Below are 64038 nucleotides of genomic sequence, written 5' to 3'. Positions count from 1 at the left end.
TATTTTTTAACTTCTTTTTCAATATTTTTAAGTGAATAAAGTGTTCTGTATAAGAAAAAAATTATTACTTTTCTTTAAACAGCGAATAATGACTGAAAAAGGGGCAAAAGTCATATCAGGAGGCACAAACACATCACACCCCGTAACTCCCTATAATTTTAACCTATAAATTTCAAACTGGAGCAGACATTAGAGTTTAATGTGACAAACAACTGTACCCGAGGACATATTTATAGACCCATTAGTGGGCCGAAAATGGGCTAAAATATGTTTTGTTGACTACCCGGGAGGAGGAGTTTTAAGCTGTACATTCGCGGTCCTGGCATGTGAAGAATGGATCAGTTGGTAGCTCTGCGGGAAACTTAGATTTGAATTCACGGAGGTCCCGGGTTCGACACCCTGCAAGGGTCGACTTTGAATTTTTGTTATTTATCTTATATTACATTTTTTAATATACTTTTCTACAATTTAACGTGAATCAAGTGTTCTGTATATAGAAATAACTATTTTTCGTTTCTGAAATAGCGAATAATAGCTAATAAACGGTTAAATTTAGATAAATTTTATTTATTTATTTATTTTATTTTATGTTTTTTTTAACTTCTTTTTCAATATTTTTAAGTGAATAAAGTGTTCTGTATAAGAAAAAAATTATTACTTTTTTTTAAAGAGCGAATAAAGACTGAAAAAGGGACAAAAGTCGTATCAGGAGGCACGCACACATCACACCCCGTAACTCCCTATAATATTAACCTATAAATTTCAAACTGGGGCAGACATTAGAGTTTAATGTGACGAACAACTGTACCCGAGGACATATTTATAGACCTATTAGTAGGCCGAAAATGGGCCAAAATATGTTTTGTTGACTACCCGGGAGGAGGAGTTTTAAGCTGTACATTCGCGGTCCTGGCATGTGAAGAATGGATCAGTTGGTAGCTCTGCGGGAAACTTAGATTTGAATTCACGGAGGTCCCGGGATCGACACCCTGCAAGGGTCGACTTTGAATTTTTGTTATTTATTTTATATTACATTTTTTAATATACTTTTCTACAATTTAACGTGAATCAAGTGTTCTGTATATAGAAATAACTATTTTTCGTTTCTGAAATAGCGAATAATAGCTAATAAACGGTTAAATTTAGATAAATTTTATTTATTTATTTATTTTATTTTATGTTTTTTTTAACTTCTTTTTCAATATTTTTAAGTGAATAAAGTGTTCTGTATAAGAAAAAAATTATTACTTTTTTTTAAAGAGCGAATAAAGACTGAAAAAGGGACAAAAGTCGTATCAGGAGGCACGCACACATCACACCCCGTAACTCCCTATAATATAAACCTATAAATTTCAAACTGGGGCAGACATTAGAGTTTAATGTGACAAACAACTGTACCCGAGGATATATTTATAGACCCATTAGTGGGCCGAAAATGGGCCAAAATATGTTTTGTTGACTACCCGGGAGGAGGTGTTTTAAGCTGTATATTCGCGGTCCTGGCATGTGAAGAATGGATCAGTTGGTAGCTCTGCGGGAAACTTAGATTTGAATTCACGGAGGTCCCGGGTTCGAAACCCCTCCAAGGGTCGACATTGAATTTTTGTTATTTATTTTATATTATATTTTTTAATATACATTTCTACAATTTAACCTGAATTAAGTGTTCTGTATATAGAAATAACTATTTTTCGTTTCTGAAATAGCGAATAATAGCTAATAAACGGTTAAATTTTGATAATTTTTATTTATTTATTTATTTTATTTTATGTTATTTTATAACTTCTTTTTCAATATTTTTAAGTGAATAAAGTGTTCTGTATAAGAAAAAAATTATTACTTTTTTTTAAAGAACGAATAATGACTGAAAAAGGGACAAAAGTCGTATCAGGATGCACGCACACATCACACCCCGTAACTCCCTATAATATTAACCTATAAATTTCAAACTGGGGCAGACATTAGAGTTTAATGTGACAAACAACTGTACCCGAGAACATATTTATAGGCCCATTAGTGGGCCGAAAATGGGCCAAAATATGTTTTGTTGACTACCCGGGAGCAGGTGTTTTAAGCTATATATTCGCGGACATGTCATGTGAAGAATGGGGCAGTTGGTAGCTCTGTGGGAAAGTTAGATTTGAAGGCACGGAGGTCCCGGGTTCGAAACCCCTCCAAGGGTCGACATTGAATTTTTGTTATTTGTTTTATATTATATTTTTTAATATACTTGTCTACAATTTAACGTGAATCAAGTGTTCTGTATATAGAAATAACTATTTTTCGTTTCTGAAATAGCGAATAATAGCTAATAAACGGTTAAATTTAGATAAATTTTATTTATTTATTTATTTTATTTTATGTTTTTTTAAACTTCCTTTTCAATATTTTTAAGTGAATAAAGTGTTCTGTATAAGAAAAAAATTATTACTTTTTTTTTAACGAGCGAATAATGACTGAAAAAGGGACAAAAGTCGTATCAGGAGGCACGCACACATCACACCCCGAAACTCCCTATAATATTAACCTATAAATTTCAAACTGGGGCAGACATTAGAGTTTAATGTGACGAACAACTGTACCCGAGGACATATTTATAGACCTATTAGTCGGCCGAAAATGGGCCAAAATATGTTTTGTTGACTACCCGGGAGGAGGAGTTTTAAGCTGTACATTCGCGGTCCTGGCATGTGAAGAATGGATCAGTTGGTAGCTCTGCGGGAAACTTAGATTTGAATTCACGGAGGTCCCGGGTTCGACACCCTGCAAGGGTCGACTTTGAATTTTTGTTATTTATTTTATATTACATTTTTTAATATACTTTTCTACAATTTAACGTGAATCAAGTGTTCTGTATATAGAAATAACTATTTTTCGTTTCTGAAATAGCGAATAATAGCTAATAAACGGTTAAATTTAGATAAATTTTATTTATTTATTTATTTTATTTTATGTTTTTTTTAACTTCTTTTTCAATATTTTTAAGTGAATAAAGTGTTCTGTATAAGAAAAAAATTATTACTTTTTTTTAAAGAGCGAATAAAGACTGAAAAAGGGACAAAAGTCGTATCAGGAGGCACGCACACATCACACCCCGTAACTCCCTATAATATTAACCTATAAATTTCAAACTGGGGCAGACATTAGAGTTTAATGTGACGAACAACTGTACCCGAGGACATATTTATAGACCTATTAGTAGGCCGAAAATGGGCCAAAATATGTTTTGTTGACTACCCGGGAGGAGGAGTTTTAAGCTGTACATTCGCGGTCCTGGCATGTGAAGAATGGATCAGTTGGTAGCTCTGCGGGAAACTTAGATTTGAATTCACGGAGGTCCCGGGATCGACACCCTGCAAGGGTCGACTTTGAATTTTTGTTATTTATTTTATATTACATTTTTTAATATACTTTTCTACAATTTAACGTGAATCAAGTGTTCTGTATATAGAAATAACTATTTTTCGTTTCTGAAATAGCGAATAATAGCTAATAAACGGTTAAATTTAGATAAATTTTATTTATTTATTTATTTTATTTTATGTTTTTTTTAACTTCTTTTTCAATATTTTTAAGTGAATAAAGTGTTCTGTATAAGAAAAAAATTATTACTTTTTTTTAAAGAGCGAATAAAGACTGAAAAAGGGACAAAAGTCGTATCAGGAGGCACGCACACATCACACCCCGTAACTCCCTATAATATAAACCTATAAATTTCAAACTGGGGCAGACATTAGAGTTTAATGTGACAAACAACTGTACCCGAGGATATATTTATAGACCCATTAGTGGGCCGAAAATGGGCCAAAATATGTTTTGTTGACTACCCGGGAGGAGGTGTTTTAAGCTGTATATTCGCGGTCCTGGCATGTGAAGAATGGATCAGTTGGTAGCTCTGCGGGAAACTTAGATTTGAATTCACGGAGGTCCCGGGTTCGACACCCTGCAAGAGTCGAGTTTGATTTTTTGTTTTTTATTTCATTTTATATTTTTTAATATACTTCTTTACAATTTAACGTGAATCAAGTGTTCTGTATATAGAAATAACTATTATTCGTTTCTGAAATAGCGAATAATAGCCAATAAACGGTTAAATATTGATAATTTTTATTTATTTATTTATTTTATTTTATGCTATTTTTTAACTTCTTTTTCAATATTTTTAAGTGAATAAAGTGTTCTGTATAAGAGAAAAATTATTACTTTTTTTTAAAGAGCGAATAATGACTGAAAAGGGGACAAAAGTCGTATCAGGAGTCACGCACACATCTCACCCCGTAACTCCCTATAATATTATCCTATAAATTTCAAACTGGGGCAGACATTAGAGTTTAATGTGACAAACAACTGTACCCGAGGACATATTTATAAACCCATTAGTGGGCCGAAAATGGGCTAAAATATGTTTTGTTGACTACCCGGGAGCAGGTGTTTTAAGCTGTATATTCGCGGACATGTCATGTGAAGAATGGGTCAGTTGGTAGCTCTGTGGGAAAGTTAGATTTGAATGCACGGAGGTCCCGAGTTCGACAACCTGCAAGAGTCGACTTTGATTTTTTGTTATTTATTTTATATTATATTTTTTAATATATTTTTCTACAATTTAACGTGAATCAAGTGTTCTGTATATAGAAATAACTATTTTTCGTTTCTGAAATAGCGAATAATAGCTAATAAACGGTTAAATTTAGATAATTTTTATTTATTTATTATTTTATTTTATGTTTTTTTTAAACTTCTTTTTCAATATTTTTAAGTGAATAAAGTGTTCTGTATAAGAAAAAAATTATTACTTTTTTTTAAAGAGCGAATAATGACTGAAAAAGGGACAAAAGTCGTATCAGGAGTCACGCACACATCACACCCCGTAACTCCCTATAATATTATCCTATAAATTTCAAACTGGGGCAGACATTAGAGTTTAATGTGACAAACAACTGTACCCGAGAACATATTTATAGACCCATTAGTGGGCCGAAAATGGGCCAAAATAGGTTTTGTTGACTACCCGGGAGGAGGTGTTTTAAGCTGCATATTCGCGGACCCGGCGTGTGAAGAATGGGTCAGTTGGTAGCTCTGTGGCAAAGTTAGATTTTAGGCACGGAGGTCCCGGGTTCGAACCCCCTCCAAGGGTCGACATTGAATTTTTGTTATTTATTTTATATTATATTTTTTAATATACATTTCTACAATTTAACGTGAATTAAGTGTTCTGTATATAGAAATAACTATTTTTCGTTTCTGAAATAGCGAATAATAGCTAATAAACGGTTAAATTTAGATAATTTTTATTTTATTTTATGTTTTTTTAAACTTCTTTTTCAATATTTTTAAGTGAATAAAGTGTTCTGTATAAGAAAAAAATTATTACTTTTTTTTAAAGAGCGAATTATGACAGAAAAAGGGACAAAAGTCGTATCAGGATGCACGCACACGTCACACCCCGTAACGTCCTATAATATTAACCTATACATTTTAAACTGGGGCAGACATTAGAGTTTAATGTGACAAACAACTGTACCCGAGAACATATTTATAGACCCATTAGTGGGCCGAAAATGGGCCAAAATAGGTTTTGTTGACTACCCGGGAGGAGGTGTTTTAAGCTGCATATTCGCGGACCTGGCGTGTGAAGAATGGGTCAGTTGGTAGCTCTGTGGCAAAGTTAGATTTTAGGCACGGAGGTCCCGGGTTCGAACCCCCTCCAAGGGTCGACATTGAATTTTTGTTATTTATTTTATATTATATTTTTTAATATACATTTCTACAATTTAACGTGAATTAAGTGTTCTGTATATAGAAATAACTATTTTTCGTTTCTGAAATAGCGAATAATAGCTAATAAACGGTTAAATTTAGATAATTTTTATTTATTTATTTATTTTATTTTATGTTTTTTTAAACTTCTTTTTCAATATTTTTAAGTGAATAAAGTGTTCTGTATAAGAAAAAAATTATTACTTTTTTTTAAAGAGCGAATAATGACTGAAAAAGGGACAAAAGTCGTATCAGGATGCACGCACACGTCACACCCCGTAACGTCCTATAATATTAACCTATACATTTTAAACTGGGGCAGACATTAGAGTTTAAAGTGACAAACAACTGTACCCGAGGACATATTTATAGACCCATTAGTGGGCCGAAAATGGGCCAAAATATGATTTGTTGACTTCCCGGGAGGAGGTGTTTTAAGCTGTATATTCGCGGACCTGGCATGTGAAGAATGGGTCAGTTGGTAGCTCTGTGGGAAAGTTAGATTTGAAGGCACGGAGGTCCCGGGTTCGACACCCTGCAAGGGTCGACTTTGAATTTTCGTTATTTATTTTATATTATATTTTTTAATATACATTTCTACAATTTAACGTGAATCAAGTGTTCTGTATATAGAAACAACTATTTTTCGTTTCTGAAATAGCGAATAATAGCTAATAAACGGTTAAATTTTGATAATTTTTATTTATTTATTTATTTTATTTTATGTTATTTTATAACTTCTTTTTCAATATTTTTAAGTGAATAAAGTGTTCTGTATAAAAAAAAAATTATTACTTTTTTTAAAAGAGCAAATAATGACTGAAAAAGGGACAAAAGTCGTATCAGAAGGCACGCACACATCACACCCCGTAACTCCCTATAATATAAACCTATAAATTTCAAACTGGAGCTGACATTAGAGTTTAATGTGACAAACAACTGTACCAGAGGACATATTTATAGACCCATTAGTGGTCCGAAAATGGGCCAAAATATGTTTTGTTGACTACCCGGGAGGAGGTGTTTTAAGCTGTATATTCGCGGACCTGGCATGTGAAGAATGGGTCAGTTGGTTGCTCTGTGGGAAAGTTAGATTTGAAGGCACGGAGGTCCCGAGTTCGACACCCTGCAAGAGTCGGCTTTCATTTTTTGTTATTTATTTTATATTATATTTTTTAATATACTTTTCTACAATTTAACGTGAATCAAGTGTTCTGTATATAGAAAGAACTATTTTTCGTTTCTGAAATTGCGAATAATAGCTAATAAACGGTTAAATTTAGATAATTTTTATTTATTTATTTATTTTATTTTATGTTTTTTTTTAACTTCTTTTTCAATATTTTTAAGTGAATAAAGTGTTCTGTATAAGAAAAAAATTATTACTTTTTTTTAAAGTGATAATAATGACTGAAAAAGGGACAAAAGTCGTATCAAGATGCACGCACACATCACACCCCGTAACTCCCTATAATATTAACCTATAAATTTAAAACTGGGGCAGACATTAGAGTTTAATGTGACAAACAACTGTACCCGAGGACATATTTATAGACCCATTAGTGGGCCGAAAATGGGCCAAAATATGTTTTGTTGACTACCCGGGAGGAGGTGTTTTAAGCTGTATATTCGCTGACCTGGCATGTGAAGAATGGGTCAGTTGGTAGCTCTGTGGGAAAGTTAGATTTGAAGGCTCGGAGGTCCCGGGTTCGACACCCTGCAAGGGTCGACTTTGAATTTTTGTTATTTATTTTATATTATATTTTTTAATATACATTTCTACAATTTAACGTGAATCAAGTGTTCTGTATATAGAAATAACTATTTTTCGTTTCTCAAATAGCGAATACTAGCTAATAAACGGTTAAATTTTGATAATTTTTATTTATTTATTTATTTTATTTTATGTTATTTTATAACTTCTTTTTCAATATTTTTAAGTGAATAAAGTGTTCTGTATAAGAAAAAAATTATTACTTTTTTTTAAAGAGCGAATAATGACTGAAAAAGGGACAAAAGTCGTATCAAGAGGCACGCACACATCACACCCCGTAACTCCCTATAATATTAACCTATAAATTTCAAACTGGGGCAGAGATTAGAGTTTAATGTGACAAACAACTGTACCCGAGGACATATTTATAGACCCATTAGTGGGCCGAAAATAGGCCAAAATATGTTTTGTTGACTACCCGGGAGGAGGTGTTTTAAGCTGTATATTCGCAGACCTGGCATGTGAAGAATGGGTCAGTTGGTAGCTCTGTGGGAAAGTTAGATTTGAAGGCACGGAGGTCCCGAGTTCGACGCCCTGCAAGGGACGACTTTGAATTTTTGTTTTTTATATTATATTTTTTAATATACTTTTCTACAATTTAACGTGAATCAAGTGTTCTGTATATAGAAATAACTATTTTTCGTTTCTTAAATAGCGAATAATAGCTAATAAACGGTTAAAATTGGATAATTTTTATTTATTTATTTATTTTATTTTTTGTTATTTTTTAACTTCTTTTTAAATATTTTTAAGTGAATAAAGTATTCTGTATAAGAAAAAAATTATTACTTTTTTTTAAAGAGCGAATAATGACTGAAAAGGGACAAAAGTAGTATCAGGAGGCACGCACACATCACACTACGTAACTCCCTAAAATATTAACCTATAAATTTCAAACTGGGGCAGACATTAGAGTTTAATGTGACAAACAACTGTACCCGAGGACATATTTATAGACCCATTAGTGGGCCGAAAATAGGCCAAAATATATTTTGTTGACTACCCGGGAGGAGGTGTTTTAAGCTGTATATTCGCGGACCTGGCATGTGAAGAATGGGTCAGTTGGTAGCTCTGTGGGAAAGTTAGATTTGAAGGCAGGGAGGTCCCGGGTTCGACTCCCTGCAAGGGTCGACCTTGAATTTTTGATATTTATTTTATTTTTTAATATACTTTTCTATAATTTAACGTGAATCAAGTGCTCTGTATATAGAAATAACTATTTTTCTTTTCTGAAACAGCGAATAATAGCTAATAAATGGTTAACTTTTGATAATTCTTGTTTATTTATTTATTTTATTTTATATTATTTTTTTACTTCTTTTTCAATATTTTTAAGTGAATAAAGTGTTCTGTATAAGAAAAAAATTATTACTTTTTTTTAAAGAGCGAATAAAGACTGAAAAAGGAACAAAAGTCGTAGCAGGAGGCACGCACACATCACACCCCGTAACTCCCTTTAATATTAACCTATAAATTTCAAACTGGGGAAGACATTAGAGTTTAATGTGACAAACAACTGTACCCGAGGACATATTTATAGACCCATTAGTGGGCCGAAAATGGGCCAAAATATGTTTTGTTGACTCCCCGGCTGGAGGTGTTTTAAGCTGTATATTCGCGGACCTGGCATGCGAAGAATGGGTCAGTTGGTAGCTCTGTGGGAAAGTTAGATTTGAAGGCGCGGAGGTCCCGAGTTCGACACCCTGCAAGAGTCGACTTTGATTTTTTGTTATTTATTTTATATTATATTTTTTAATATACTTTTCTACAATTTAACGTGAATCAAGTGTTCTGTATTTAGAAATAACTATTTTTCGTTTCTGAAATAGCGAATAATAGCTAATAAACGGTTAAATATTGATAATTTTTATTTATTTATTTATTTTATTTTATGTTATTTTTTAACTTCTTTTTCAATATTTTTAAGTGAATAAAGTGTTCTGTATAAGAGAAAAATTATTACTTTTTTTTAAAGAGCGAATAATGACTGAAAAAGGGACGACAAAAGTCGTATCAGGAGGCACGCACACATCACACCCCGTAACTCCCTATAATATTAGCCTATAAATTTCAAACTGGGGCAGACATTAGAGTTTAATGTGACAAACAACTGTACCCGAGGACATATTTATAAACCCATTAGTGGGCCGAAAATGGGCCAAAATATCTTTTGTTGACTCCCCGGGAACAAGTGTTTTAAGCTGTATATTCGCGGACCTGGCAAGTGAAGAATGGGTCAGTTGGTAGCTCTGTGGGAAAGTTAGATTTGAAGGCACGGAGGTCCCGGGTTCGACACTCTGCAAGGGTCGACTTTGAAATTTTGTTATTTATTTTATATTATATTTTTTAATATACTTTTCTACAATTTAACGTGAATCAAGTGTTCTGTATATAGAAATAACTATTTTTCGTTTCTGAAATAGCGAATAATAGCTAATAAACGGTTAAATTTAGATAATTTTTATTTATTTATTTATTTTATTTTATGTTTTTTTAAACTTCTTTTTCAATATTTTTAAGTGAATAAAGTGTTCTGTATAAGAAAAAAATTATTACTTTTTTTTAAAGAGCGAATAATGACTGAAAAAGGGACAAAAGTCGTATCAGGAGGCACGCACACATCACACCCCGTAACTCCCTATAATATTAAACTATAAATTTCAAACTGGGGCAGACATTAGAGTTTAAGGTGACAAACAACTGTACCCGAACACATTTTTATAGACCCATTAGTGGGCCGAAAATGGGCCAAAATATGTTTTGTTGACTACCCGGGAGGAGGTGCTTTAAGCTGTATATTCGCGGACCCGGCATGTGAAGAATGGGTCAGTTGGTAGCTCTGTGGGAAAGTTAGATTTGAAGGCACGGAGGTCCCGAGATCGACACCCTGCAAGAGTTAACTTTGATTTTTTGTTATTTATTTTATATTATATTTTTTAATATACTTTCCTACAATTTAACGTGAATCAAGTGTTCTGTATATAGAAATAACTATTTTTCGTTTCTGAAATAGCGAATAATAGCTAATAAACGGTTAAATATTGATAATTTTTATTTATTTATTTATTTTATTTTATGTTATTTTTTAACAACTTTTTCAATATTTTTAGGTGAATAAAGTGTTCTGAATAAGAAAAAAATTATTACTTTTTTTAAAAGAGCGAATAATGACTGAAAAGGGACAAAAGTAGTATCAGGAGGCACGCACACATCACACCCCGTAACTCCCTATAATATTAACCTATAAATTTCAAACTGGGGCAGACATTAGAGTTTAATGTGACAAACAACTGTACACGAGGACATCTTTATAAACCCATTAGTGGACCGAAAATGGGAAAAAATATGTTTTGTTGACTACCCGGGAGGAGGTGTTTTAAGCTGTATATTCGCGGACCTGGTATGTGAAGAATGGGTCAGTTGGTAGCTCTGTGGGAAAGTTAGATTTGAAGGCACGGAGGTCCCGAGTTCGACACCCTGCAAGAGTCGACTTTGATTTTTTGTTATTTATTTTATATTATATTTTTTAATATACTTTTCTACAATTTAACGTGAATCAAGTGTTCTGTATATAGAAATAACTATTTTTCGTTTCTGAAATAGCGAATAATAGCTAATAAACGGTTAAATTTAGATAATTTTTATTTATTTATTTATTTTATTTTATGTTTTTTTTAAACTTCTTTTTCAATATTTTTAAGTGAATAAAGTGTTCTGTATAAGAAAAAAATTATTACTTTTTTTTAAAGAGCGAATAATGACTGAAAAAGGGACAAAAGTCGTATCAGGAGGCACGCACACATCACACCCCGTAACTCCCTATAAAATTAACCTATAAATTTCAAACTGGGGCAGACATTAGAGTTTAATGTGACGAACAACTGTATCCGAGGACATTTTTATAGACCCGTTAGTGGGCCGAAAATGGGCCAAAATATGTTTTGTCGACTAACCGGGAGGAGGTGTTTTAAGCTGTATATTCGCGGTCCTGGCATGTGAAGAATGGGTCAGTTGGTAGCTCAGTGGGAAAGTTAGATTTGAAGGCACGGAGGTCCCGGGTTCGACTCCCTGCAAGGGTCGACCTTGAATTTTTGATATTTATTTTATATTTTATTTTTTAATATACTTTTCTACAATTTAACGTGAATCAAGTGCTCTGTATATAGAAATAACTATTTTTCTTTTCTGAAACAGCGAATAATAGCTAATAAATGGTTAACTTTTGATAATTCTTATTTATTTATTTATTTTATTTTATATTATTTTTTTACTTCTTTTTCAATATTTTTAAGTGAATAAAGTGTTCTGTATAAGAAAAAAATTATTACTTTTTTTTAAATAGCGAATAAAGACTGAAAAAGGGACAAAAGTCGTAGCAGGAGGCACGCACACATCACACCCCGTAACTCCCTTTAATATTAACCTATAAATTTCAAACTGGGGCAGACATTAGAGTTTAATGTGACGAACAACTGTATCCGAGGACATTTTTATAGACCCGTTAGTGGGCCGAAAATGGGCCAAAATATGTTTTGTCGACTAACCGGGAGGAGGTGTTTTAAGCTGTATATTCGCGGTCCTGGCATGTGAAGAATGGGTCAGTTGGTAGCTCAGTGGGAAAGTTAGATTTGAAGGCACGGAGGTCCCGGGTTCGACTCCCTGCAAGGGTCGACCTTGAATTTTTGATATTTATTTTATATTTTATTTTTTAATATACTTTTCTACAATTTAACGTGAATCAAGTGCTCTGTATATAGAAATAACTATTTTTCTTTTCTGAAACAGCGAATAATAGCTAATAAATGGTTAACTTTTGATAATTCTTATTTATTTATTTATTTTATTTTATATTATTTTTTTACTTCTTTTTCAATATTTTTAAGTGAATAAAGTGTTCTGTATAAGAAAAAAATTATTACTTTTTTTTAAATAGCGAATAAAGACTGAAAAAGGGACAAAAGTCGTAGCAGGAGGCACGCACACATCACACCCCGTAACTCCCTTTAATATTAACCTATAAATTTCAAACTGGGGAAGACATTAGAGTTTAATGTGACAAACAACTGTACCCGAGGACATATTTATAGACCCATTAGTGGGCCGAAAATGGGCCAAAATATGTTTTGTTGACTCCCCGGCTGGAGGTGTTTTAAGCTGTATATTCGCGGACCTGGCATGCGAAGAATGGGTCAGTTGGTAGCTCTGTGGGAAAGTTAGATTTGAAGGCGCGGAGGTCCCGGGTTCGACACTCTGCAAGGGTCGACTTTGAAATTTTGTTATTTATTTTATATTATATTTTTTAATATACTTTTCTACAATTTAACGTGAATCAAGTGTTCTGTATATAGAAATATCTATTTTTCGTTTCTGAAATAGCGAATAATAGCTAATAAACGGTTAAATTTAGATAATTTTTATTTATTTATTTATTTTATTTTATGTTTTTTTAAACTTCTTTTTCAATATTTTTAAGTGAATAAAGTGTTCTGTATAAGAAAAAAATTATTACTTTTTTTTAAAGAGCGAATAATGACTGAAAAAGGGACAAAAGTCGTATCAGGAGGCACGCACACATCACACCCCGTAACTCCCTATAATATTAAACTATAAATTTCAAACTGGGGCAGACATTAGAGTTTAATGTGACAAACAACTGTACCCGAGCACATTTTTATAGACCCATTAGTGGGCCGAAAATGGGCCAAAATATGTTTTGTTGACTATCCGGGAGGAGGTGTTTTAAGCTGTATATTCGCGGACGTGGCATGTGAAGAATGGGTCAGTTGGTAGCTCTGTGGGAAAGTTAGATTTGAAGGCACGGATGTCCCGGGTTCGACACCCTGCAAGGGTCGACTTTGAATTTTTGTTATTTATTTTATATTATATTTTTTAATAAACATTTCCACAATTAACCACTGCCGCATGCTAGTGTACCCAACCAGAGGAAATAATTATAGGCTTAATAAGGGGTAAACAATATGACAATCAAGTTTAATATGTATGTATATACATAATAGAGTGTGTTGTTGGCACTGCCGGGAAGATGTGGAAATGTAATAAAAAAGTATATTTTTATTTTTAACGTTATTTAATTTTCTTATTTAAAATAAATTATTTGTGATACTGAAAAGTGAAATAAGTTCTCTCTATCTCTTTATTACATAAGTATCATTCCTCTATGCTTTCTTTTAAAAAAATTAAATAATTTTTTTTTTTACTTTTTATAAAGAAAACTAAATGAAAAGATTATAAATAAATAAATTTCTCATTTAAAAAAGAGGATTGGAACGTGTGCGGGGAGACTGTTTCATTTATTGTGAAGAAAGGGAGAACTCTATCCCCTGAGTCATTTTACCACCTGGAGTAAAATTATTCTTCCTGGATTATTCCTTACTGCCATATTCTCAGTTTGGAGAGGAAAACCACCCACGGTTAGCCTAACGTCAAGTAGACTCTAACCAGTGATCTGTCTATCACTGAGGATATTTTTCATCAGCACTGTGGTCGGTGCAAGTCGGATGCGGAATTTGTATTGACCAGTCATCGCTGGGATTCGAACCCGGTTCACCCCATTGGAAGGTGAACGCTCTATCCCTTGAGCCATCACGGCTCTAGGTAAGTGATATTGGTGAACGCCTTATAAAGCCACTTAGCTTCTTGAAGCTGGGTATATACTTTAGTGGCGAGCTGTCAATTTCTTGACCAACTAAACAGGGGTTCGAATCCCAGCGTTGGCACCACACTATTTACTTCATTCCTTCAGCAGATCAGGAGTTTCTACTGCCTGGCACTTTTCATGTACACGGTAAGGTGAAATGCAATAATATTCATACTTTCAAAAAATACATTTACACAGACCCAGAACCGAAGCAATCAATCCGGAGCTCTCATATAGCTCCCCACGTCACTCTTAGTTGTTGTTGTTTTTTTTTAATAATAACCTATTATCAGTCTTTTAAATTTTTAAGGCTTAACATTAAAAAAGAAAGATTCTCGCGATTTTAATGCATATTTTATTTAAATACAGATAATTTGTGTCGGGTCGAAATATTTAATTTTCGATTGGATTATGCAACATTAGTTTTTCTTCTGATGTTTAATAATTATGACATACAAATCCTAATACTATCTAAAATTCCTTAAATATCATGGTCCATTTTATAAAATAAATTTTAAATTAAAATCTAAAACTTAAAAGCGCGCATAAATAAATAGTAAAAATGCTAAGGCCTTAGCAGAGTCATTATCCAGGTGCGGAACTGCAGCATCAAAAACTATTCGGCTCCCCTGATCATTTAATATGAAGTGAAAGCATTATCTCATTCTAAAATAGTCTGACAATAAATTCCTTTGTTCACCAGATTTTTTATTTAAAATAAATACTTTAGGCTAGGCTTTAATGAACAACGTGAAGGTATCTAGAAAAGAAAATTAATGGCAAAAAGTTTTTTAATATATAGATTAGCATTATTTGGTCCTTATCCATGTTTAGCTTTATTTATGATTACATAAAACGTGTCTCATATAAGGCGATTAAAAAAATCATTCACTGAATGATAAACTGAACAATCGTGTGTCTTTTTTTTTTTTGCTCTCAGTTTGGCTTTTAAAATAGTGATTTTGTATTTTGATTTTAGACATTCTGTGAAACTGGCGTAAAGGAGTCTCGTAATATCGGAAATGACAGAAGGCAATTACATTGGCAAACACCACTCTTTTTGAAAACAACAAATTTTCAAATGTAATTGGGGTTTTCATTTTTCTTTTTCAGACTCTTATAATTTTGCTTCAAAATATTCTGCATTCCAAGAAACCTTTTAACTGTGAATCTTTTATAATAATAATAATAAAATAAAAACACTTGAGTGTTCAATATTTGCTTCATAATCACCGTTTGTAATTAGTTTTTTTTAATTGATTAAAATACTGTATCAATCATTCATTTTATTTATGAAGATTAAGCAAAGAATCATGTGAAATTTTCAAAAAAAAAAAAAAAAAAGAAAGAAAATAAGAGAAAATTAATTTACATTTTAAATAGTCTTCTAGATCAATTTTAAAATTTTCCAGTTTTCAATTCTTGAATAAAAACGTCAGTAAATTTAAAAAAATTAACTTTGGTATCCAGTTAACGGAGATCTGTCTAAGTGAGATCTCTCTGACAAAAACTTATACTATATATCAGGGCTCGAAAAACCACCCGTCCTCGGCGGTCAAAAATTCCCACGGACAACGAATTTCTCGAATCCGACGTCCGCGCGGATGGACATTTTCCCGTTATACATTTCAATGAGTGGTGATACATTTTCAATTTTTGTTATCTTACAAGAGTCTAGCGCCTCACTTCTAAAATGACCCTCTAATCTAGAAATACAGCAACATACTGAGCATGGTGGAATTGATGTTTTCTCTGTCTCCCGTACTGCAGCGGTTGAAAAGGACTTTTCAGCAATGAACTTACAAAAAATAAGCATTACGTACTGGTCTTAAACAAGAAGCGTTAAACGCAATTATGAACATCTACCTAAATGGAAAACCCCTTTCAGATTTTTGTGCGGAAACCTCTGTAAATCATTAGCTTGATTGCGGAACTGGCAGACGTCATATTTGATTCATTTAAAAAACGCAGTACCCTCGGATACATTGACATTCCAGATAACTTGACATTTAAATTATTTCATAAAAGAAATAAATTATTTTATAAAAGAAATACTAGGTTCCTATTAGTAACCTAGTATTCCTTTTATTACTGTATAATGTAATCCTAGTAACTACTAATTCATTGTGCAATTTATATAAATGTTTGTAATAAATAAGAGAAAATTATATTTTTATTTATTTAGAAGCGACGGGTTAGTTTCAAAGGAGGACGGGTACATTGTTGGACCAGCCGTCCTCGGGGACGGGAAAAATTTTTGAGTTTTTTCGAGCCCTGCTATATATAGGTTCCCTGATATGGAAATATATTGATAAAAACTAACTGCAACCAGAGCAACGCAAAGAATCAAGCAAGCTGATCATCAGGCTTAAGACTCTAAACCAGTAATTTTGTCGCGGCACACTTTACTTACCTTTAATACACTGTGAAAAATTACAGGTCAATGAAAATAGGGAAAAAGATAATAATAAAAATCTGGAGAAAAAAAATATATATGATTCACACTATTGTATTGATATATTTTGCTTTGGCTATATTTATACAATATTAGAAAGCACTCCTTTTTGCAGACATAATCGTGTGAGCTGATGAAAAGATTATATCTTTCATTTTCCGGATTTTTCTTAATTTTTTTTCCTTCAGATTTTTATTATTATTTTTTTCCCCTCTTTTCATTGTTCTGTAATTTTTTTTCATGTTTTCTCCAGATTTTGAACTTATTTTATGAGTTCTATTTACTTGCAGCTTAAGCGCATCAAATAACACTTATTGTTTTTCTTCTTTTTGAATTTATTTATTATGCTATATATATATATATATACCTTGTAACTATTCACATAAAGTGTTGGTCAAAATCTTTTTAATCCAAATGTTGAAACAGAAATTCTGTTACCCCTATAAATATTTAAGAAAAATCTCTGACTAAAAGCCAGAGAAGTTGACAGGTCCATGTTTGTCATGAGATTGCGGAGCCCTAACCTTCATCACCCTCTTGGCATACAATGGGCTGTTGTAAGAATGCTTTGCTCTTACACTTGAACTATAATGCAGTGAAGAACAATGCTTGGTGCTAATTTTCAAATAAATCTCTTGGCATGATTCATTTATTTTTATTCTTTCATTATTCATTCTGCTTATTTTCTTGATGAATGTAGCAAGGAAAATGTTATTTTCACAATTTTAAAGTAATATTAAAAAAATGAAAAAAGATAACTTGTAAAACCAAACTAATAATTCTTTATTTAAACTATTAGCAAATGTACAAAGCGCAAAATGTACATAGTACAAAACATTTGAGTTCATTTGAACACTTGCGATAAAAAGTTTTTTATTTTAAATTCTACACATGCAGCAGCCTATGAAGGGTTAGAGCCTACTGAGCCCATACAAGTTTTTGTGACTCTAGGCTCTGGAGTGCCAGAGCAAATATTGGGTGATCAACCAAGTGTGGAAATCCCCAATGTTTGGTACTCATTCAAGGTTCCCACTCAATTTCAGAAGGAAAAAAATTCCCTGACTTTTCCAGGTATTTCAGGAAAAATTCAGTGAAAAATAAAAAATCAGTGAAAATTTTTCATCAGAAATGATTTTACTTTTTATTTGTAGTGCCAAATACTAGATTTTGTGACCAAAACAATATCATTGGAAGAGGAATAAAACATGCAAGTTTGGCTAAAATGTTAAATTTTTGCACCAAATAACTGTAATAGATATCAGAATTATTTAACTAAAAAGTTTACATAAAAACTGTGGTCTACCAGTAAAAAACTTTTTAAGAGAGGGGGAAAAAAACTAATTATTGCGAGTAAAAACTTTTTATTTTTTAACATAAATGATACTATCTTGTGGTTTTTTTCTATTTTTTGAACATAATTAAACCTATTTTGAAGCAGGCCTCCCACTCAATTTCTGAAGAGAAAAAATTCCCTGACTTTTCCAAGTATACTAAGTAAATTTCAATGGAAATCCAAACCATATTTTATCATACTATGCAATTTTTCATCCGAAAATTTTAAATTTTTTATTTATTTGTAATGTCAAATATTAGATTATGTGAGCAAAAACATATAACAGAATGAGAATGGAAATATAGAAAAGTTTCTCGAAAAAAGGAATTCCAGTTTAGACATACTTTAATATAGTCCTTTTAATTGAGACATACTTTAATATAGTCCTTTTAATATAGACATACTTTATAAAATGACTCTACTAGATGCTAAAATTAACTCGAATCTCGATAACTGTTTACTGTTACTGACAATTCTAAGACTGATCTATTACCAGGTATGTTAAAGAATTTTTCCAGGTATTTTGTAAAAAATTACAACTTTCCCTGACAATTAGAGTCAAAATAAAATTCCCTGAAAATTTTAGGTTTTTCGTGTTCTCCCTGCCATTTTATTGACCCACTGAATGGATGAAAGGCTGTGTCAACCTTGCCTGGTCCAAAGCAAGAACTCTGGACCTAAGAATAAGAGTGCAACTTTACCACTGAGCCACCGGGACTCTCTACAGTTAAAACAAAGGCAAAAGGTATAACAGACAGAAATTTTTTTTTAAATACAGGGTATCTGCTACATTTTAGCTTTTCAAATCCATGACTTTCCAAGAATTTTTCTTTACTTACAATTGAAGTTACAATTTTCGCCGACAAAAACACAACCATAAATTTGAAAAAGCATTGTAATAACATTAATTGAAATGATAGGTATAACTAAAACTGTTATACTCTGCATTTTCATATTAATAGATTTTAAGCTTAAAAAACAGAGCAAAGAAAGAGTTGCAGCAATAAAATAGCTGGGAAAAAAAATACAAAAGCAAATAACTAAATACAGTCAGATATATGTTGTTATTTAAAGTTGTTTTATTTCTTCTTCAAAGTGTTATCTAAAAAGCTTAAACTAGAATTTTAAATTGATAAAATAAAAAAAAAAATAAAAAACAAAAATTCTGAAATCACATAAGTTTAAAAGTTAATTAATTCACTCTAGAAATGACGTTCTTTCCTTCATTTTTTGAAAGAACACTATACTTTTTAAAGAACAGGTTAAAAACATTTTATATTTTAATAAAATATGACTGTGAGTAGGGATTTTGTTACAAATTTAGATATTCGTTTTATTGGAACACTGTGAAATTGGGAAAATTCTATTTTAAAAATTAAATTTTTCGGCGACCTAAATCCATGACGTATCATGTTTTTTTTTTAAATAGTTAAAATCATAAGATTTTATGACAAATTTTGTTCATTACCGAAATCTATGACTTTCCATGATTTCTCATGACTTTCCAGGTGCGCAGTAGAGATTTTTTCCTTTGAAGCACAGTAAAAAGTAGCTGCTATTTTTTTAATTATTCAAAACTATTATAAGCTCTCGAGTTTTAGTAATATTTTCTTATGATAGTTAGAGCCTATAATATATTAGTAAAATTATTATAAGCTCTCAAGTTTAGTAATAGTCAAGTTTAGATTATCAGTGTTTATAGAAATATTTATCTGTATCAACGTACATTTATAAATGTATTCTTAAAAAATTCAACTTTGTTTTTAAACTAATATTTAAAACTAAGATGAAACAATATTTATTTTTTTATTAACAAGAAATCAATTCAGAAAATATTTTGATTATTTAGAGTATTATGGGCTTTAAGACAGCTTTGGAAGAAAATCTCAAGTGATACTGTCAAAAACCAGTTTACGACATCCAAAAATTTCAATCTCCACGGTATAAAATCCTCTTTTTTTTAAATCCAGACACAAATCATCACTTTTGTATTCTTTTTTTTACAATAAAAATACTGTATTTCTTTACTTAAAAGGATTAATTAAAATGAGCACTGCATAACACTCATATAAACAAACTGCAATTAGATTAAATGTTAAAAAAAAATTATCTCTCGTTTGCAATTAAATTGACACTTAGTCATTAATATAAAGTGACTTTAATTCAAGTTAAAAAGAAATCAAAAATTTAATAAATATCTTCATTATAGAAATATTTCACAATAAACAATCTGTGTTCAAAAGTCGTATTCTTCTATAACAATCTCTTCATCAAGCAATATCTTGACATCCGACTTGTTTGCATTGTTTCATTCATCAATTGTGATACTCGCTCTCTTCTGCTTCAAAAGAAAAAGTTAAAAATTTAAAATTTTACAAGAATAAAAGTAAGAAATCAATAATGATGAAAATGAGTATCAATAATGGTGAAAATAAAGATCGAAAGATACGGAAATGAGTTTTCCCTACCTTTTAAAAAGATATAGAATAATTTTCAATTAAAAAAAAAACATCCTTAAACATATGTATCTCATTAAATTTAAAAAACTGAATTGACAGAATACTACAAAGTATAAAAAAGTCATTAGTATAAACCAAAGTCAAATAAAATTTTCTGATAATTCAATATACCTTGCACTTTAATGCTGCTTCAAATTTATGTTACAAAATTAAAAAAGAGTAAAAAGAGTAATATTTTTGGAGGGAGTGATGAAATTATTGGCGGTCAGAGTAGGAGTTATTTTCTAAGCATATCTGAAGATTTTCTTAAAGCAAACACAGATTTTTTTTTTTAATATTAAAATCAGCAGACGGAAAACTATGTTGAAAATTTTAATTACTTTTCGTTAATTCTTTTAAAGATATCAAATTAAATAAAATTTTAAAAAATTAAGAATTTTTTATTTATTTATTTACAGAATTTCAGAAATTTACATAAAATATGACTTAGTGCTACATTTTTTAATTGATGTACAATTTTCGCTTGATATATGTTAGACTATGCCTAATTTTTGGAATATGAAGAAATGGAATTCTTGAATAAAAGAATATGAAGATTGCGCTTCAGATTAACCCTGTAAATTCTGCTGCTTGGTATATAAGTTGTACAGAGCCAGCATCAAAAATACAAAAGTAATGAATTAATGTAATAATTAAATGAAGGAATACATTGCATAAAACAGATTGCATAAAACAGTTTGCAATAAAGCATTTAGCATTGATTTAAAATAGTTCTTAAGTATCAAGAACAAAATGCAGCTTTCTAAACTAGCTAACATTTGGTGAATGAAACAATCACCAAGTTACATTAGAAATAATCATACCTGCCAGCATTGGCGAAATGAAATCATTGAGATTTTACTAGCGAAATTTTTTAGGCTACTAGTAAAGTTTTACATCATGCATAACCAAAGTCAAAAAGAGAAATTTCAAATTGGATATAATGAAAGCAGTTACATTTAGCGAGGTAAAAAATATGTGTATAAATTGTAATGTAAAAAAGACTTTTTTAAAGCATTATTAATAATTACTTCAAACTATTTTAATTTATAATTGTTGTCTAACAGTCGACCCAATTTTTTGGGTTTACGACTACTAACGTTCAACTCCGTAGAATTATAATTTTGAACCATAACACATATAACAAAGGAACTCCTGGATCAAGTATTGGGAGAAATTTGTCTTTGTGGAGGACTTTTTGATGGAACTAACCCGCATTTGCGTTACATGGAGAGGAAAACCACAAAACACTGCCACGGTTTGACAGCAAGGGGACTCTACCCTATGATCTGTCAACCACTGAAGATATTTTTACTTAAACTATTCACAATCATTATACTGTAGTACCGGCATTAGTACTATCTGTTGAGGAATAAGAAGTATTTTTGCCATCAAAAAATATTTTATTGCCATATTTTTTTTAAAAATTTCTTCAACAAATACGGAAAAATTTGAGAATATGCAGGTAAACAGGAGATAGTCGTAAAATACAGGAGTTTTGGTTAAAAAAACTCCTGTAGGCATGAATAATGTAACTCTAGAGAAAAAGATCAGAAAGTCTTTTCTTGAGTGAGGATGCGCATTGAAATAAAGATAATAATATTTGTTTTCTTAGAAAGAAAGATGCGTAATTTATTACGCATCTTTGCATTTATTTAATTTGCATAAAAACAATACAGTATAACTGTACAACAACAAGGATTTCAATACAAGTTAGCGTTCACAAATAGTGGAATTCTGCAATGCACATATTACTTAATTCTATATATGTATAGAAAAAAATTTTTAGGTATATATTTAGAAAAAAAAAAAAATCAATACCTTGGCAAATATACAAAATTAAAAAATATATGACACTTAAATTTTACATTTCATTGCAAAAAATATAAAATTTTATCGAATATTTGAAATCAACGTTCTAATTTTTGGCTAAATTAGAACTAAAACATATTGCCTTTTTTGACAACTGCATTTAAATCACTAAAAATATTTTCTCACAGCATTTCAGTTTAAGTTCTTTTGTTCTCCTACACAGTCTATACTCTTCTGTATTACTTTCAAAATGGTTCCAAGGAGTAAAAAAAAAGTTATTTTAGATTTGTTTCAAAACCATAATTTTTATCACTTTTATATCTCCAAATAATCAGTTGCTGAAAAATTTAGTGTTAAGAGTTACGATTCTGAGACCTGTACAGTACTGAGTAAAAGAATGGTACAATCCTCTTCTCTCATTAAAGATAGCATTATCTCAACATATTTATCTTTAGCACAACTTTATATTTTATTTTATAACCAGTATTGAACAGTCAAGCCAATTTCAGGTTTACAACCATCCATGCTTTACTACGTTTCCTTGTACATTTTGAACCAAATCCAGAAGACTCCTGGACTAACCAACCTTTGTAATGATGCTCACAATTTCCTTCTTAACACAAAATAGAGGCATGCTGCTTGAGAAGATATCATTTTCAATACTTATAAAACATTTTCTTGAGAGTGTAAAGACAGATGTAGATCCTTCAAACTGGGAAAAAATAATAAATAAAAAATAATCAAAACACAAAATTCCTCAAAAAAAAAAAAAAAAAAAAAAAAAAAAAAAAAAAAAAAAAAACCTTCACAAGGTATATAGATCATAATTCTTAATAATGAAAACCTAGAAATATTTCCTCGCAGAATTATGATATATAGTAACTGTTAGGTTATTTTAAAAGAGCAGAATGAAACTTTATAAAAAATAATGTTATTTATGCCCATACAAATTTTATACCAATTATAAAGCATGGAAGAATTAGTAGCTTTTGGAATTTGCTTTGGTTCGTTTTCGAATTGAGGCACTGTAACATATTGTCTGTTTTATTAATAGAAAAAATAAAACTATAATTTTTTTTCCAAGAAAAAAACTATTTCGAGAGAAATGAATGTTTTCAGTTGTATTATTTTTCAAAACTCACAACATAATAATTTAGACAGCAAGAAAGCATTGACTGTATCTGTAACGACTGACAAAAGAAAGATAACAAAATTCATTTTACAAAACTACAATTAACCTTCAACCACTCACATAAGTACAGAGAAGTTAAGATATTTTTTATTAAGTGGTAATACCTTTGAAAGCAATTTAGGTTTAAAATTTTGCCTTTTTTTTATAAAAAAGTACAAAGTAACTATTAAAATAAAGTCTCACCACTAAAAGCATATTTCAGAGATTTTTGCTACCACCACTGGTGTAAGATAAAAAGAAAAAAAAGAAAGAAAATTTAAAAAATGAAAGCAAATATAAAGTTACATGATATTAATTTTGCAAAGAATCTTCATTTATACCTTTGATAAATTTTCATAAAACTGAGGTTTGTGCAGGTCTCCATCTCCTATTATTCACAGAAGACAACTTGAACATCAGACATCTAGATGCCAAAGACACCATACAATCGTTCATTGTGTCATGACTCTGAAATATATATATACACTACCTTACAATATTTTTTAAAATTTCTCAAGAAATACTTAGAGTATTATTTAGTAATTTAAGCATTTTTTAGTTCATCAGATTTTTTATACTTCGCAACAAAGTTTAAAGCTTTCAGAATTTTAAGAAACTGATAATAAATTTTTAAAAAAAAGTATTTTTATACACCTATGCAAGAAAATCAATTAAGAAGCTTTTATTGCTTATTTTGGTAGTGGTTTGTAATAACAGCATAAAATTTTATAAGCCTAGCTTAAATATTTATGGAGATTATACAAAACAAATTTCTTTGTCTTATGTTTTTTTTGCTATAACTTTAAAAATATTCAGTACAATTAAACAAATTTTTAGAAAAATTTAAAACTATTTACAAAAATATTGATTTAAAATAATTCAATAAGCTCAAGATATGAGTATTTAAAGTAGTTTGTTTATGTTGCGCACGTACAGAAAATTTTAAAAAAAAATCTTTTTCATATTTTTCTAATGAATTGTATTTGGCAACTAATGAAAAACATCTGATTTCAATATCTTAAAAATTATCAAGCAATTTTTGTACTTTTTAAAAGAAAGCTAAAAATGATAAGGATTTTTCCACAAGTTTCATTTTGTAAGATACAACAAGATTTATTAAAAATGACACTGGCAATAATAGCCGAGACTACGAAAAGAAATTTGCGAATTTAAAAAATACAAAAATTACTTAGAAAATTGCTTGAGACTTTTTAAGATATTTGAATCAGTACTTAGTTGCTAAACGTGGCTCACTACAAAATTATGATAAAAAAATGTTTAATCGAGACCCCCCAAAAAATGAAATACTAAGATAAGTTGTTCTTAAAATATTCTGAATTTTTTAAAAAAAGGCAAAGATCATTTTATCTTCAGACAAAAGAGCACAATGCTGCAAGAAATAATAATTTTTACATGATCAGTTTTCTTTAGAAATAAAAGATTAAATTTAATTTAATAGCTCTAAAACTAATTTGAAAATTTTTAGAAAGAAAGAAAAATATAATTCATATCTTCAGACTTATGAATATGTGTCTTCAAAAACTCCTAATTATACTGCCAAGAGATTTTGCTTAACTAAATTGCACAGAACAGAAAAAAAAATTCAACTGAAACAAGTGATTCCAAAACGAGAGAGTGGAGTATTGCAAATAAATCAAGTGTTTCATGACTTTCAGTCCCAGAAATTTTTTTTAATGTCCCAATAAAGCCTTTTGTATGAAACAAATTTATTAAGAAACAAGAATTTAAAAAGAAAATTTCTGCTTTTTTAATGAACATACAACATTAAAAAAACTCAGCAATCATAGAGTCCTCAGGTATTGAAAACTTTGCATTACTTTCTAATTGAGCCCGCGTGGCAGAACTTTTTCGAGCAATCTGTGACAGAACTCTCAAGCACTAATATCTTTCAGCAAGATGCTTTTAATAATAACAAACATATACGTTACTAATTTAAAATGAAAGAGCTGTGCTTAAAAAAAACTGGATAACTATATCTAAAAAAAACTATATAAATTTTTAATTGAACATGGAATAATTATTCATTCTAATATTATGGGTTATATTCTCGCATTTTGTTGGGGGGGGGGTTGAATTATTTCCTTCTTCGCATTCTGTAAATAATCATCATAACAAAAAAAAAAAAAAAACAATTAGAAATCATAAAATCCGTAGAAGTATAATTGCAAAAAAAAGATCAGTCACGAAATCACGCAAATCAGACTCCTCAAATGCATGCTTCGTTTCAAGATCAGGCTGTTGTAATAAATATTGTATGAAAAATATCAGATTCAAAAATCATGGTGAAATTAATAGTAATAACTGCCAAACATTTGATAGAATTATTGCCTTAAAAAGTAAATACTCTAATGCACAATTCGAACTTTCCATATTGAAATATATAGGAATATTTAAAATCCAAGTGAAATTCAATATCAACATCTGCTGAAAATACAAACAAAACATTATTTACACACCGACACATCGAATTATGATACTACTAGCATAAATTAAGCAAGTCAAAAAGTGATTATATAAATGCAGGATTCAAATATTACATGTAAATTGTTGTAGAAAAGAAAAGGAATTTTTTTTTTCAAAAGAAAACTCATTCTGCAAGAGCTCTATAACGTTCTGCGACAATGTCACCACGATTCTGCCACAGGGTAATTGAGTAACCCTTGATAGAGGAAAGTTTGGAAAAGCTAATGGGTTTGAGCAAATGTAAATATAAAAACAGAGTGTTTGGTTTTAAGAAGACAATAATTTTGGGGGTTCTTCAAATTTGTGGACTAAAAGATACGTAAACCAGAGAAAACTATTTCTCAAAGTTTTAATTAAATTATTAGCAGTTTTAAAAAAAAAGTGATACAGCACTCACGTAATCAGCTTTGCTTTACCAATCTAATATATATCTTACAAAATATCTTATATATCTTACAAAAACAAAGTAAAATCTTCAGATGTCTTATCAAACAATTCCTAAAATAATACAATGCAAGATTAGAAAACATCAGTAAATGAATTAAAGCGATAATTATTAAACAGAGTCTGCATTGCATACCTGCCAACATTGGAGAAATAATTTGAACTCAATCTTTTTGTTAAGTAATAAATAGTTTATTTTGGCGATTAAAGATGTGGTATTTGTATTCTTTTTGATTTTATGATTGTTTAGATTTAAGAGCTTTCTGAGCATATGATATTTTGTGGAATTGTATTTTAATAAACAGCATACTTAGAAGAGAAATTAAAAATGCAGAATAAAGTAGATAGAAGAATGATATTTTTGTCAAAATAAGTTCTGCATTTAAGAGTTGCTGTAATTCTGTGTATTTACGCTGCAGCGACTTCATGTTCAGAAGCGCAATTTCATTTAGACCACACGGTCACCATATCAACTTTCTACTTCATAGTTAAGTACCTATATATTCGACAGAAGCTTAGAATTTACTTGTCAAAAATTCAGAATGGATATCTGTTGGGTGGAAAAAGTATCCAATTAGACTATAATACATTGTTTTTACAAAAACCTCACATAACAAATGCATTGTATATCACAAAAGATGACATCGTGTAAAAAAATACTAGCACAAGTTTGAAATCAGATGTCACAGTGGGAGATGACAAATCATTTTCAGAATACAATTTTGACAGTTTGAGCAATTAAAGATTCATATACGTATTGAAAGTTTTTAATGTTGGCAAAACAAATGAATTATTCACTTCTTAATAGTCCTCATTTAAAAAATTTTAAAAAAAAATTATATTTTGTTATTGCAGTTGTCTATTAAGGCACCAAGGTGAGATTTTTCTTGTTTATGTTTCCATTGGCGCCATCTATGCCCAAGAATTCGACTTCTGCCACACCATTACGTCACATCTATTTAAAGCGGATCCATTCCTATAACCTTTCATTCATTCACAGATTATAATTTTGACCTAAACCAGAGAACGATCAATCTCCTATCCAGTACTCCCAGAGGCATAAAATGTTATGGGGACATGGAGGATGTTGTGACCCGGCAGATTAAACATGCACCAGTCACCATTTACTACATGGAGAGTCTTCGGTTTGCTGGATTACACAATTTTTTATGTGGAACAAAACGTGTTGAGAGCTTGGAGTGTGGCTTGACAGCAGTTTAGATTTGAATAAATGCAGTATTTATTTCTAAATTGTTTACATCAGGATTAGAGGATCCTTTTCAAACATTTTCAGATGAGTAGGAAGTACATTGTGATTTGACTTCTTTGAGGGGTCACCTAAGCAAAATAAACTCTAAGTTATTTAGCACAATAAATAGTGAATCCCACATGAAATGAACTAAACTTACGCTTGGAGGAAAGAATTTTTCCCAATGCATGAAACAGAGAGGAAATACCTTTTACTCCCATCTTCAGAGGAAGAAACACTCTCTTGCACAGTTAAGGGCTTTTAAAGTCTAAAAAAAATATTGATAATTTTAAAATAGGAAAAGAAAATTAATAAACATCAACAAAATGGAACTGCTAATCCATACAAGATGTCTTATGTGTGAGTGCAAACAACAAAAAATAAGCACCTTTTAAGCTCTCAAAAAATATTTTTAAGCATTTTTAAATATTTAAAATATTTTTACATTTACATTAAAAATATTTTTATTTTTAGCATTAACATAATGCTAAATAATTTTCAAAGACTTTGCATGATTATGATTAAATTCCTGACAAAAAAAAACTCTTTTTTTTTTATTACATTAGCCACCATAAAGAGATGGAGATTTTTCGGTTCGATTTCAGAGGGTGGAAAATGAAGCCTGACATTGAGAATCTCTTGCAAAATGCAGCAGAGTTGAAAATGAGAGTGCAAGAATAATTCCCACAGAACCCAGTTCAGTATAAACACATGCGTGCCTGCAAATATTTAATCAAACAGGTAAAATGATTGGCGCTTATGCTATGGAACAACGGTAAGCCGAAATCAGTAGTGCAAGTGGTAAAACATGGTTTTGGAGCACCTTTGGAACAACAAAAAAGCAATTTTGGAGCAGTGAAACAAAGATTTGGGGCATATTTAATTAAAAGAATTAAAATAAGAATTTAATAACAAGAATTTTTAATTTTGCTCATTAATGACATATGTTATTTTTTACACTTTTTTGAAGGTCCCTGCATTAACAAATTAAGTTTCTTTTTGCTATCTTCCAATGCTGTTAAATATTCTACTATTCTTGACTTAGTCTCAGATAATAGGATCGGTTCGCTTTCTATAATCGACATGTCTTTATTATTTAACCCATCTTTCATACTTTTTTCAGCTGTGGCTAAGAGATCATGAGAAGCCTTCAATTTTTTTTGCAAATCAATTTCAGCAGCTTTCAATCTGCTTTCCTCAGTTTCAGTGTTTTCACATTCTTTTTTCTCAACCTCTAATCGAGCAGAATAATTTTTAAATGCTGCAAGCGCCACTTTAATCATATCGTTATCAACTTTAAAGTTATTTAAACCCCCTATCTTGCTAATATGTGACACAACTTGTCTCAAACCATTAACACTATGCGAATTTAAACTTGCCCCATTGTCAAGTAGCTTTTTGTTCACACTAAAACCTCTTCCAACATCAACATGTGGTATGCACAAAAGAGCATTAAAAAGCTTTGTTAAAAGAGGATATTTGATATTTCCCAATCTATATTATCTTTCTTCACAAAATAGTTTTTCCAAAACACATCAATTGGTGCATATTCATTTGAGTCAGAAGAATAACCTTCTGGTTTCCCACGTAACAAAGATGCCTCTTCAAGTTTTATAATGGATGGGGTTACTGTTGCCAGATATCTTATTGGCTTATTAGAAGTGTCTTCCATTCTCATTACAGAATGCAACACTTTCAGATGGTACAGTAACCTATTTTCAAGCGGCAATGCTTTTATTGACTGTTTTGCGCATACTTGGAACTTAAATACATAGACTTTCTATCTGAAGAAGATAAGGACGTCATCGCAAGCAAAAGCAATTTAAATAAATTTAATATTGAGTGGCTCATACTATTTTTTAAATTAACAATTACTTTATTCAATTCTGTAAAAGGTAATTCAAAACTCTTATTAATTTAACTATTATTTAAGATTATCGAGTGTATTTTTCTTAAAATTTAAATAAATGTTATTTGCAATAATATATCCAACAAAACATAAACAGGATTAATTTTGATCATACTGAATTTATAGAAATATGTAAAGAATTAAGCAAATTAAGAAACTTTAATAAATTTATATTACAAATGTAAATTCCAGGAGCATTCGGAATGTTTTGGGATGTCTTTAAGACGAAATTTGCTGTATGAGTACTGAATGGCTCCTAATAAATTTTTATTAAAACTGGTTACCAAGCACAGTATTTTAATAATGAAATGATTAAAAAAAATTAAATAATTTTTAAATGCAAATTAAAAAAAAGATAAAAACTTAATTAAACAAATAGCATAGTTACTTTTTATATACAATACATTTAAAAACATGATATTTAGGGTCAAACCAAGTAAACTTAAATATTTTAAAGAGGAATGGAATTGACATGCCAATTTGATGAAAATAATGCAAATAAGAGTAGATAGTTTAAAAAAGTTATTACAAAAAACAAACAGTCTTGTTTAGAGAAGTATTTGAACACACATATAGTAAAGGGGTAAAGATAAATAATTTGGTGCATTCTCATAACAAAAAAAAGGAAATAACAATTATTTTCATAATTAATAACATGTAACGAAAAAATAAAAGTTAATTTTGAAGGCTAGTGTGGGTCTTCAACTTAGATATCTTAAAATTGCCCTCCCCACTCCAAAAAAGCACTATCTCTTCCACGAGCAGTATCCCCCTTGTCCACACTATTCTTTTCATTCAGAATTCTTCACTCTCCTTACAGAGTATCATTCTAGGCAAATGGCAGAATATATTAATGAATAAACCAATATATTAAAGAAAGGACATGCTTTCTTCCCCTTGCCTGTAGCCCCCCTCCCCCCCACACACATATATTCCTTTTTGTCTCTCTAAAATTTTCTTCTTCCTTTTTTGATTGATAAAAGTTAAATTTTAGTTTCATTCTATTGATTTTTTATTACTTTATAAAGAAAGCGAAAAATAAAAAATATTTTTAAAGCCATAGATTTTAAACTTAATTAATAATAATAAAAAACATAACAAAAGATACAAATTAAACTGAAGAACTTGTACCAACAAGAAAGTAGCTTTTATGCAAAGCAAACTACTTAATTGTTGTCTAGGAGAGGAAGTAAAGCTTAGCATAAGTTTTTTCATCAGTTAAATAAATTCTGATATGAAAGAAATTAAATTATCCTGTTTGCTTTCTAGCAATTTCAAATTGCTACACAATATTTATGAAAGAATTAACAATACTTCCTTAAGTACTCCACAATATTTATTCAAGTGCCACACATATTTCTTTCATAAAAGTTTAAAATCATGGCAAACAAAACAAAATATGATGCACATTTTTTCAGCTATCTAACTAATAATAATTTAATATTATATAATATAATTAAAAATAATTCTTAAAGTATCCCTTTTGCAGCAAATAAAATTAACAAAAAGTATTTCATGACTGTTATTCTCAAATATGAAAACAACGTAGAGCTTACCTTTAAACTGAGACATAGTCTCTTTTGAGACGACAGAAGAAAAATCGAATTTGCAGGTTAACAGCAAATGTTAAAGATATCTCAACCTTTTTCGAAGAACCCGTATGAATGCATGAAATATGGTGTAAAATTTTATTCAGCGAAAAAGCTTTAGAAGAAGGAAGTTTAAAACAAGCGGATTACTTACTTCAGTCATGGCGACTCTTTCAACTTCAACAAGTTTAGTTGTAATTGTCTCAGGAGCAAATTCCAAGGAGCCATATTCTTTTAACAACATCTTTACATTTATGTTGTGAATACAAATGTGTTGCCCATCTTCAGCTAAAGTTAAATGAAACAAAGAATGAAACAGTTACAATACTTTAGATTACTTTAAATTCAAACTCTCTATATGTAGAATAAACATAACAATAAATGACTTTGGTTTGCTTAACAAAATAAATAAGAATGACAAGAAAGAAAAAAAAAGGGGAAATATATTTTAAAAACTTATTAAGATTCTTCACACTTTGAAGATAAAAGAGAAATTATTTCAACTTTATAGTATAATAATGCAGTAAAACATAGATAAATAAATACCGTTAGAAAAATGTCACCCCTTTTCTTTCACAGTCTGAAATAGAATTCATACTTGCATCACATATTCCATGCTATTCAGACATTTTGAAACACTAAAGGAATTTTCAGTAATTTAAATATTTTTTTCTTCCTAAAATAGAATTAGAGTGACTGCAATTCAGTAACTTACAAGTTAAAACCTCACCTATTAATTAGAGATTCATTGTGGATCATTGAATTTCATTTCACAGCTAAGTACTGTATTTATTTAATTGGACAACAAAGTACAATAACAGACATAAGGTCATTTCATTATGTAAGCTTGCTCTGAACAATAAATTTCACCATAACAATTTTTTATTTTAGGACAAATATTTAAAAACCACAGTTTTTTATTTATTCATTTTTTAAACTTAGGCACAATAACATTTATTTCAAACTCAGAGAATGACGAGATTGTTTTGATTTTTCTCAATGGGATTACAATAGGTTTATGTCTGGTGATGCTTTTTATTTGCTAATTCATTTAGACTACTAACAAATAAAAACACGACACATTCAATGCTAACACCTTTTTTTACAGCAAATACTTCCCGGAAATTTTTTAAAAAAACCTGTTTTATACTAATTTTTAACACATAGAAATTTTCATAATTAACATATACATGTTTTAATTATTGACATATAGTACCTGGTCAACTGAAAACATTTAGCAAGTTTGGAAAACTTTTCTTTAATCTACTGAAAATTTAAGTACACAAGATCACAATTTTAAAGCTGTAACTGGGAATAGCATGATTTTAATACAGGCCAAAATATTCTCATAATTTTTCCTATCTGAAATGAAACCTTAAATGAGAGGTTACCCAATTCATGAAATGGCTGGATTTTTGGACTCCACAAAAACCTGTCACCGCTAGACTTTCTGGTGATACATCAAAAAAATGTGTGCATGTAAAAACGATATTGAATTAAAGGATTCTAAAAAATTGAATCGCAGATGCAACTGAAACAATTTCTCCAGAAATTCTTCAAATAACCATCTTTGAATGTCAATCATCAATTAATTATGTCTACAATGAAACATATTAGAACTTGTACTTTTTCTTATTCTTCAGTAGGAAATTAATATTCATACGTGCAATTAATTAACTTGCATCTTATAAGAAACTAAGAAAAAATGGAAAGAAACATTAATATTTTAATTCTTTTATATGCATTAACATATTTTTATTAACAGTAACAAATATTTAACACTATATGATAGGTAAAAACAACATACTTTCATGTAATTCTTCATAAGATTCAGTTGAACTTGTTGAAATAAGATGTTTTCTCTCTGGTACATTACCCTAAAATGCAATTATATGAAACTTATACAAAATTTAATGTTAATATTTTTATTTTTAAAGAGATAATTTTAACAAGTTAACTAAACTAATTCTAATTTTCCTAAGTAGTATATGTTTTTGAGGAACTAAATGAACTTTTGTATCATTAACTGCAAAAAATATTTTTAAACAAAATGTAAACAAATTATCTTAACCTTAGACAAATTATCTGAACCTTAGACAAATTATCTTAAGCTTAAAATTAGAGACACTAAAATTAAAATGTGTTCATGACACCAACCTTACATTCTTAAAACCTTAGACATATTAATCACATTTTAAGATAGCAATATGAAGTAAAAGATTTAGTATATGTATATAATGTATTAAATTTCAATAAACAATTTTTCTACATAAATTATATTCTTATATTATTTGAAAATTATAAAAAAGATAAAAACTTGAAATAGCTTTATTTAAAGCAAGCAGCAATAAGGGAAAAAAAGTGACTCAAAAATGTAAGCTTAATTGTCCGAAAAATTTACATCATAGAAATGAATGTCGAGCATTGTAAACTCAAATCAATAAAATGAAGCTATAATTTAATTATTAATTTATAGATAAATAAGATAGTAAAAATTTTGAAAAGAATCTAGAATTTTTATTTTAAAAGGTTTTTTTTGTATTTTTTAAAAGCCTGCAAAATTAATAAAATAATTATTCTATATGAATCAATCTTTATTACTTAATAATAATAAAAAGCATATAAACAGATATAGACAAAAGTCCAAACTTTTGCTTCCCTTCATTCAATTTGAAATTATTTCAAAGAGCATATTCTCACTAAGTCAGTGTCAGCAGAAATGTAACTAAGCATGAATGTATTTCATCCAATGAGAGCAACTGCAAAGATACTGTCAGGCGTTATCTGATATGAAACTTGTGACAGTTTTACTGGCGCTCTCTTTTGAGCGCAAACAGATTAGTGATGAAATTAAGAGGATTTTTTTAAACTTTTTCACAAAAATATAAATAAATAATAAAAGAGGGGAAAATTTTCGAGATAATAAAAATTGGAAGGCAGTTAAAAACAGTAGAGTTGGCATTTATGAAATTATGCCCACCAAAAAAAGGGAAAATAATAAAAAGAAAGGTTTAGAGAAGAAATTTGTTTCCGAGGTAATATATAGCTATAGAAGTCATAAAGTTTGCAAGAATATAATATTCAAATAATTCAAAGAAGAAACAAAATTAAAAATTTTGTTTGCTAATTTTGTTTTTAAAAGACAAACACTTTGTTCCAATATATTTTTTTAAAAAAATCACATACATTGCTTCTATAAATGAGCTCCTTAAGTTGATCTACATTCTGGTTTAAAGCAATATCCCTTTCATGAAGTAGCTGCCAAGAAAAAAAAAACTTCAGAATGTTAAATACCAAACTAAATTTTTAAGTGATAAAAGTTGACAACTGGTTGTGGGGATACAGTTATCTTCTTTTAATGAACACTTGTGAAATAAATAACAGTAAAATTTTTCAATAAATCAATTAATCAAAAAATTTACAGTGGTCTTCCCTATACACAAACAAAAGTTTAATGAAATTTCACTTTTTCTGGGCAGTGTTAGTATTAAACTCTGAACACATTGTATGTAACTAACATCAGAGCAAAATTCACTTAAAAAAGATATTAAGCATTAAGTGAAATATGATCCATGCTTTTATGCTCCATGCTTTTATGCTTCCATGCTCTTTCAAATTTATTTTATGTATAAGTAATATAAGGATAGTGAACACTCAGTAAAATATTATATTATTCAATGAGATTTTATCAAGAGACAATATTCAGTTCAAATATTTTCATTAATACATTAACTTTTCAAACATTAATTATTTTTAACTGTTACAGTTCATAAAAATTAAAGAAATATTAATATCACAGGTATAAATTTTAAAAATTAAACTAAACTAAAAACAACAAATCAGATAAGTTGAAAATAATTGAATTATTGGCATAGCTTTGACCTTACCGTAAAGGCAGATTCCATAAAGCAAGCCTCTGGAGTGATCATTTCATAAGCAGCTCTCTCTCTTTCAATGACAGAAAAGACTTCCTTCTGACCAGCCATAAGTAATTTCTGGAATCACCTAGAACATTCTCTTAATTAAATATTATTATTTAATAGTTCACATTACACACATATATTCTTAAGCAAATAATGAGATAAGAAAAAAAAGCCTTTTATGCTAAGGGTTTTTTCAGACATTTTTCTAACTTTAGGGAGATTTTTAAAATATAATAAAATTTGGAGACTAGGGGAAATTAATAAAATTTAACACCCATCAAGCGTTGAGCCCCTGGACTGGACAGAAAATCTGCTGCTTAAATTACAAAACAAAGCTTAGAAGAGCTATTTAGTCATTTCCACTAAAGGTGGTAGCAACACATTTGTGTAGACAGCATGATTTCCTCTAATCAATGAGTACAACGCTCTTGAAGGGGGGGGGGTCATTGTTGTACGCAAGAAACCAGTAGCGGCTTAAAAAACAGTGAAAACTTGAAAAACAGTAGAGGAAAAACTTTTATTGACTGTTTACAATAGTACATCGATGGTTACAAGTTTGGCAAAGATCACTTTTCCCAATCATGGCATCTACGACTGCAAGTTTGCATAAAGAGTAATTTTCGATTGCAAGTGAACAGTGATAGTTGTGGCAATGATTATTATTTTCCCCTGTGTTTCTTTTATGATGACTCATCCTGTCGCTGACATGATGAATCCTAAAGTGATGGAGAATCTCTCTCACTTATGTACACATGCCTTCGTTTAATTGCGCAAATCCTGGTTTTCTTTTTACATTCAATGCAGCCGTTCATCATTTTTAACCATTATTTTGCAAAGATATAATATTAAGAAATAATATTAATTGTTAAGAAATAATAGTCATTGTTAAAAAATATTAAAATACAATGTTTATTTTTTTAAAAAAATATGCAATTTACTACTTATTAATATTTTATTTTTATTCAATGATCATTTTTACTTTTTAATGCATTTCTCTTTTTCAAATAACGAACTGAATTTATGATGGGGGCGGGGGTGACTCAGAAGTTTCTCAGTCTTTTTCAATCTATTAACGAAGTTTTTATTTTTCTGCGCATGAAGATATTTATAAATACTAGTTCAATGAGCGTTTTCATACTGATTTTATATTTATAATTACTTGTGTAATGACATAAGTCGCAGCAGGTTAATTTCTGCCGCATGTCTCCTTCCCTCCTGTACAAGTTGTTCAGTTTTTTTTTTTTTTTTTAAAGTATACAATTGATTGTTGATAACTAATCAAAAAGGGCAAGAATTTGAAATTACCCAACACCAAATGTAAAACATTATTGTAACAAATATATTATATTGTAACAAATACATTAAATTGTAACAAATTATTGTAAAAAATTATTTATAAAAAAAAATACATATCGTCATTGACAGTAAATATAGCTGTATGAGCATTTTCAATAGAAACTGGTAAAGAAACCAGTGATCCTTTCTATCTTTTCATTAAGCATAATTTAATTTCATCTCCAACAGTTACAGAACTTGCATAGTTTTATGGAAACACTGTTTAAAAAAAAACACAAAGAATAAATTTAAAAAATTATTTTCAATTTTTTTTAATACCTTTAAACTTGTGTCCTTGAAAGATAAAGGAAAAAGCAAAGGCATTCCAACAGCTATATTATATGTTAAAAATAATTAGCTATCATAAGACAAGAACTAAGAATTTAAGATTTCAGAAATAAAAGTTTATTTAAAGCAACAAAAATGTGCTTAGCACTTTTAATTTCTGACTTCTAAAATTGTCTTTACTTTCAACAGGGGTAAATGTGGTAAAAATTGAAAATTTTAAAACAGAATGGAGGTATCCAAATTTTAAAAGGGTAGAAAAAATTAGATACAAATCTTTATACTTTAAAAATATAAATATACTGAAGACTTATGATTGCTAAAAAATATATAATTATAGGAAATAATCTCACTTTATTTAATTTAATCATTAATATTTTATTATTACATAATAAAGCCCTCACCGTGTAGGAAATAAAAAGCAAAGAGTCTTATAAACATTTTCTTAAACAAGAATACCAACAAACAGTTTTTATATATATATATATATATATATATATATATATATATATATATATACACACAGATAGATAGATGGATAGATATACATACAGACAGTAACACATGTTGTGAAATATAAAGAAAAATGACAAATTATTGTTATCTTAAATTTTTTGCTTGTCTTAACTCACTTTTTTTTTATAAGAAAAAAAATAAATAAAATCCACCGAAAGACTGGAAACATATAACTAACTTTACTTCCACTCATTGAATTTTATATATATATATATATATATATATATATATATATATATATATATATATATATATATATATATATATATATATATATATATATATATATATTATATATATATATATATATATATATATATATATATATATATATATATATATATATATATATATATATATATATATATATATATATATATATATATATATATATATTTAAATAAGATGAGAAACAATACTTCAGTAATTAAATAATATGCCTAAAAACAGATAATAAATGATAAAAACAGATAATAACCATTTAAAGTAACAAATTGAATTATTCTTTACTTATATTTAGTTGAAATTTCAAATCACCATCAAGAAACTGTCAAATTCACAATATAATAAATAAATAAAATTACCTTTTTAAATCAATTTTATGCACTGCTTCAAAACAAATAGGACATTTTTGCCAAGATTTATCAGTTAAAGCCAAATAATGTAGAATGCCGGGAGAGCAATAAACATGTCCACACATCTTTGCAGCAGTTGAAATGTGAAGACAAATTGGGCAAGATGGCATCATGACATGTTAAACGCTGAAGAAATACAAAATTCTGAGATATGTACAAGGACAAAAATTATTGCAGAAAATTTCAATTGTTTAAAAAAAATTTTTATCTATTATGTTACTTTTTAATTAAAACCAAAATAATATTATTTTAAATTAAGAGATAAAATTTTTGGGCACTTTGTTGATGCATAACAACAATTAAATTATATCTTAAAACAAAATTTTCAATTTCTTATGAAGTTATTAGTAAAAAAATTTAACTATAATTAACTAAGAAAATATTTCTTGTGCAGGCTACTCGATGTAATATAAATTACATAAAACTATACATTTATTAACAGCATGATTAAAACAGAAAACAAATGTGCTGTAATAAAATAAAAAAATTACTCTTCCCAATGTCACAGACTATCTCACAGAAAATCTGTACATACTATTTCTTCAATTAATGACCACTCTACAAGCTTATCTGGATTGTTTTGGTACGTAGAATAATCTCCATTATCCCTTGCAACGAATTGGCAACAGAAATTTTAAATAAAGTTTCATTACTTTCATACATAATAAAAAATTTAAAAAAGCACACATGGTGTTCTACAGCTTACCTTCTGATTAATACACACTTTAATGATCCTAGTCGAAATCTTCACCCAAAGTGTTGCCAATAAAAATTTAAGTCTGGAAAAAAGAAAATACTATTATAAAAATCAGAAATTATTATCAATGTTAATCAGAGTACAAGTACGGACCAGAATGAAATTCATTGAAACAAATAAAATTTGTTAGATGAAGCTTAAAAGCTGACAACTGTTATTAACACGTTGAGAGTAACTTGTATTTTTAAAAAAATTCTCGTTAGGCCAGACATGCTATCTAGAAACGCTATTATTGTGGTACAGCAATGTGAAGCGTACTACTAACAGATTTAAATAAAAAATTGATTTTTAATAAATAAAAATTAAGTCAATTTGAAATAAAATTTCAATTATTACTAAACCTGATTTTATTTTGATAAAAGACAAGACAGTAAATTTTAAACTGTAAAGATTCAACAAAAAAATTGTGTAAAAAAAAACTTTGGAAATAAGTGAATTTTTTCAAATGGACCCATTCCATTCACCTTGGTCAATTGGGTATACTATCGCCTACGTCACAGGTTGTGTTATTCCTACTAAATTTAACCAGTGAACGGCATTTTCTACGAGCCTGACATCAAGCCACAAATAAACAAACGGAATGTTCAATCTTTTAAATAGCTGCTCGCCAGATTATATTATATTAAATAGAAAAGTTCGCTTTGTAATAATTGATTTTGTTGTTTCATCTAAGTAACTCAATGTTTTTAGAAAACATATATTTAAAACTCAGTTTATTAATTAAATTAAAAGTTTTTTTTTCTCTTCTGACAACGTGAGACATCAAACCAATTAAACTGAACGGACATCATTCTATAGAATCCATATTTTAAAAAAAAATCAATGTTTTCAAATCAAATTAAATTAGTGCATGTAAAATATTAAACAATAACCACTATATTCTATTCATTTAGCATTGCACGATAGTATATGTTATTCCTACTAAAATTTTCGAAGTGGAAGTAGTTGTGTTTTTTTTTATATTATACCCAATTCAAAGTATAAAATGGTAATATCATATTTTATATTATAAAATAAAAAAAGTAATAAGTATTAACAATAATAAAAATAAAAAAATCATTGATAATTGTTATTTGATGATAGAATCAAAATTGGCTATACAGTACTAAACTGAAGTTTAAAGGAGGAAGTAAAAAAACAATACCACCAAAGCACCTCAGAATCACATAACTTGTAAATGGAAATCACAGATTTTGAATTTTTCTTTCAAATCTGATTTAAAATAAAATTGTTTGAACCAATAGTTTTAATTATTTTTAGATGTGTAAGTAAAATTCAAAATCCCAGTTTAAAATACTAAGCAAAAAAATGAACAGGAAGTAGTTAAATGGAAATTGCTGGTTTTGAATTTTTCTTTCAAAATTGTTTCAAATATACACAAGAAAATTTCTTACTGAAAAATCATATTAGAAGACTTACAACAAGAGTTCCTTATTACATTTTGGATGTTTCAATCCCTTATTTTTATTATATCCAGAACCAGATCGCTTACCTTACCTTCTCAAACATCAAAAGTAAAATTCAACAGATGGTTTAAATTTCCTTTATTATAACCCTGTGAGTAAGATGGTTCAGCAACTTATTTTAATCTGAAACTGAATGTTCAATACAACTCTAAGAACATCTATCCGTAAAATATTTTTTTTTTATAAAATACATCAATATATATTTTTACTTTTAGAAAAGAAAGCATGAAACTAAATTTGATCAGGAAAAAAAAATTTGCACTAAAGGCTATCTCCTAACTATCCCAACTTAACCCCATGTGGTTACAAACCTTTTAACTAGAAAAGGGCTATACAAGGATGCACTGAAAAACTTCAATGTTGTGATATCTTCTCCAATCTGATGTCTGGATCATTTTTCAATGCATTAAAAATTGTAATTTACTGAGACATGCACAATGTTTCCTGATGGATTGATGTCTGCACTTGCAATGGGGAGCATTGTTCCCGATTTTCAAATGCGGAAAATAAGCACTTCTCCTTACCATAACATCAACGACCGCAAGCTTGTGTAAGAATTTTTCGTCGATCGTAAGTGAAAAGTGATAGCTCTGACAATGTTGGTTATCTTTCCCCATGTTTCTTTCAATGTGACTCATTGTTTTGCTGATACAATGAATTCCTCTGTGATAAAGAGTCAAAGTGTTATTGAATTTCTTAGTTATGGAAATAAGCTTTCTGTTTCTGCCATTGCTTTTTAAACAGTGCTGCTACAAAAGATGCTCAAATTCGGTTACTATTAAGATATGGCAGAGACAAAATTTTAAAATTACAAAATATTGCAAATATAAAATCCGCCTTCACTATAAGGAATAAGAATTACTACATGCAAGTACAAGCATAGGAACTTTTATAGTGACAACTATTTATTTATAGTTGTTTCATAAAAGATACATGCGCCACCTTTTGTAGCTATTTAGTGTAGTCAAACGCACTGGTCTTAGTGGGGGGGAGGGAGTTGTAATATACTTTTAACAGCACTTTATATTTTCATAGTCCATAGTTCAAAAGTATCTAACTTGAAGAATTTCTGATCAGTTCTGAAGTGGATGCCACAAAATGGTACCTTTCTCTAAAACATCAAGTTATACAGAAAGTGCAACTCTTTTTTTTCATCTGAGAAATACAATCTTCACCTTTTGTTTTTTGAAGACAATGAGCCGCATTTGATTTTAAGGAAACTTTAATCAAAGTAATACCCAGGCTTTGTATTGCACCAATGAAAAAATCAAAACATTTATTATTTTTAAAAAAATTAAGAAATATTTTGGAACATCACACATAAACCAGATTACTTTTAAAAAGGTAAAAAAATAAAAACGAAGTATGATTTGTTCGACTTAAGAGCAATAAAAGCAAATTTTATTGCAGAAGAAAAGCAAAATATACTATTTTTAATTTTAAAGATACTTTGCTTAGAACAGAAAGTTTTACTATTTCCAGCAAGAACTGAACAGTATAGGGCACAATTAATGACCGAATCAAAACAAAAAGATATTAGATCAAAAATTTTCGATTCCTCAAATCTATTTTTTACAAGTCAGCATATGTATTCTTACAAAACGGGATGCTTCGAACACACACAAAAATCAGGATTATTAGGATAAAAAGTATAAAATGAAAGCAAAATATTTTCTATGAAGAATATCAGGAAAACTATAAGCCCTACAATATGTGGATATATTGTGCACTAAACAAAATCAATTATTTTTAATTTTTTACCAGCTTGAATAACACACTAATTTATAAAACAAAAATTTCTTTAGAATACTTTAATCACATGTTTTTATCATAAAAAATCATCTTTAAAAAAATATAATTGAATATAATTCGACAACATATAATAAGAAACACACTTAAAATTTTTGAAATACATACATAATGCATGATTTTCGAAGCAGAGTTGAAAAAAATTAATTTTCAACAAAATTAAATCAATTAGGAAGGTAATTCTGTATTGATATCTATACACATGAACTTCAATTCAAAAGGGGATTTGAAACTCGAAAATTTAAAAGTTATACCCGTAGAATTGGTTCCCTTCAAAAAAGTTTTTACATTCTTGCAGATCACTGTTTGGAAAAGAGCCAAAACTTGAATTTTTTGTGGTAGATACTGACATACCTACATGGAAATTTTCCCCTGAATTTGAAACTAATACTTACACCAACATGGTGAGAGTTTTTCAAAAACTAAATTATAGCCAGCTTATATCTTGTTCATGCAAACGTAAAATAGTGTCGACTGGCTTTCTTTTTAAGCAACACAGAACATGGTTTGTATCAGTGTTTTTATCTATTTTTCTTTATTTTGGTTCCTTATAAATGTTACAAATAATTTAGCTTCAATTTAAATTTTTTATTTTTCAGGGTTCTCACTCTTTAAACAAAATAGTATGATTGTGCATCATCAATGTACATATACTGCCAGTGACAGTGTCAATTAGTTGGCTTTCTTTAAATCAATAAATAAAAGAATTAAGATTTGCAAATTTTTTTCAAGTATATATAAAAAAAAGAGTAAATAAAGAAATTTGGTAAAATTGAAAAAATTATTAGAAGTTTTTATATTTCGCTACTAGACCAAGAAATGTGTTATATTTAATTTTATGATGAATGAGACAAAATTACTTCCAGCCAAACCTGTTATTAGGAATTAACTTTACATTGTTACTAAACATTTTAGCGAAAAACATGAACTGATTTTAAAGCAGCCGAAAATTGAATAAAAATTAAAAACAGTATACATACATATTAAAACAGTATACATATTTTTTTAGTGCATATCTTACCATGTTTAAACCTTTTTTTTCATAAATAAATATTTCTGATAAAAAAAAATTAAAAAAATAGTACAACTTTTTAAATAATACATAAATTTTAACACTTAAAAAAATATAAAATGCAGCAAGAATATTTCATTACACATGTTTTTAATCCATAACTAATAAACAGAGAGAAATCAACATGCTATTTACATATACGTTTTGTTTTAAAATTTAATTAATTGTATTCCAGAAAAGTTCATTAGTTTTCTATTTTAATTATTATTATATTATCATTGAAAAAGTGACTGAGTACTTTGAAACAGTTTGAAATATATCTTTGAAATTACAAAATATTTACAATTATGAATCTAGATATATTTTAGCCAATAGAGATATCTCTAAATATTTTCAATGAAATTGAAGATATATAAAGATTATGATATATAGACTTGTTTAAAAATGTTTCATGTGTTTTGAAAAATTTACGAGGGTTGTAAATTAAATAGTGGCAACTTAACCTTGAAACTCACGCAATGCAAATAGGATATGGGAGTGGTGAGGTGGCGCTGTTGTCGATGTGTAGAGTGCAAAATACAGTCGATCTGCTTATAAGGGTAGTTGTTGTGTGTTGTTAAAGTGAGGAGTTTCGTTTCCATCGCTCTAAAGCATGTTTTAAAAATGAGATCAGCTGTCGTCGCTTAAAATCGAGGTTGCTCGTGGCAAAAATGCATCAGAATGCTATCGAGGATAAGTGGAAGCTTGTGTCGCAAATTCTTTACTGTATTGGACAGTAGCACGATGGGTTCAAGCATCTCGTCTTTTTCGTCATTAAGCTTTTTAAAAACATGCTTTAGAGCAATTGAAACGAAACTCCTCACTTTAACGACACACAACAACTACCCTTCTAAGCAGATCGACTGTATTTTGCACTCTACACATCGACAACAGCGCCACCTCATCGCTCTCATAGCCTATTTGTGCATGCTCGCCCTTCTGTGAGTTTCAAGGTTAAGTTGCCACTATTTAATTTACAACCTTCGTATAATTTTTCACACAAAATACCTATATATAACATAGAGTTATAAATAAGAAGGAGTGGGCATTCCTCCCCTTCCCTATTGGAGTGAGTGAAGTAACTGTCAAGTAGCGGCGGCCATGTTGGTATAACCAGAAACTTCGCGGAGCCGCTCAGGTTTCAAGAGGAAGAGTTAGGTTGTTTTTGATCTTTTCTCTTATGATTGGAAAATTTCGAAAACGAGATTGAAATAGTTTTGTTGTTAATACATAACACCTTTTTTCATTCAATTTTTTAACATTAGTTTCTTTTCTTCTTCCCAAAAAATAACGTTTTAAGATAGCTCTATTTTACAACTGAATTAAAAAAAGAACTTTACAGCAGTTTTTGGGAACTTAGGTTCCTTTATATTTTATCTAGGCATTAAAAGTAATATATTATTGTTATTTAAGGGGGCAGCTTTCCAATAAAAATTTATTCAAAGAATATCACATTAAAACCACACTATTTTGAACATAAGCAAAATAATATGAAACGCACTTTTCTTTAAAGTTAGAATATTTAAAGGGAAAAATATTGGTTTGTGCTAAAAGAACAGCAATAATCAACATTAAGCCATTTGAGTAAACACTTGGGTAAAGAAACTAGTCCATAATATACTTTTTATTGCTAAGCATAGAATTTTAATTCGTTTTTTTTTTTTTTTTTTTTTTTTTGCAAAGTACTTGATCATATGAAGTGTACAAAATTGTCATTTACAAATAGCAACGTAAATTAACAGTGTATTTATTTTTAAAGGTAAATACCCAAAGTATTTAATATATAGGAATATTTATTTTCCAATTGAGGTTTAAACTCCACTCATGAAATGCTCTATCTCATTCACAAAATACATGAAGTGTATGAGCAAATAAATGTTCTATAATAAATGCCCAGGCATTATTATCTATAATGAATGCTCTATAATAAATAATAGCTTAGACACAGCAATTGAAACGTTAGTAGAGGAAGGTGGAGGCTCAGATGAAACAAATTTTAAGGCTTTTAAGGAACTTTAAAAGATAAAATGAATACTAAAGCCTTTTTAAGGCACATAGAAATTCTGGAAAGTACTAGATTTAAATGTCAACACTTTGAAAATACAAAGAGTAAATATATAATTACTTGCTGCTTTTTAGCAGGGTTTGAAAAAACCCAACCCGCCTGGATTTTATTAAAAAAACCCGGGGGAAATTGGTTTTTTTCATTTAGTGCTCATAAGCTTTAAGTTTTACTGTGTAAATATTTTTATTTATTAAAAATTGTCGTATAAGCTTTAAAATAGAAATATATCCAAAAAGTTATTTTAATTTTGTTATATGCATTTTATGTTAAGTTTAAATAGCGCATTATCACTAATGTATGTATGAATCTTCTTTAGTGTTAAGTACATAATGTTTCACAATTTTTAACTCAAGCATTGTAAAATATAAATGCAGTAATATAAAAGGAACAAGTTTATTAATCTTTTTGTTTTTACGCACATTTATTTACTATATTTATTAAATATATATATATTATAAAATTATAATCTGTACATATTTATAATCAGTAAAAACTAAAATTTCATCTGACTTTTGACTTTAATAAAAAACTGAAATAAATATTTAATGGTCTTCCATGTTTTTATAATAAGATGAAAAGAAAGTGAAATTAAAATTACGTATAATTATAAAGAGTATCAGGTACTTGTCCCATTTTTTTCAAATAAATGAAGAAAGATAATGATAAAGAAAATGATTTCATTTTTAGATAAATAATTTTAAAAAGTTCTTTTATAAAAAGTTCTTTTATAAAAAGTTTCAACTTACTTTTCTAAAGTCAGAAAATAAAACTGTTTAAATTTGTTAATGTATCACTTAGTAAAAAAAAACTGTTTCTTTTCAATTTTTTTAAACATATGAATTAATTATTATAACCTGTTTATTAATATATAAAGCATGCAACTATATTTGAAAAATTGATCTTTTAAGACTGTATTATTTAAATTTCTATTTGGTTTAATATCATTTTCAGCAATAGACTAATTGCTAAAATAAAATCTATTACTCAGTTTGAAGAATGTTTAAACACGTACAGCTCTAGTTCAACGAAGTTCGCTGGGTTATATCTATGGAAGTTCGATTTGTTTTGGTTGTACCAATATGGCGCCGCGGTTGCGGTTAAGGCTTCACGAGTTTACGGGCATGCCGTCTCCTCCTATTTATTACTCTATGATATATAAGTATAATTCAAGGAGTTTACTTTTGCAAATTTTATGATGCTTTTTTTTCTTCACAAAACTAAAAATATATATATATATATATGACATAAAAAAAAACATTTTGGAGTAGATAGGGGCTTTTCCTTGTTATTTCGAAGTAAACCAAAAATGAGTTCAAAAATGTTTCAAAGTAAATCACGATTCTGACAATATTAAAATTCCAACAGCACTAAGTGGAATTTTAAATCTGTTGCTTCAAAAATTTATCTGAATGCTGGATTAAATAAAAAAAATCACAGTTAAAACATTTACTAAAATTTAACTGAATTAAAATGTAACATAGTATTTGAAGTAATATTTTCAAAAAAAATTTGAATTCTCCAATCTTTTCATGAAAGCTGACAGCTACGCATTTTAAATATTTTTTTTTTATCTAGAGTTACAACAAAACATACAATGACTATTACTTTAATTTCATAGATATCAGAATAGATTTCTGTTTTTTTCTATTCAGCCATTCTCTAGCACTAAGTGATGGGGTAGGTGCAGCAGTGTCAGGTTCAAATCTTGTTGAAATTGTTCTGACTAATAAGTTCAGACTAATAAAAATAAGTTTTTAATATAATACATAAGTAAATATATAAAGCCAGTTATGATATATTTTTGTTACTTAGTGTATAAAATCAAGAAATACCATCAAGTTAAGCGACAATTACAATAAGACATCATGACGAATACATTGTCAGGCAGAGGGTAAAACAGTAACTAGAATCAAAAAAGGAATTCTCTGTTTTAAAGTAGAACTTAAGAGAATTTCCAAGGGTAGTTACGAAATTAGTTGTAAATATGTTAATTGCAATATCTTTTATTCCTTTGTGTTTATCATTTTCCCTATGAACGAAAAAGGTAAAAATATCAAAGTTTTTTCATATGAAAAAAAAAAAAAGAAATACAGTCAAACCTCACTAATGCGAAATCACTTGGGTGAAATATCGCTTTATATGAAATATATGTTTGGTCCCATTAGTCAGCAATCAATTATTACTGCATTTAGCATATTTAACATGAAAATTTAAATATAGTATGCTATAATAAGCTATATTTAATAATAAAAGAATGCTATAATAAGCATTCTTTTCATGCACAATGTGTTATAAATATTCCTTAACTTTTTTTTCTGTTCCTAAAAGATTTAATTTAAATTAATAACTTTATGCTATTACAGAAGGGTCATTCCACGTCAAATCATGCAGGATTTTACAAAAATGGCACCCACCGTCTCAGATTTTGATGAAAATTTGTACACTTATAGAATTTTTGATGTTGATTTCAAAAATATCAATTATATTTAAATCAGTTAAGGGGTTTAAAAGTTATAAGCATTTATATTTTTGCCAAAATGGCACATTTGCCGCCATTTTGATTCATACATCAAAGGCTATCAATGATTGTAACTCACCTTATATTTGTCATAGAGCAATAATTTTTTTAAAATTTTGTTCAGAATAAAATAATCTGTCATTTAAACACATTTGTTTGCAAATAATTATCTTACTTATTTAGTAAATGGGTCTGTTTTGCAGTTTTTTGATCAACGGAGTTGAGTAACTTCAGGAGCAGATTTCTGACAACTCGCCCCCTTCAATTTCAAAAATATTTTAGGCAAAGATAGTTGAAAGTGCAAACTAACATGTGATGTAAAAATTGTGATGGGCGGTTCACTCACTTTTTTAAAAAAAATATTTTTCTCATGAATTATTATGCGTTAAAAGTATTGGTAGTTTGATGACTCATAGTCCTTAATTGTAATTGTAAATAGAGTATAATAAATGAGAATGGTAGAAAAAAAATTTAAAATAAAATAACAATTTATTAAATAATTTTTTTCTTATTTATTTGAGCCCCTTCCCCCTTCAAAAAAGAAAAGCAAAAAATTTGAGAATGAACAAAAATTCACCTTTTTTGTAAATAAAATTATCCAGAATCATATAGCTTTGATAAATGAGAGTGATCAGAATCTAAAAAAAGATAAATAAAAGTTTCTCTAAAAGAGTAGAGGGCCAATACCAAGAGTAGCCAAGAGTAGAGGGCCAAGAGTAGAGGGCAATACCAAATAATAAAAAGCAGCCATTAAATTTTATTTTTACTTGAACTAACTTTGATCTTAATGGAAGGAGAAAATCAGAATTTATGATGTTGAATAATATCAGAGAGAAAATCATTGTACACTTTATTTTAATTCAAACATTTTGTTTGATTCTAAAATGTAATTCAAGACCAAATTATGAATATTTATAGTTAATTTTATCCCTTTATTTGTCACAATCAGAGTTGTCAAGGTTTAGGACAGAATGGATTAATCCATGGTTTAAACCGTCCTGTCCAAAATCCCTTTGTCCAAAACCCTTTTACTCAAATTATGTCACAATTTTATCTGAACAATATTTAGAAGGTAAAATAAACATAGAACTAATAACATATTGATAATTAAATCTACTAGAGAATACTTGTCTTTAAAAATATAATGTTTCATTAATATTGTTTGACTCTTCAATTTAAACAATAAACAAAGGAAGATTAATCAGTAATCAAGTTCAATTGGCCCTCTCCTTCATTAGTACATAACTGAAGCTTGACCTTTGCCATACAGGTTAAGCTATGAGGGACTAAGTGCTTGGTTACTCATAAACAGGTTTATTTATCTATTAGTACTTTTCAAGAATACTTTTATTTTATTCATGCTCAATTCTTTTAGCATAGTGGTGATACATCACCAATGTCAGTAACTGAAACTGATGTTATGCCCTTCAAAACTGTTAATACATTTGCAGTTATTTTGTACTTCCAATTTAAACTAATATATTCATATTTAAAAACAATTTCTTTTTAAAATAGATGTCTTTTTTATCATCCTGTGATGCAGAAATTATAAAAAAATTTTAAAAAAATATTGTAAAAAATAAAAGGTTAAATTTTAAACAAATTTAGTATTTTTTTAAAAAATTTTTATTATTTAATACTGCATTATTTATCTTTATGCAAAAACATTATTTATCAGTATTAAAAGCATATTTATATTTGAAGGGTTAGGTACTGACTTTTGTTGTTCAATGAATTGTGGAGCTTCAAAGATTATAAACCTTTTCCTATTATATTATATTATTTTCCTTTAATAAGTTAAAGTAAATTGTATAAAAAATATCAAATATTTATTGATACATGTAATTATAATGTGTACAATGGTTACACCAATAGATTTTTTACCGTTTACCAAAGTTCAAGGTTTTGAACACTTTAAGACAGTTTTATCCAGTTTAGGACAGTAAAACCCTCGTGTCCTGTCCAAAACCCCAATTCTGGTCACAATGATTGTTATGGTAATGAGATACTCCTAAGAAATTTCATTTAAAATGCTGATAAAGCTCAAAATATTTATTTTCTATTTATTTTAATTATATTGAAATGATTTTAAATCACCAACTATCTGATAATTTGTATGCTCTTATTTCATCACTAACACCTGCAGGCCTTTTTTATTCTGTAAGACTTTTATTATAATTAGATACATCCAAAAAAAATTTTAAAAACACGTCTGAATAAAAAAAAAATACTAGAAACTATTGACACACTCCATCCCTACCTTCTCAAAAAAGAAATTTGACTAATCAGAATGTATGAACATAGAACTTATTTTATTAAGGAGCAATTTTAATTTTAAGGAAAGTTCAACTATAAGCCTCATACATGAGGAGCATATCTTGTATCAGCATGAAATATTTATATATATATATATACATTAAAAAAGAAATTTAAAAAAACGTTGCGACTTATTTAATTCTCCTTCCAATAAGACCAAGAAAGTCTCCCTTCATGTCATAAGTGTAGATCAAGCTAAAACATATAGAGCTAAATTGCAAATTTCAGCAATCCGTGGTCAGAAATTGTGTTCGTGATGCAGAAATTGTGTTTGTCTTGTTCATTCTCAAATATTTTCCTTTCTTCTTTTCTTTTTTGAGGGTGGGGGAAGAAGAAAAAATATAATTTAATAAATGATCACTTTGTTTTACATCATAATCTACCATTCAAATTTATTTACATCATTTTATTATACTCAAGTTACAATTACAATTAAGGACTATAAATCTTCAAGCTACCAGTACTTTTAATGCATAATAATTCATAAGAAAAATATTTTTTTTAAAAAAGTGAGTGAACCGTCCATCAAAATTTCATATCAGATGCTAGTTTGCACTTTCAACTATCTTTGCCTAAAATATTTTTGAAATTGAAGGGGGCGAGTTGCCAGACATCAACTCCTGAAGTTACTTAACTCCGTTGATCAAAAAACTGCAAAACAGACCCATTTACTAAATAAGTAAGATAATTATTTGCAAACAAATGTGTTTAAATGACAGATTATTTCATTCTGAACAAAATTAAAAAAAATTATTGCTCTATGACAAATATCAGGTGAGTTACAAACATTAATAGCCTTTGATGTATGAATCAAAATGGCGGCAAATGTGCCATTTTGGCAAAAATATAAATGCTTATAACTTTTAAACCCCTTAAAACTGATTTAAATATAATTGATATTTTTGAAATCAGCATCAAAAATTCTATAAGTGAACAAATTTTCATCAATATCTGAGATGGTGAGTGCCATGGCTGGATGAACTGACATGGAATGACCCAGAATTTATATTGTTATTACAGAAAACCAAACTTTTCTTCTTTTTAAAATGAATGTTACAAGTCTTTATTTTCATTTTTTTTTAATGATCTATTTTTTAAATACGTAAAATAAAATAAATTAAAAACATGGTCAATATTTATGGCACTCAATATTCTACTAATTAATTTATAAAATTCATTTTTCAGTAATCTAAAGTTAGTCTATAAAAAAGAAAGAAATAATAATAAATAGCAAATAAAATGTATGCTTTTTAACAAAGAAATTTTCAAATAAAAAAGGAATTAACAGAAAATTTGAGAAACTTCACGATAAAAAGGAAATTTTTTATAAAAAAAAATAAAAAATCCAATTCTTTAACTATTGTAGCAGGCTTTAAGTTCATCAAAATATTATGAACAAAACAGTAATTTGGTAGAGAAAACAGTTACACAGTTGGTAGAGAAAATAATTTTAACAAATCATAAATGAAGTCATATTTCTAAAATATGTCTAAAAACTCAGTTAATTATAATATTTAAACCAAACCTTTTCAGAAATTAAATATTTTCAATTTATAATTGATAATTAATGAAGCTTTTTTAATTCTTTAATAGACTAAATGACAAACATTAGGCACAGTCATTAAAGGCAGGAACAGCTACTTCATAAAATTTATTTGATAAACTTAAAAAGATTATCCACAATTGTAAAGGTATTGCAAATTTCAATAGCATATGGTCTACTTTTGGCCCACAACATATTGTAGTTAAAATAAAGATTTTGATGGCATTTGCATTTTTGGATACTTATGCAATATTAGAATAAGTTTTTCAATTTATGGGGCATATTATTAGTTTTAGGGAGGTAATTTTTTCTTTTTAGAGCAAATGTATTTTTTTTTAAATTTTGGAAGTACAAATTTCATTTTTACACGTTCCACAGAATTTAATCCCAGTAGACTATTCTAGTTATAAATAACCTCAAAGAGCTTAGGTTAATTTACAGTTGACACAAAAGTACAGTCTATTTATATACGAATCTGAATTTTCTAAATCTAGCCTGTGGAAGTTTATTCATTAACTATAATGTCACAGTGATGTGTGACGATTTTTTATTTTATTAATTCAATCTCTCTTTTCTTGCGCAATTTCTTTTTTCTTTCTTTTTTAGTGTATTTAATTTTTAAATACTCCTTTAAAAAGAAATTTAATCAAATTTTTCTTGCATTGGAATATTTCTTTCATCGTTCCTCTTTTTGTGAGTCAAGGTCACTCTTACTCTTTCAAGGTTAGTTTTCTCCCCGTCTCATTTTTGCTTTTTTTTTTTTTTTTTTTTTTTACCATGACTTTGAATCATCTTCATGTCTTGGGTGACACATTCAATTGGCTCAATCCAGTTTGTTGTCATTCCCCATAACATTCTGACACCGCCTTCAGTCCTGAAATTTTTTTCTCCTTTACCAAATTTGGTATGATGTTGGGTTCCAGAGTCCCTGACTACCTCTTCTCATTAGCATGTTAAACTTTCTCTCAAAGAATCACTGTTCTTTTGGAGGGCTTGATAGTTCTCGCCTCTTGGGGACGCAGCACACTTCCTTTGGAGCCTGCTGAATTTTTAAACTGAAATTTTCATTAATGCATTTTTATTTATTGAAACTGCATTGAAAGCAAATCTTGTAGCATTCTTACATAAGTTTAGTATAAAACACATTGCTTAATGTGAAAGATGATGGATGAATCTGATGCTTTATATTTATTAAAGCATTAATATTCGACTTAAAGTGAATCAGGCTTTACCATAAATTTTCTCAACTAGTATTTAATGTGCTGTTTTATGAAAAATGTTGGCAGCTGCACTGAAACCCTTTTCGAGAGACATGAAAATTTAAAATCTTTTAAAGACTATTATTATGATAATCAATAACTGTTATAGATAAGTATCTCTCTCTAAATTTAGAATCCCCGGCAAACCTTTTAAGACTATACCTTTTTTTAGCACTTATCCCAAGTAGTTCTTGGATTGGTAAACCACTGTTTTATTTCTAGAGTCAAAATTTCCTAAAGACTGGTTTGAGAGGCTGTATAAAAGTTTTTTAAATAAAATAACAATACAACATGCTCAAGAAGTTAAAATAATATTAATAGGACTTTAAACATTATCATAATCTTTGTGTAATCAATGAATTCTAGAAAAAAAACTAACATAAATGAATTTTTTGTCAAATAAAAAATATATTACTTCCGTTCGCTATTTACAGAAATATTTTATACCTTCCCATAAATATGGACAATAAATTTTAATATGCTTTTATAACCACTGGCAAGTTTAATATTGATATGAAGTAACTTAAATAAACCTTTATTGTTGTAATTGAAAAAGCAAAATTGAAACAAAAAAAGTTAAAAGAGTTTGTTTTTTCTGCTTTAGTTAATTTCTAGGTAATAAAGCCAGAATTTTTTAACTCTAGGAATCTTATCACATAATTTATAAAATATTATTAAAAATATTTTTTATTTTATAAATTAAACAACTTCCAATTCTTCTGCAAAATCTTATTCCTTGGGTGGAACTTGTAATAGAGAAATTATATCTAAATTCCCTTCCTGCTTAGGAAGCATTCCCACTGCAAGCGATTGCCCACACGACACATGTCATGTGAGAGTTTAAGAACTATGTGTAAGATGCTATATGCAAATGTTTGCCAAGATGCAAATTGCACTGATTTAAGACCACGTATGCGAATTGCATGCAGTGAGAATGCTAGATTCTTTTATCTGCTTATGTTCTTCCTAGTGCAATGACTAACCAGTTAAAATAAGAAACAACAAATTATAAACTATTTATACTAGACAATATCTATTTTCGCTGATAACAACATTTCAAGTAATTAAATAAATGTATTAGTTTAAGACAAAAATTTGGGTGCAAATATTTGACTAGAAATAACAACAGAAACAAAATATATTTCAAGAAAATGTGTACCTTTTGTACTTCCAAATTTCAGGCTCCGTATTTCTTTTGTGAACTCATTGAGGCTAGATATATAAAAAAGGAACTATGAACACCAAATAATTATTTACATTTACAGAAACAAATACTATTTAAGACTTAATTATAAATATTTGTGAAAATAAATGTAAAAACCAAATTGTTCATTTTTTGAAAATATTTTTAAGAAAGCATGAGAATCAAAGATTCTTTTAGGTATGTTTTAAGAAAGACATAATCAATACATAAGTATTCCAAACTTGAAGTTTGAGAGGACAAAATATATTTTGTGGTGTGCTATATATAAATGTTTTTTTAATAATGATTTCTCAAATGACTTTTTCTATGACTAATATTCAATGAAAACCCTGCATCACTTGAATTTGAATAAAACTGTATGTATAAAGTTTTAAGAGGAATTTCCTTATAAGAATAAGGTATTTTAAAAACTACAGGAACCACAGAAGGGGTGGGGTAGAGAGTTCCTTAGCCCCCTCTCATTTCGTAGATGAGATGCAAGCTGATTAAAGATTACAACTTTTCAATAAATATATTTCGTATAACTAAATAATTTTTGATAATGATAATAATGATAATTTTTGTCGTAATTATAGAAAAATGACTATTTCAAAAGAGTTTTCAAATCATCCCCCACAGAGGTGATCCACAACATTATGCTGAATGGTGGAAAAATTCTTAGTTTTAAATATCACAGCAGAAAAAAAAAACAGAGCTATAAAGAGCAGTGTTTGAAGGAGGGGAAATGGAACAAGGTCTCCCATTACAGATGAGTTCGAGCTCACTTATGGAGGTCCTGACCTGAATTATATTCCAAAACCACTAGAGCCTGAGATACATAGGATTATTTAGAGCCAGAGATTATATCAGGTCTTACCATTCGACCTTTGATGCCTAAATAAAGAAATTAGCAATTAAAACCTTTTTCACCACTAATCAATAAAATAAAACACAAAGAGGAAAACTGAATCAACTGAAACTCCAAGACAACTAAAACAAAAGTTATAAAAGAAGATCAAAAGAAACAGAGAAAAGCATGGGAAGAAGAGGACATGGAACAAGGTTTCTCTTGAAGGACTTATTCAAGCTCACTTTTGAAGATTGGAACCAGCTCAAGCAAACCAAAACCTGAGATAAATATGATTGCTTGGAGCCTGGGATATATGTCAGATGAAGGTATAAAAAGAAATTAGTATAAAATTTCTTCATCTATTCTTTTTGCATTGTAAATATTTTGATTTTCAAAGTTCAAATAAATATGTAAATAAGTTTACATAATTATTTCTATGTGATTGTTCTAAAAACAATTTATGGAGTTATTCTAAAAACATTCTCAACAATTGTCATTCTAAAAAAAATTTATGGAGTTATTAATGTACCCTTCCTATAAATGGACAACCCTTGTAAGCAGACAATTTTTTCCCAAGAGTGTTCACTTAACCAAGGTTTCCTTATATATCATAAATTAACTATACATTGAAAATTTGAACAATTGCCAGAAGACAAGTGATAAGTTAACTACTGGATCAAACATAGGTACAAATATGCCTTCAGAGAAGACATTTTAAATTAAATTTGTGTAATATATGGAAAGGAATCCACAAAAAATTCTAAAGCTTAGCTTGAGGGCAACTCTAAATCATAATTTGTCTATCACTGAAAATATTTTAAACCAGTACTGTGAACAGCTTTGAACCAGTCATTACCGGGATTAGGATTTGCCAATGGTTTTCCTCTCTTTGTCATTTTCTTATTTCTTGTCACTTTACAATATTTAATATTTTTGAGATTACTAAAAAATTACTGCATGCCAAAAGCTTTTTACAATATGAAGTAAAAGTTATTTATATTTATTGAAGTAAAAGTTAGTTATTTTTATTACAAAAAGAATTTAGAGGAATATAATTTTAAAGAAATTAATATGTATGATAAAGATTGAGATAATTTATATGATAAGACTGACAACTCAGTTTTTTTTAACTGGATTACTAAGGAATGATTTACTTTTTTATTCTATTTTATTTACTATTCAACAGAGATTATTTTCCTCAAGTGTCTGAAACTAAGAAATAATAAATTTCTTTAAATGTTTCCTACAATTTTTATAAATTAAAATTAACTTTATCAAAGAAAAAGTGTTATTATTAAAGAAAATTTTAAAAATTCAAATATTGCCTGGTATATAGTTTTTTTATGTGATAAAATCAAAATAAAATTATTTTTCAATAATAATGGAAAATGTAGAATAAAATAATTTTTGAAAAAAGGATAGTTATTTATTTATTATTTTTATTTCGCAAAAAGTAAAAAGCGTGTAGTTAAAAAAAATTATAAAATAAAATTTGTGACAATTAGATAAAATAGGTATTATTTTCATTTTAAACCAACGTACTAGTTTTGGTTCATAAAATTAATTAATAACTAAATTAATTAGTTTTGAAACTAACAAATTTCAATTTCATACATTTATTATGTTTATCCTAATCTCATTTCAACCAAGATGGTGAAAATTATTACTGAGGTAGATTTATTTATAGCTTAATTTAATTTTAATTAGTACATCTTCTGTGTTTTAAATCACTAGAGCAGTGCTTCCTAAAGTGTGGTACGTGTACCCCAAGCAATAAGCAATAGTAAAATACATTTTAACATACAAATTAAGTTGCATATAATTTGCAAATTCGTATTAACTTAACTCTTAAAGAAAACACAAAGGTTTTAAAGAATTTAAAATTAAAAGAAAGCATCTTTAATTAATAAAATTAAGAAATTTCGCGCAGACTAAAACAAAATATATGAGTAGTACGCACTTGACTTTTGCTGCCAGTCGAACATGATGAATATCTTCCTCAAGTTTTAAAACGTCTTTAAACTGTAAAAAAAAAATTATTTTAATTGTTAAAAGGTTTCACAAATTTTGGGGGAATATTTCTTCCTTAATACTATTTCTTTTGCTAATTACATGAAAAAAACTTTCTAACACAAAGAAGACTACAGATTAAAACTTAAAAGGTTAATAAATAAATTAATTAAATAAAAAGTTTACTTTAATTTGACTATGATATTAAACCAATCAGTTGGAAACAAAAGTTTCGATAGAGTTCTATTTGTTATTATCAAAAAAATGTACCTTACATTCTTATTAAGCAGACACGGAAAAAATTTGCTACTTTTATCTCTGCCTACTGCCTGAAAATTCGATCATTAGATCAAAAGTTATTAATGTATTCTCTTTTTTTTTTTTTTAGCTCTGTGCAATCGTTAGAAACCTGATATCGTTAAAAACCTGACATACAAAAAAAAATTGCTTACTTGAAAGAAATGCCAGATTCAGCTGCATTCATGACAAAGTCAGAATCTACACTGTTAAAAATTTGGAGAACTTTACAGATTTGGTTATTAACCTCTGGAACTTATTGGTAAATTTTAATGAAATTCGTTTTGGATATGTTGATATAATATTTAAAAAAAAAAAAACATTTGATGGTTATAATATACTATATGTAGCTATGTATATGTACTATGTGTAGCACTATATGTATGAAACAGTGATTATGGTATGAAATGAAAAATAGGTTAATAAAGTTCAAGATTCACTTTTACGGAGACACAGGCTGATATTCTGATTTCATAATGGAAATAAAGCAGTTTAAGAGTTTCTGTCGAAACTGGTACCACTATCTCATTGAAGCTGTTTTCAAGCCCTGGACAATAGTAAAGATTGTGAGTTCTATTTTAATTGCTCTCCATTCCAAACATGTACTACTATAAAGTTATATTATGTTCTATAAAGCTGAAGATCTGAGTGGCCAATCATCTGGCGAATATCTTCTAGAAAATTGAGAGAGCAAACAGCTTTAAGTGAGTGTCTATTGTTGATCAAGGCAATCATAGAGCTTTTAGAATTTATCCATATGCTGCACACTAGCTAATTTACCTCTCTAAAGAACATAGAAAGATTTTTAATTACTTAGTATGATGCCTGCCAAGATTATCAAAGTTCCTCTGCTAAAGCAGTTGATTTATTTAGTTGGTAGGTAGATAGTGAGTGCCGTATAGGTAGATAGTTGGTAGGTAGATAGTGAGTTGAATAATTCATAATTACGTATGGAAAGAACCAGAAATTTGATGTCTCCAGATATCTGAAAAATTGGACATTAAGGCAAAAGAGGTTTGATTGTTTTGATAGGCAAAATGTTGAATGGTCATTGACCCATCCATGTCTTTGAAAGAGGTTCTTTGACTGGTGTGAGGTACATGGATGAAGTCTTAAAATTCAATGTTAACCTTTACAGAATGGAATCGTGTGGCGATTTAATTTTAATGGAAATTAGGCAGCCATCAAGCTCACCTAGTTTAAACTTTAAAAAGAGAGGATATTTGTTGAATCGATTTTCCAGGCAGATATCAACTTTATAGTGTATTAAAATCTGGTCTGTCATAATGGAGATAGGCTACCAAATGTGAAAACTCTCTCATTTTTGAACACTAGTGTATTTATCTTAAAATTTACAGAAGTGATTAACGCGATTATTATTTTAAAATTGACTAAAATGTAAACAAATATCATTTATCTAACTTGAAAAAATGTAATTTTATTATTTTTTTTAAATACCAGTACTAAATTATATACTATATTTTTTAAATACTAAATACTATACATTAATATTTTTTTTAAATTGAATAATTATTTTTAAAAAAAATATTCAATGCCTCAAATCATAGTAAATCGATATTTTCAAGCAAAACTGTGATGCTTTTTGCAACTTTAGTGTTCTTTCCTTTGCTTGCAATGCAGTAAGAAGTTGCAAATAAATTGTTAGATGAAATTGAGCTTGATTTGGATTTTTCTTAGTTTAATTAGTGGGGACGTGGCTTTGCAAAAGGCAAAAAATTATAACAAAAGCAACCATGATTATATGTTAAAGTAAATACAAACACCTACTTTTTTCTCTCAAGTATCAATAATATAATGCAGTAAAGTCATATTCCGGTTTATATTTGATTTTGTATCAGCAATCCAAGTTAGATAAGTGGTAACCAGAAGCATTTCCTCGAGCACCACGATTCATGGAATTTCCAGAATTAGTTCATAAAGTCTCCTCTGAAGCTCTTTGGATGGCTCAGAAATAGTTGAAAAAAATTTGATTTCCCTTTAATGGAAAAGATTTTAAAAAGACGATATTACATAAAAAAAAAATAATTTAAAGCAGTAAGAAAATCATTAGTATCAAAACAATTAAAGCTCTTTTAAAAACTAATGAAATGGTACAAAAAAATTACAAAAACAAATTATAATGAGAGCACTACATGAATTTAAAATTAATGTTTCAAAGACATTCATGCACTTTTCAAACAAAGAGAAACACCTACCCCACAAGTAGTTTTAGATTTAAACATAAGAATATCTAAGGTTTCATTAAATTTAATATACCTAATTGTTTAAGATTTTATAATTTAATAAATAGAAAACTAAAAACAAAAATAAAGACTTCCAATTGAAAGAATAAATTCTAAATGGTGGTAAATTCATGGAAAGATATATTAAACAGACAAGATTTTTTTTAAAAATTAATAGAAAGATTTCTTAAAAATAAAAGTAATAAAAAAATTATAAGCATTACCGTATTTTTCGGCGAAAGCGCCGCACCTCGATAAAAATGAAATTTTTTAAAAAAAAGATGTAGTAAGCGCCGCAATGGCGCTAAACCGCGTATATCAGCATCCTTTTAGAAGAGACCTTTGAATTACCATTTAGAATATCTGTATAATAAAAAATTTAATTTTTTTATGCATTTCATAAAGTAAAGTTTTAATTTCTGAATTATAATAAAAAATTTCGTTTTCAGCAACAAAAAAAAAAGCAACAAAAAAAGTTTTCTCTTTCAGCAAAAAAAAAGAAAACAACAAAACTATATAAAATAAAGTTGTTCTTACCAGTTGGCACCGCGCCAAAAAACAGAAGAACAGCAAAAAAAATATTTATATGTTCAGTAGCTGAATTAAGGCTAAACTGATTACAGAAATCCGTAAAATAGTGTAATAAGAAAAATAAAATAAAAATTTATTAAAAGAAAGATTTTAAAATTTATTACCGTTAACAATTTGAGGAAAAACTAATACATAATAACGAAACAGCTAATAATAACGAAATAACTAATAATAACAAGAATAAGAAATAACTAAGCAGGCCCCAAAAAAATTCTGAAGGAATGAGCGAAGGGGAAATAAGTTTCACTTTCACAATCTTTGAGGGTGGAATTTTAGTGGGTAGAATGCCCTCTCCTTCAATGGAAATAACCCAATGTAACTCAACTTAGAAAGAGAGAAGAAAATGTTTAACAGAGGGGTGTACCCCACCTCCTCCACGTGTCATTTCTATTGGAGCTGTTTAGGAGGAATCAATAAGTTATATTTAAAAGGGGTTGGGGAAAAGAAAAGGGTATGGGACCCCTAATCCAGCATTCCAAAATTCGGTACTTAATCTGATCTAATCTTTTTTTTTTTTTTTTTAAGAAATTTATATTGATAAGACAAAAAAAAATCAGCTATATTCTTTTTATTTGGAATTTTATTCTGTTGCAGTAACTGTAACTTACTTTATTTTATCTTTTAAAAATAAAAAAGAAGCTTGAAAAAAAATAATAAATCTGTGTCAAAGTTTAAAATAAAGTGAGAAGTAAAAACACTTGCATTTCCAATGAACAAAATAAAGAAATGGAAGTTGGAAAAAACTGATCAATCAATCTTGACAGCTGTGCTTGTGCTTTACCCCCAAATTTCCCTCTTCTGTTTTACCATAAAATGGCCACACCCAGTTGACATTGAAACTACTAAGTGGACAACAAAATGAATTCTATCCCTTTTGCGGTTTTTTATTCGATTCATTATTTTTTTTTATTTTGCCGCTTTTTATTTTTTCTTGTTAATTGTTGCTTGCTTGTTTTTTTTTTTATCGTTATTAGTTTTTAGCTTGTTTTTTGTTGTTATTCATTGTTAGTTTCTTAGCATTAATTGTTAAAAAAAAATTTTTTGTAGTTCCCTGTTAGCTTTTTTTTTTCTTCTTGCGAGGTAAGCGTCTTTTGTTAAAACAAAATGTTATCTAAAAGAAAAAACGAGAACTATGATCTCGCTCCAAAGAAGAAACGATTATTTCTTTTTCATAGGATTCTGATTATTTCTTCTTGGTTATATTATATAGATTATTATTTTGATTAGTAGTAAAATTTCTCTTAAGATGGGCCAGTTTTAAATTCACCCCACCCCATCATAATCTACGATCGAAACTTGACTAAATTTATTGGTTTTTCTGAAATTAACAGTGGAATTGAATTATAGTAATATTTGGGGGCCATATTGGAATTTCCGAAAGAGATCCGAAGTTCGGCATTTCGTCATCGTCAGTCCCGTGAGTGTTGGATTTAGGGTCCTATTCTTTCTTTTCTGTTCGCTCAAATTACAATTGCCAAGGCGCAAAATAGATTTCTAGCTTGCGATTTTTCCTTAAGCTGGGGGTGGATACAAGATGCATACCTTTTAAATTTTCTCCTTATGCGATGTTTTTTTAAAATTATTATTTCGTTTATTTATTTTCTTACAGGCTACTGCCGAAAGTTTGCTAAGAATTGGCGATGTTCTGCAGCAGATCGCGATACAGGCGAATATTTCGTCGACTTCGTTATTAATTTTTTTTAATAGTCCTTCTCTCAGAAAATTATTTCATCTTAAATAACTTTCCTTGACAAATTTTTTTGCTACCAAAAAAAAATATTTCGTTGGAAGCGCCGCTGCATCGGAAGCGCCGCATGTAGGAAAAAAACAACTTTTTTTTCGATAGCGCCGCGGCTCTTCCGCCGAAAAATACGGTACTGCTGTTTTGAACAAAGAATAAAAACGTATTTAATAACAAATATTTTTTTAAAATTGTGTTTCACCAAAAGATTATAGAGATGTTTATGTAAAAGGATAATGGTAAAAATATATTGCTTTTATAATTGGATGAAGTTTATTTCTTAGTATGTTCAGTTTTGAAATTAAATAGTTATTTATTGAAATAGTTGTAATGTTTATCATGATTTTTTTTATTCTTATTCATTGTTAACTCAAATAAGAATTTAAAAATTCAGAAAAAAATAAGGTCAAGTATTTATTCTGCAACTTTGCAATAAATTTTTAGAATAATAGAAAAAATGGGTAGGCAGATATATGAGCATTGATGAAACTTTATAAGATATAATGTTGAAAAAACTTCATAGTACTTAGTTTCCTCCTTATGAAACTGTTGAATGTATTTAAAATTTGGTTTCTTTTAATTTTTCATGAATTTTCTTTTATCTTTAATAAATGATAAGTCTTTTGTGTAAATAATAATGTGCTCTAAGATTCATTTATTAATTTGTTCTTGGCATTTGTTTTCTTCTCTTATATAAAGGTCACCATTCACTGCATTAATAGATTTGTTACAAAATGTTTTGTATTCGTTTAATTGCATTAAAATGTAAAGATATGATATTAGAAGCAATTTTCTTTTAGCACTGACAATAAACAATATTTTAAGTTTGCGAGCATTTATATTATCAGAATTGTGTTTATTACTTCAATTTTGAATTATTTGACTGAAATTTGAGACAAGTATATAAATTTTTTATAATAATATAACGGTAATTTTATAATAAATTTTTAAAATAATATAACGGTAAAATAATGACAATAGCAAAAAAATTCTTTGATTGATTTAATGTTTAAAATTTAGCTGAAAAACATCTACATTATAGTAAAAGGAAGAAAAAAAATTGAAATCACAGTAGAAAAGAATCTTGTGTAAATTTTCATCAGAAAGGTCCTGTATAGTCTTTGTGAAAACAAGATTTGTAAATGCTTAATATAGCTTTTTCTATCGCTTATTTATCAATATCCGAAATTTAACTTTAGTATCTCTTCAATTTTTGTATTTTCTTCTCTTAAAATGCCCCATTAAAAGGTTTACATATTATGCCTCTTTTTTGTAAACCTTTTTACGATTCTTGCAATCCACAATTTTGAATGAGCAAAATACAGGCAATGGTATATTTTTGCTTTAAACAAAAATAAATTTTGTGATTTAATTCTGAAAATAGTAACTGATAGTAGTCTAGTTTTGATCATTAATACTAAATACAGCTTTTTAAGTTGATGTTAAAAAGTATGTTTTTCATCTGCTTTATGTGCAATTACATGTTTGTGTAAACTTTTTTCTAGATAAAAAAATATTTATTACCCTTTTTATATGTTTCGAAATTTAAATGTTATGTTAATTTTTTTGCAAACATTGTTGGTGTAGTACTAAATAATTATAGAATTGTAAAAATTTGTGATGTGCACACATAAAATTATTTTCACAATAAAAAAAAATATTGACAATTTTTAAAATATTTCATGTTTTCCTTGTTTTAATCCTTAAAAAATTTCTTTCGGTGACTTTGGATTTTGATTCAGATTTTTTGTTAGGTAGAATTTCAAAAACTGAAAGAATATGACCATTGAAAAAAGTGAAAGAAAATTTTTGGAAGAAAGTAACTTAAAAATTTTTAAAATAGTTCTCTTTATCGACATAATCATTACAGAAAACGATAAATTAAATTATTGCATATATAAAGCAATTATTGTTTTGTTTAGAGAGCATTTCAAAACTTACTTCCATGGCAAGGAAGACAAAATAAAAGGCTTTATAGGAACGAAGAAATACATTATTAAAAATGATGAGAATTTTTGTCAATGACGGACAGAAGGGCGAAAGTCCCCAGCCAATTTAAATAATTTGGTTACAGCTTTATCACCCAAAAGACCATGAGAATTAATATAACCCTGTAACAGAAACAATTTTGTGGTAATAGAAATAAAATAGTTAAAGGAATAAAGAGTTAAAAATAGATTTTGATATTCAATTCAGCCACAACAGTGAATTAATGAGTTATACATTTGTATTAAATTAAAACGTTAACCGTTACATTGATTGTTAAGAAGAGAATAAAATATTTATATTAGCTTTATATAAAATTTAATAAAAATGAAATAATTAGTTGAATTTAATTAAAATTGAATTAAAAATGATTAAAAAAAATTAAATTTAAGAAATTAAAGAAATTTTAACACCTAACAAATATGCAATGCCATCTCCTCATTCACAAAAAACCAACTGGACACAAAGTATAATTTGCAGGAAGAGGAAGAAAACTGATGATAGCAGAATTAATTATTATTTAGTA

At 28.6% G+C, this 64038-nt stretch overlaps 1 protein-coding gene across 3 annotated transcripts; it reads right to left on the bottom strand.

The window, feature by feature from the left end:
- Positions 1-20116: 20116 nt before the first annotated feature.
- On the bottom strand, positions 20117-46687 carry LOC147802110 (E3 ubiquitin-protein ligase RNF10-like). Of its 3 annotated transcripts, none has more exons than XM_087154153.1 (10): positions 46581-46687; positions 38534-38606; positions 37777-37953; positions 35021-35138; positions 34320-34391; positions 32941-33010; positions 31288-31421; positions 27796-27903; positions 23800-23926; positions 20117-20318 (listed from the first exon to the last, which is right to left on the bottom strand). In XM_087154153.1, the coding sequence occupies exons 4-8, from the start codon at positions 35117-35119 to the stop codon at positions 27859-27861; spliced, it is 420 nt and encodes a 139-aa protein (XP_087010279.1). In that variant the 5' UTR covers positions 35120-35138; positions 37777-37953; positions 38534-38606; positions 46581-46687; the 3' UTR covers positions 20117-20318; positions 23800-23926; positions 27796-27858. The 3 variants fall into 3 exon arrangements, with proteins under 3 accessions (XP_087010279.1, XP_087010278.1, XP_087010280.1); XM_087154152.1 differs by lacking the exon at positions 46581-46687 and adding an exon at positions 40077-41301; XM_087154154.1 differs by lacking the exons at positions 38534-38606; positions 46581-46687 and adding an exon at positions 38319-38521.
- Between the last annotated feature and the right edge of the window lie 17351 nt (positions 46688-64038).

Source organism: Parasteatoda tepidariorum, chromosome 10 (assembly GCF_982258835.1).
Source record: "Parasteatoda tepidariorum strain Cologne lab strain chromosome 10, Ptep-v5.0, whole genome shotgun sequence".
Classification (NCBI taxonomy): domain Eukaryota; kingdom Metazoa; phylum Arthropoda; class Arachnida; order Araneae; family Theridiidae; genus Parasteatoda; species Parasteatoda tepidariorum.
Note: the sequence above shows the minus strand (reverse complement) of the source record. Positions and strands in the feature narration are given on the sequence as shown.

Coding starts and splice junctions, on each gene's coding strand:
- LOC147802110 (XM_087154153.1), bottom strand. CDS start 35,119: ATGGCTGGTCAGAAGGAAGTCTTTTCTGTCATTGAAAGAGAGAGAGCT. Junction 34,392..35,020: donor TTATGGAATCTGCCTTTACG/GTAAGGTCAAAG, acceptor TTTTCTTGGCAG/CTACTTCATGAAAGGGATAT. Junction 31,422..32,940: donor TTATGAAGAATTACATGAAA/GTATGTTGTTTT, acceptor ATTTAACTTTAG/CTGAAGATGGGCAACACATT.